We start from the raw sequence: 72089 nt of genomic DNA, 5'->3' as shown, positions 1-72089 counted from the left end.
TCTCCCCAAGCCATGTTTGCAGGCCAACTCACTCCACATCTTCCATACTTTGTCCAGGCTTGGTAAGATAAACACATAGATGCAAATGTAGCTGTACCTAAACAGAGATTAGAAATGAACTACAAGCAAATTTCTTCAGGAATTTGAAATCTAACTTAAAATTCAAATTCACTAATTTTTGCTGTGCTTTTAAGTACATTTTAAAACCAATGTGCTAGACTTTACCTACAATGCTGTAAGCAGAAAGCTCACAAAAGTAACCAACAAATACCTGATTTGACTTAAGACCTATTCCACAAGATGGAACCCAAGAACTAGGGACTAGATAGCCCAGAGACCTAGAGTAAATCCAAATGTTACTTGTCTCTTAAAAAAAAAGTGGTAAAATGACTCCTAATGCTATTCTGCTATAGTAATAGATTAGTGCCTTGTTCAACCATCATCAGGGAAGCAGCAGATTGGAACAAATTAGAGACCCACTGCAGGATTCTAATGCAGAGAGTGAGAGACCTTGCAATATCCAGCCTTAGATGGGATGTCCTCATCAAATCTAATCCCTTCCCTATAGAGTTTAGGGAAATCCATAAAAGAGATGGCAGAGAGTGTAAAAGCCAGAGGGGATAGAGGACACCAAGATGAAAAGGCCTTCTAAATCAACATGAGCAAAGCACATATGAACTCACTCAGAAAAGCAGCATGCACAGGGCCTGCACCAGCCTCTGTGCTTATGGCTTCCAGTTTAATGTTTTTATCAGATTCTTGAATGTGTGAATCATGGGTCTCAGGTTTGTGTGCCTTCTCTTGGGCTCTTACCTTTCTGTTGTTTTGTCTTCTCCAACTTTATGCTTTTGTTTCCTATCATTATATTTTATTTTGTTACATTAAAAAGTGAACAAATGACTGACTGAATGCATGAATGAACTAATGAATGAATGAATGAAAACCTAGCCACTAGCTTAAAGGTTAATAGCTGAACTGTCATTTATCCATGCCGTGAAAGGAAAAATCAATCTTCTTCAATGGGGTAAGATGTCATGTATTAACCACTCCAGGCAGGTCTCATATTCTGCAGTAGCTGACCAACAAAATCAACTCCTCAGTCCTTTAGTTCGTTTTTAATTTGGTTGCAGTTATGTAGGGTATTGTTGTAGTTGTTCTTTCTTTCTTTTTGAGTGTTATTTTATTTTGTTTTCTTGGTTTGGTGGGCTTTCTGTATTGGGTTTTTGTTTGTTTGTTTTTTATTGTGAAAGAACTTAAAGTAGAGAGGAAAGAAAATCTATAAAAACTTGGGGGAGAGGAAGACTATGATCAAAATTCATTTTAACTTAAAATTACTTTAAACAAAAATATAATAAAAACCAGTGTATTTAGTTATGTGAAGTTTAATAATATTTAATTATAAAATACTCTTTATGCTAAATGCTCTCAACTCTTTTTCTCTTTCCTTTGTGGATTTCATATTTGTTTATGTTGAGCATGGAAAGAATTCTAAAAATTGTTCTTAGATATTCTTCCTCTTTTCTTCCATCTTAAGAATTTTATCTTTTTTTTTTTTTTTTGTTTGGGGAAGAAGCCAAGAAAACACACTTCAGATACAGAAGCTTAAAATGAAACCTTTATTTTCTGATGATAGGGAGGCAGTCAGTTTAGGATCTGAACCACATCTCAGAGGTGAAACTGTCTTGCATATTTAAACGGTGAAAACCACAATTACCTCACACAGGGGCAGGAGGATAGGGGGCACAGTGGAATACAGTAGTTATCTCTGAATCAAGCTATTGTTTTACTATCTAGACAAGTAGTTATAGTTGATCTTTAATTTGATTGGTCCTAAGTAAAGTTTACGGTTATAGCTAGCTGCCCTTATGGTTGGGGAATTTCTGAGAACACAAGGCCACAGAGTATGCTGAACATAAGCATGGTTTTTGGTCAATCTGACATTGTACAGAGATTCTTTTTGACTATGACAGCAACAAGCTAAGATGTTGTGGCTAGCAGCCTGAAAAAGAAATGGCTATGGTTATGCTACCAAAAAGAGCAGGTTTATCGTCTTAATGCTTATGTAAATATTTTACAAAGTGTCTTGTAAAGAGTTTAAAAACTTATTATAATGGTTACTTTGATGTTGTACTAGAATAAACCTAAATGTTAACTTTTCAACGAATTTATTCCTTATTTAGCAGCTATCTTTTTATATAATTTATTGAGATGATAATTGCATCATTTTCTCCTTCCCAATCCTCCATCTAAACCTCTCCCATCTTTTCAACTTGCCCGCATTTAAATTCATTGCTGCATGTGTTTGTGTGTGTGTGTGTGTGTGTGTGTGTGTGTGAGCGTGCATATGTGAAGCTAAGTACATAAATACAACCTGGTCAGTGTATATAATGTTTCTTATATATCTATATTTCAGAAATTATTTATTTTTCATCTATTACAATACTTAACAAGTTGAATTATATGAAATGTATGATTGCTTTTAGCTAAATATAGTTTTTTAAGGTCAGTATTTATGTAAGTATATATTTATGTATGTATGTGTTATCTATCTATCACCTGTGTGTGTGTATATATATAATCTATCTCCCTGTCTACCTAGCCAACATTTACCCACCTCTCATCCATCAACTATCTTTTTTCTATCATTTTAGTATACACTTAAGCTGTAAGAGTGTATGTATGTATGTGCATACTACAGCGTCCATGCAGATGTCAGAGTATTATTTATAGAGTCAGTTCTGTCCTGGGTTCTAAGGACTTAAGTCAGTTAATTATACTTTCTGATATTCTAGAAATATTTCCCTGGTCCCAATGTATATCTAGCTCTCCCTCTATTTATCATAATTATTTCCATATGATTATATATTCACCTAAATTTTTGTGTGCTCTTCTTATGTATTATTTTGTAAGTATTAAGACTTATAAACATAAAATTTTTAAGATGAAAGAAAAAAGGAAGAATATCTAAGACCGAATTCTAGATATTACTTCTATGCTCAGTGTAAACATGTATGAAATACAAAGGAAAGGGAAAAAAAGTTGAGAACATTTAGTATAAAGAGTATTTTATAATTGAATTTTATTAAACTTCACATGAAAGCACATTGGTTTTGGTTTTTATTATATTTTATTATGAAAAACAATTTTTTAAATTTGAAATATAATCGAATATATAATATATAAATAAATAGATAGTTGGCTTTCTTTCTTTTTTTTTTAATAAAAGAGGGCATTATTTCGGCTCACAGTTCCAAAGAGATAAGAGTCCATGATGGTGGGGAGGCATATCAGCAAGAGATCACATTCAATGAAAATATGAAGCAAAGAAAGTGAACTGGAAGTCAGGTGAGGCTATGAACTCTCAAAACCTATGACCAGTGATGTATTTCCTCCATTAAAGCTGCACAACCTCCCAAACACCACCACCAAATGGGACCAAGTGTTCCAATACCTAAGCCTGGAGGAGGTGGGGGGCATTTCTCATTTAAATTGCCACATTTGTTAATTAGCAGTTCTTCAACTTCTCTTTTCCACTATGTCTTGCTTTTGAATTTTACTTTTAAGAGCTTGACTATTTTGACTCTCATACAACAGAACCATGGAACCCTTGTCATTCTGTGATTGGATTATTTTGCTTAGTATATTACCTTCAAAAGTCATCCATACTGCTGCGAATTCAAGAGTTTTCTTCTTTTCAAAAGATGAGTAATATTACATGTGTTTACCACATTTTATACATATAATCATTAGACATGGGCATTCTTTCTACACTTTAAGTAGTGCTGTCAAGGAGCCTGGAAGTGCCAATGCTTTGTACAGAACATGACTTCAATTATTTCCAATTAATTTCAATTAGTGTTATAAATACTAGTAACTGAGGTGCTAGGTCACATGGTAGTTCTATTTTCATGCTTTGAGTAAACTTAGTACTGTGCTTCAATAGTGGCTGCATCATTTTGCTCTCCCAACAATGTAGAAGAGTTTCTACCTCTTTGCGACTTTGATAAGGATATAATCTTTAATTTGTCTTTTTTTAAAGTATATTTTTGTTTTTGTTTATTTATTTATTTTCAATTTGAATTTTATTTTTTCCCTTTTTTAATTTTTATTTTTTAGTATTAGTTACAGTTTGTTAACTTTGTATCCCTGCTGTATCCCCCTCCCTCTTTCCCTCTCAATCCCACCCTCCCACTCTCATTTCCTCCCTGCCCTTTCCAAGTCCACTGATAAGGGAGGACCTCCTCCCCTTTCATCTGATACTGTTTTATCAGGTATCTTCAGGACTGGCTGCAAAGTCCTCCTCTGTGGCCTAGCAGGGCTGCTCCTCCCTCGGGTGTTGGAGGGAGGTCAAAGAGTCCACCATTGAGTTCATGTCAGAAACAGTCCCTGTTCCCCTTACTAGGGTACCCACATAGATACTAGCTACCAAGGGCTATATCTGAGCAGAGGTTCTAGGTTGCATCCATACATGGTCCTTGTTTGGAGAAACAGTCTCATAAAAGACCCCTGTGCCCAGATATATTTGGTCCTTGTGGAGCTCCTGTCCATTCCAGGTCATATTAACTACCCCCCCCTTTTTCAATACGGGTTATTTATTTATCATTTATTTAGTTATTTAAGATACTTGGTATTTTGTCTCCATGTATGTTTATATGTATGTCATGCCCAAGACAATGAGAAGAGAGTGTTGGGTCCACTAGAACTGAAGTTACAGATGGCTGTGTATAATCTAGGAACTGAATTCTGGTCCTTTGGAAAAATAGCCAGTGTTTTTAACTGCAAAAACAACTGTTGAACCCCTGCACAGATGTAGCCCATGGCAGTTCAGTGTCCAAGTGGGTTACATAGTAATGGGAAGAGGGACTGCCCCTGACCTAATCTGATTGGCCTGCTCTTTGATCACCTGCCCCTGAGGGGGGAGCAGCCTTACCAGGCCACAGAAGAGGACAATGCAGCCAGTTTTGATGAGAACTAATAAACTAAGATCAGAAAGGAGAGGAGAACCTCCCCTATCAGTGGACTTGGGGAGGGGCATACATGTAGAAAGGGGAGGGAGGATGAGATCGGGAGGGGAGGGGGGGCTTATGAGGGGATACAAAATGAATAAAGTGTAATTAATAAAAAAAGTGAATGAACTTATAAGAAAACTTTTCTCAGAATTAAGGCATATTGATAACTATTTTTTCCTTAAATTTATCCTACAGGTTGTGTGTGTGCTTGTGTGTGTGTGTGTGTGTGTGTGTGTGTGTGTGTGATGTAAGGTTAGTGATCTAAAACAAAAAGTTTGGGGTTACATCCCTCAAGAGATTAATTGTCAGCTAATTGGCTACTTAGGGCTAATTTCAGCTGTGATGGTAAATCTTCATCCACTGCTTCAGTGATTTTGAAATCACCAAAGAGACACACTTGTGGGTGCTTCTGCGAAATGTTTCCATAGAAGTTTAGCTGAGGAGTGAAGATCTACCTGAAAGTGACTAGCACCATCTCATGGGTTTTGGTACCTGATTGAATAAACGTGGACAAATGACTGGGGCACCAGCATTCATTTGTCTTTCTCTCCTTGCTGGATATGCAGTATTATAGTCAACTGCCTTGTGCCTCTGCCAGCATGTCTTCCCAACTATGATGGAGGGTGCTTTCAAATTATGACTCAAAATATAACCTTTTTAAAACTTGATCCTGTCCACAGCATGGAGTAAAGTAGCTAATTCACCAGTGGAGCACATCACCTAGGTGATACCTCCAGAAAGAACCTCAGAGCACATTCTTACATGGCATCGGGCTTCTTTCTGAAATAAACATTTGAAAAAGAGTGCAGAGAAGCTACACAGCATCTCAGAACACACCCTTAGAAACACTGATATTAGTTTCATGTTCTTTGCAAACTCATGATACAATATGCTGATGCTGTGCGGATGTGGGAAGTTATGGCAATTAAGTGTAATTAAGTTTACACTCCCTAAACTATTTGTGGTGCAAGACATGGTGAAAGAAAATAGTAGTGGCAGTTTCTTAGTAGTTCTTGTATCTAGCAGTGAACATGTTGCTTTGGTTAGGACTTCCTTTTACCCCAATGAAAACAAATAAATTAAAATAAAGTTATTTAACCAGTGTTATTTTTCTCTTCACCAATGATTCTCCATAGTATTTGACTGTGTTTCCTGGATATTCTGCCAAAATAATCAGTAAACATTTATCACATGAAAGGTGCCATGTGTGCAGCCAAAACCCATTTTTTTATTTTATTATTATTTTTTTTTATCAGTTACATTTTATTAACTCTGTATCCCAGCCGTGTCCCGATCCCTCATTCCCTCCCAGTCCCTCCCTCCCTCCCTCATCTCCACCGTGCCCCTTTCCAAGTCCACTGATAGGGGGGACCTCCTCCCCATTCATCTGATCCTGTTTTATCAGGTATCTTCAGGACTGGCTGCAAAGCACTCCTCTGTGGCCTAACAGGACTGCTCCTCCCTTCGGGGGTGGAGAGACCAAAGAGCCAGTCATTGACTGTTAGAAATAGTCCTTGTTCCCCTCACTTTGGGAAACCAATTGGTTACTGAGCTACCACAGGCTACATCTGAGCGGAGGTTCTAGGTTATATCCATACATGGTCCTTGGTTGAATGTCAGTCTCAGAAAAGACCCTGTGCCCAGATATATTTGGTCCTTGTGGAGCTCCTATCCTTTCTCCATCAGACTAACTCCCCTTCTTTCTTATGATTCCCTGTACTCTACCAAAGGTTTGGTCATGAGTCTTTGCTTTGAAAACACTGCTAGTTAGAGTCTTTCAGATGCGCTCAGTAGACTCCTGTCATACGTTCAATGCACATCCCATCTGTCTTTCTAAACGAGGATTGATCATCTTACCCCATGTCTGCTCTATTGATTATCTTTTTTAGGTGTATAGATTTCATTATGTTTATCATATCTTATAGGCCTATATAAGTGAGTATATCCCATGTTTCTCTTTCTCCTTCTGGGATATTTCACTCAGAATGATCTTTTCTAGATCCCACCATTTGCCTGCAAATTTCATGATTTCCTCCTTTTTGATTGCTGAGTAGTATTCCATTGTGTAGAAATACCACAATTTCTGTATCCATTCCTCCGTTGATGGACATCTGGATTGTTTCCAGGTTCTGGCTATTACAAATAGAGCTGCTATAAACATGGTTGAGCAAGTATCCCTTTTGTGTACTTGAACAAACTTTGGGTATATACCTAGCAGTGGTATAGCTGGGTCTTGAGGAAGCACTATTCCTATATGTCTTAGGAAGCGCCAGATAGCTTTCCAGAGTGGTTGTACCAGTTTACATTCCCACCAGCAGTGGAGGAGGGTTCTCCTTTCTCCACAACCTCTCCAGCATGTGTTATCGCTTGAATTTTTCATCTTGGCCATTCTGATGGGTGTAAGGTGACAAAACCCATTTATTTATTCATTCAACAATTATCCATTTAAAAATCTTATGTTTCAATATTCTTTAATCATTTGTTATACTCCCAAAGTTGTTGACTCAATCCATTCCCACTTCTTTTCCCAAAAAAGAACAAAATCTGTATAATGAAATCTACATCTATATGAGTCTTATACTTTTTTTTTTCTATTCTTTTTTTTTTTTCAATGCAGTTTATTCAGGAACATTGAACAATCCTCGGACCCTGGGGAAAGCCATCCCACAGCTTAAATAGCCGCTGGGTAGCCAACCCAGGCGTGCCACGGGGGCAATGCAGATAGGTCCACATACATGGAAGCAAGCCAGATCCTCGGCCTCAGCCAAATGTGGAGTTGTTCGTGACAGAGAGCACTCACCATCGGGGAGGTGGAAGGCAGAAACCAGCTCCATATTTAAGGCATAGCATTCCGCAGCTCTCTACAGTTCCCCCTTTTTGTTTTAGATGCATCAGGCAAGAGTAGAGGTCTGATCTCTGATATTAGAAATAAATTGGGACTTTGTACAGATGTTCATTTAGGTGTCATCCACCCAAAGAGCATCAGTCCCACCCGATACCTTTTTCTCAGAGGCGGGACCTGGTGCATCAACCCTCATGCAATCAGACATGCTCTTCTCTGGGTCCAAAGCGGCTGACCCTGAATGCAGTGCTTAGCCTCGCATCCTGAGCGTATCATTTAAGCTTTTTATGGTATCCAACCATGCTTGGGGAGAATGTCCTGCTTCAATGGCTGTAAAGGCCTGAATGATCACGGCTGCATCACACTGTTGTGAGACTCTAATCTTGCATATATACCACAGGCAAACCAAGGAGACCAACACCAGAAGGCCTGCTAACACTCCCATGCCCGCCCATTCCTTCAGATGATTCATGGCTGCAGCAATCCATGTTGATAATCCTGTGGCTAGTCCTGCGTCCACTCCGGTAGAATTTACTGTGACAATGGCCACTCTCAGCTGCTCCATCGTAGTATCGAGTTCTCCAGTCCAATTACCTAAAATATAGCTCGACAATTGTTTAGACAGATTTGCAGCACAGGAAAAATTCTCATGTTGTATGCTAGTGACACAAAGTCCAGCATACTTTCATTGACAGCCAGGTTGAGCGATTTGCCATAGGGTATCAATTTGCTCCTGCAAGAGGTCAATCCTCTGATTGAACACCATCAAGCTTCCTTTTAGTTGAGCATTAATTCCTTTATGTACAACTAAGGCATGAGCTACATTGGCTAAATGATTATTCAGGGTCTGAGCAGTCTGCCCAGTATGACTCATGGCTAATGCCCTGGTGGTAGCTCCAACAGCCGTCAATGAGATGGTAGTAACAATGGTGGCTGTAGTTCCAAGATCCCTTTTCTGTCTGAAGAGAGTCATAGCGTGAGGGGCATCAATGGGCACAGGCACGCAGTGAGGCATGCGAGTAACCAGGGCATACCTAAATTTACTAGCATTCCAGCATTGGGCAAAAAAGCAAGTATCATTACCACAATTACTTGGCTCTATCTGGCTAATAATGAATAAAAACGGGGGATATAGACAAACAGGTGTGGGCTTATAGGAAATATTATGAGAAGCCTTAACCCCTCGTTGGAACATCCTGCGTCAGTTCTAGAACTAGCAGTGGTGGTGTCCGAGGTCTGAGTAGGTTCAGGAGACCATTGCCCCCAGGGGCGAGACGTGCTCCATGCCAATTGACTAACTCCATGTTTTGCTCCAATTTTGAAAGTCATTTAAGGTTCTTAAATTATTTTTTTCCCTTTTTTCTTAAATTTTTCATCAATTACACTTTATTCATTCTGCATCCCCCCATAAGCCCCTCCCTTCTCTCCTCCCAATCCCACCCTCCCTCCTCCCTCTGCTTGCATGCCACTCCCCAAGTCCACTAATAGGGGAGGTTCTCCTCTCCTTTCTGATCTTAGTCTGTCAGTTCACATCAAAAGTGGCTGTATTGTCCTCTACTGTGGCCTGGTAAGGCTGGAGGTGATCAAAGAGCAGGCCAATCAGATTATGTCAGAGGCAGTCCCTCTTCACATTACTATGTAACCCAATTGGACTCTGAACTGCCATGGGCTACATCTGTGCAGGGGTTCTAGGTTATCTCCATGAATAGTCCTTGGTTGGAGTATGAGTCTCTGGGAAGTTCCCTATGTTCAAATTTTCTTGTTCTGTTGCTCTCCTTGTGGAGACCCTGTCCTCTCCAGCTCTTACTATTTCCCAGTTCTTACCTAAAATTCCGTTCTCCTGCCCAACAGTTGCCCATCCGGCTCAGCATCTGCTTTGATAGTCTGAAGGGCAGAGGCTTTCAGAGGCCCTCTGTGGTAGGTTCCTAGGTTGTTTCCTGTTTTCTTCTTCTTCTGATGTCCATCCTCTTTGCCTTTCTGGATGGGGATTGGACGTTTTAGTTAGGGTCCTCTCTCTTGCTTAGTTTCTTTAGATGCACAGGTTTTAGTGGGTTTGTCCTATGTTATATGTCTATATGAGTGAGTATATACCATGTGTGTCTTTTTGCTTCTGGGACAACTCACTCAGGATGATCCTTTCCAGATCCCACCATTTACCTGCAAATTTCATGATTTCCTTATTTTTCATTGCTGAGTAATATTCCATTGTGTAGATGTACCACAATTTCTGCATCCATTCTTCAGTTGAGGGGCATCTGGGTTGTTTCCAGCTTCTGGCTATTACAAATAAAGCTGCTACAAACATGGTTGAGCAAATGTCCTTTTTGTGTACTTGAGCCTCTTTTGGATATATGCCCAGTAGTGGTATGGCTGGATCTTGAGGAAGCGCTATTCCTAGTTGTCTGAGAAAGCGCCAGATTGATTTCCAGAGTGGTTGTAGAAGTTTACATTCCCACCAGCAGTGGAGAAGGGTTCCCCTTTCTCCACAACCTCTCCAGCATGTGTTGTCACTTGAGTTTTTGATCTTGGCCATTCTCATGGGTGTAAGGTGAAATCTCAGGGTTGTTTTGATTTGCATTTCCCTAATGGCTAGTGAGGTTGAGCATTTCTTTAAGTGCTTCTCTGCCATTCGGTATTCCTCTACAGAGAATTCTCTGTTTAGCTCTGTTCCCCATTTTTTAAGTGGATTACTTGGTTTGCTGCTTTTCAGCTTCTTTAGTTCTTTATATATACTGGATATGAGTCCTCTGTCAGATAAAGGGTTGGTGAAGATTCTTTCCCAATCTGTAGGTGGTCGCTTTGTTTTGATGACGGTGTCCTTTGCTTTACAGAAGCTTTTCAGTTTCATGAGGTCCCATTTATTGGTTGTTGCTCTTAGAGCCTGTGCTGTTGGTGTTCTGTTCAGGAAGTTTCCCCCTGTACCAATGAGTTCTAGGGTATTTCCCACTTTTTTTTCAAGCCGATTTAATGTGTCTGGTTTTATGTTGAGGTCTTTGATCCACTTGGACTTCAGTTTTGTGCAGGGTGACAAGTATGGATTTTCATTTTTCTACATGTAGACATCCAGTTAGACCAGCACCATTTGTTGAAGATGCTATCTTTTTTCCATTGTATGGTTTTGGCGTCTTTGTCAAAGATCAGGTGTCCATAAGTGTGTGGGTTTATTTCTGGGTCCTCTGTTCGGTTCCATTGATCCACCATTCTGTTTCTATGCCAGTACCATGCAGTTTTTAAAACTGTTGCTCTATAGTACAACTTAAGATCAGGGATGGAGATACCTCCAGAAGATCTTTTATTGTAGAGTATTGTTTTAGCAATTCTGGGTTTCTTGTTATTCCATATGAAGTTGAGAATTTTTCTTTCCAGGTCTGTAAATAATTGTGTTGGTAATTTGATGCACATTGCATTGAATCTGTAGATTGCTTTTGGTAAGATGGCCATTTTTACTATGTTAATCCTACCAAGCCATGAGCATGGGAGATCTTTCCATCTTCTCATATCTTCTTCTAATTCTTTCTTCAGAGATTTGAAATTTTTTTCATACAAGTCTTTGACTTCCTTGGTTAGGGTTACTCCGAGGTACCTTATGTCATTTGTGTCTATTGTGAAGGGTGTTGTTTCCTTAATTTCTTTCTCAGCCCTTTTGTCTTTTGTATACAGGAGGGCTACTGATTTTTTTGAGTTAATTTTGTATCCTGCCACTTTGCTGAAGGTGTTTATCAGCTGTAGGAGTTCCCTGGTAGAGTTTTTGGGGTCACTCACGTATACTATCATATCATCTGCAAATAGTGATAATTTGACTTCTTCCTTTCCAATTTGTATCCCCTTGATCTCCTTCAACTGTCTTATTGCTCTAGCAAGGACTTCCAACACTATGTTGAAGAGATATGGAGAGAGTGGGCAGCCTTGTCTTGTCCCTGATTTCAGTGGGATTGCTTTAAGTTTCTCTCCATTCAGTTTGATGTTGGCTATAGGCTTGCTGTATATCGCCTTTACTATGTTTAGATATGTGCCTTGTATCCCTGATCTCTCCAATACTTTGAACATGAATGGATGTTGGATTTTGTCAAAGGCTTTTTCAGCATCTAGGGAGATTATCATGTGGTTTTTTTTTCTTTCAGTTTGTTAATATGGTGGATCACATTGATGGATTTCCGTATATTGAACCACCCCTGCATACCTGGGATGAAGCCTACTTGGTCATAGTGGATAATATCTTTGATGTGTTCTTGGATTTGGTTTGCAAGTATTTTATTAAGTATTTTTGCATCAATGTTCATAAGGGAGATTGGCTGGAAATTCTCTTTCTTTGTTGAGTCTTTGTGAGGTTTAGGTACCAAGGTGACTGTGGCTTCATAGAATGAAATTGGTAATATTCTTTCTGTTTCTATTTTGTGGAATAGTTTGAAGAGAATTGGTGTTAGCTCTTCTTTGAAGGTCTGATAGAATTCTGCGCTGAAGCCATCTGGTCCTGGGCTTTTTTTGGATGGGAGACTTTTGATGACCGCTTCTATTTCTTTGGGGGATATAGGTTTATTTAGTTGATTTACCTGGTCCTGGTTCAGCTTTGGTAAGTCAAATCGATCAAGAAAATTGTCCATTTCATTTAGATTTTCAAATTTTGTGGCATATAGACTTTTGAAGTAAGTCCTAATGATTGTTTGGATTTCCTCAGTGTCTGTAGTTATATCCCCCTTTTCATTTCTGACTTTGTTGATTTGGGTGGTGTCTCTCTGCCTTTTAGTTAGCCTGGCTATGGGTTTGTCGATCTTGTTGATTTTCTCAAAGAACCAGCTCTTGGTTTCATTGATTCTTTGAATTGTTTTATTTGTTTCCAATTGATTGATTTCAGCCCTGAGTTTGATTATTTCCAGCCGTCTACTCCTTCTTGGTGTGTCTGCTTCTTCTTTTTCTAGGGTTTTTAAGTGAGCCATTAGGGTGCTTGAATGAGCTGTCTCTAATTTCTTCTTGAGGGCACTTAGTGCTATGAACTTTCCTCTTAGCACTGCTTTCATTGTGTCCCACAAGTTCGGGTATGTTCTGTCTTCATTTTCATTGTTTTCTAGAAAGACTTTAATTTCTTTCTTTATTTCTTCCCTGACCCAGCTGTCATTTAGTAACAAGTTGTTCAGTTTCCATGTGTGTGTAGGCTTTTTGTTATTTCTGTTATTGTTGAGGTCCAGCTTTATTCCATGGTGATCAGACAAGATACATGGGATTATTTCAATCTTCTTGTATCTGTTGAGGCTCGCTTTGTGACCCACTATGTGGTCTATTTTGGAGAAGGTTCAATGAGGTGCTGAGAAGAAGGTAAATTCTTTTGTGTTTGGGTGTAAAGTTCTGTAAATGTCTGTTAGGTCCATTTGATTCATGACCTCTGTCAGAGACATTGTTTCTTTGTTTAATTTCTGTTTGGTTGACCTGTCCTTTGTTGAGAGTGGGGTGTTGAAATCTCCCACTATTAATGTGTTTGGATCTATATGTGCTTTAAATTTTATCAATGTTTCTTTCACAAATGTGGGTGCCCTTGTATTTGGGGCATAGATGTTCAGGATTGTGATGTCTTCCTGGTGGAATTTTCCCTTGATGAGTATGAAGTGTCCTTCCCCATCTCTTTTGATTAATTTTGGTGAAAGTCTATTTTATCAGATATTAGAATGGCTACTCCTGCTTGCTTCTTGGGTCCGTTTGCTTGGAAAGTCGTCTTCCAACCCTTTACCCTCAGGTAATGTCTATCTTTGTGTCTTAGGTGTGTTTCTTGTATGCAACAGATTGCTGGGTTTTGTTTACGTATCCATTCTGTTAATCTGTGTCTTTTTATTGGAGAGTTGAGTCCATTGATGTTGAGAGAGATTAATGACCAGTGGCTGTTAGATCTCTTGATTTTGATGTTGGCTGTGGTCATCAGGTTGTGTGCTTGGTTGCTTTTTGTTTTACTGAAGTGAGGTTATTTATTTCCTGTGTTTTCTTGAATGTAGCTAGCTTTCTTGGGTTGTATTTCCCCTTCCAGTGTCTTCTGTAATGCTGGATTTGTTTGTAGGTATTGTTGAAATTTGTTTTTGTCATTGAATATCTTGTTTTCTCCATCTATGAGGACTGAGAGTTTTGCTGGGTATAGTTGCCTGGGCTGACATCTGTGTTCTCTTAGGGTCTGCATGATATCCGTCCAGGCCCTTCTGGCTTTCATAGTCTCTGTTGAAAAGTCAGGTGTGATTCTAATGGGTTTGCCATTATATGGTACTTAGCCTTTTTCCCTTGCATCTTTTAGTATTTTTTCTTTGTTCTGTATACTTACTGTTTTGATTATTATGTGGCGGGAGGATTTTCTTTTCTGGTCAAATTTGTTGGGTGTTCTGTAGGCCTCATGTATTCTAATTGGCCTCTCCTTTAGCTTGGGGAAATTTTCTTCAATGATTTTGTTGAAAATATTTTCTGGGCCTTGGAGAAGGGAGTCTTCTTTTTCCTCTATACCTATTATTCTTAGGTTTTGTATTTTCATATTGTCTTGCATTTCTTGGACGGTCTGTGTCAGGAATTTTTCGGATTTAACATTTTCTTTGACAGATACATCGATTTCTTCCATTGTATCTTCTACACCTGAGATTCTTTCTTCCATCTCTTTTAGTCTGTTGGTTATGCTTACCTCTGTTGTTCCTGTTTTCTTCCCTAGATTCTTCCTTTCCATTATTTCTTCCATTTGTGTTTTCTTTAATTTTCCAATTCTATCTTCAGGTCTTGAGTTGTTTTGTTTACTTCCTTCACCTGTCTGATTGTACTTTCCTGTTTTTCTTTTAGTTCCTTCAACTCTGTTTCTATCATTTCATTCAGTGTTTTAAGCATTTCCTTTCTAAAGGCCATAAACTGTTTGGCTGCAGCTTCCTCTATTTCTTTACGGATGGCAATATTCTGTTTGAGTTTATCTTCCTCTATGTCTTTACGAATCTTATTTGTTTCCTCTGTTATCATCTTCATGAGCATAGTTGTTAGGTCATCATCTTGGATTTCAATTATGCTGGAGTGTCCAGGGCTACTTGCCCCTGGGTAACTGGGTTCTGGAGATGCCATATTGCTCTGTCTTTTGTTGCTTGAGCTTTTACGCTGGCCTCTACCCATTGTGTTATCTTAAGAGTTTGGGGTTATTTTCTGGTGGTTCCTGGGGATCCTGTGGTGGAGAGAGTCCCCTTTGCAGAAAGCTGGTTTTTCCTGAAGGATGTCTTCTCAGCTTTTTGGGTATAGTCCCTGGATGGCTGGTGTTTTTTCAGGAGTTGCTCACCTCAGGGATATAGACCTGAGTGGTAACTGTGGTCTTTGTTAGTCGAGAGGGTTCTCCTCTCACCCAGGGAAGTCCTGAGGGCAGCTGCCCTGTTTCTGGGTTTCTTGTTGCAAATTTAATGATCAGCTGCTGTGACCCGGTTGGACATCAGGCGCGCCTCAACTGTTTGTGCTTGTGTCTGGAGCACAGCTGAGTGCTGGCACCTCGGCCCCACTAGACTGGTAGACTTTTTCTAGGGAAGGATTGGGTGATTTAGATCAGTACAGTTTCCTTCCTTCCCCGTGGATTCTCTGGAGACACGGACTCCTAGTGTCTTTTTTTTGCCCTGGTGCACACTGCTCAGTGTCCGCCACATGGCTGGCCACAGAAATTTGCCTGTGCCTGGAGCACAGCTGTGTGATGGCGGCTCAGTCTCTGCCAGCTGTCTGGTGAGCAGAAACTGCCTGTGTCTGCCTTTGCGGCTTTTGGGAGCCCGAGTGGCTCCCTAAGCTGGGTAATTTTCCGGGGACCTTTTCAGGTTGGGGGTGAGCTGAGTGCTCTGAGATCAGACCCGCCGTTTCTATCTCTGGCGGCGAATCAGGCGCGCAGGCAGGCAGGGCTCTGTGCAGGAACCTGGGTCCCTGGCTCTGGCTCCGGGCTGGCTCCTGGGGTGCCCGTGGAACCCGCCCGTGTCTTTTCCAGGGGATGTCTGGGTGACCTAAGGCCGGTCCCAATCGTTTCCTGTACCCTGGGGTTATCTCTCCACTGAAAATTCCAGTCTCTGATAGTGTGGTGCCCAAGGTTCAGTCTGGGACCGTGACCAGAGACACTGGCTTGTGGCTCTGGGCTGGGGCTGGGGCTGGCGGCCGGCAGCCAAGTGTCTGGCGGAACTGGGATCTCTTTCCGCGGCTTAGCAGGGTGAGTTAAAAGCTGATTGAATCCCCCACCGTGGGGTATCCTCTCACCTGGGAAACACAATGACTGTGTTTTATGGCCGAGAGTTCTGATTGCTGTTCACTGTGCTGATCCTGCTGTGCTGCTGCTCAGAATGAGAGTCCTCCCGGTGCTGCCATCTTGCCCCTCCCGAGTCTTATACTTTTAAGTTTCTTACAAGTATTATTTTTTGTTAATTATTTTTTATATTTTGAGATTATAGTATAATTATATCATTTTCTCCTTCCTACCTTTCAAGTATTCTCATATACCTCTTTTTGTCCTACTTCGAATTATGGCCTCTTTCTTCATTAACCTTTGTAGCATACCAATTGATTATTCAATACTGAAGTGTCAGCCCTGAAAACATTGCTCTTTAACGAGGTTAGTGATAGGTAATGCCTTGAAATACACAAACATCATTTGTGTATCATAAAGGTAATAGGAGGTACTAAGAGGATATTTCTAAGGTTTTAATAAATGATTTACAATGTAACTTTTGGTGAGGATCTTTACCCTCATACCAATCTTTTATGTTATATTTTGTTCACTTGAATTTCCTGAATTCAGTTAAAAAATGATTCTATTCATGTTGCTTCCATGCAGAATTGCCATAGATAACCAGCTAAATTTTAGAGATTTCTACCCTGCTTAGAGATCTCTTCAATCAGTTCCTTACGTATCTTTTTCCATTCAAGCATACTGTAGTTAAACGTCTCCCCTTTACCTTTGCAGTCTTTTGTGCATTGTTCTGCAAGCACATTCCAAGAATCTCAAGACCCTTTTACATTTCACTACTAGGCACCTCAAGATGATTTTAGGTTTTACTCGCTGTCTCTCTAAGGCAATGTAACTTGGTTTTGCATTTATCGTGTCAACACTCAGTTGCTAAATTCATGTTCCAATACTATCCACTTTATAGCCCAATTTTCGATCTAAAACTTTGTATCTTGAGATCATGAGTGTTTATTTCTCAATGGTGTGAGTTAGAAATATTCTCATTCAGTGGCAATCAACAGCTATCTTATTAGATATAAGGCCCAATCAAGAGAATTTTCATCATACCTGGTACTGGAAACCTGGTCAGCTTCTGGAGACTAGTGTGCACATGGACCTTGTAGACAAATCTATTAATACCTCTTTGATAGGCCAGCAGAATTCCTTACTATGATATAAGTCCTATCTTATACCCACAGATAAGTGAAGCTGCCTACTCTCATCAAAGAATTCTCTATTCAAAGCAAATAAAGGAACCAAAACTGTATACAATGCAGAAATCAACAGATTTAGGGGAGCCTAGCACCAATGGATACATTTATATCACAGCTCCTGAGTTTATGGCTCTGGAAATATTGTGTGAAAGCCAGAAGATGAGGAAATGAGCTTCAAGGTCTCTTTTAGAATGGCTGCAAAAACAAGACAAGAACAAGATGGCCTTATCAATTGACATGTTAATATAAAAGGAGGAAAATTTTCCTCCACTAACACGAAGAAATAAGACAAGTAATAACAAGTAGGAATGGTCAGCCTTGAAGTCATATATATACCACCAACAAAAGAATGGACTCAGCAGGTTGCATTTATACACATTTGTGCATACATATAAGTAAATACACAGACACATAGATACATACACACTCAGATATGAATATATACAATAATAATAATAACAACAATAATCAAAGAAAAAAGATATTCTCAGCTAGAGAGTAAGGAAACAAGAGAAATGTTTGAGAAAGGGTAACTGAGACATGATGGAGAGATGAAAAGGAGGGAGAAAAATGATGTGATTATATCTTATTTAGAACATTTGAAAATAAATGAATAAATGAATAAAAATAAATGAATAAAATGAAATTTGGTCAACCTTCAGTCAGACAGTTCCCCTGTTCCCTCCCTCCAGGGGCTATAAATTTGCATTGGTGGAATTCCACTGGTTGAGGAATTACCCTTTCAATCCACCAAGTCTTAAAGCCTGAAAGATCAAGCTTAACTGAATCTGACAAGGGAATCAAAGTGAAGATTGCTTTGAATGACATTCCAAGAATACTCACATTTGCAAGCAATATGGTCTAACCAGTCTGTACATATGTGTAGGGGCCCAGGCAGAAAGTTCAAATCTCTGCTAACTGACATTGTCTATAGAAAATACAAGTCTTCTACTGACTAATGATCAAAAATCAGTTGAAATATCCTACCTACAGTAGAAGGGTGTAAATGTTGTTTTTATTTATTCAGATGAAGGGATGAGATAAAATACATTCCCAAACATTTCTAAGTTCTTTCTGAACTCTCACTGGCTGGTTTAAGTCTGCTCTTCTGCCCTAGTCTCTCCTAGTTGACCGATTGAAATGGGCTTCTCTTGGCTTTTTACTAAATTGTTTTGTTTGTCCTCAAACTAACTCTGACCATCTTCTGGTTCTTTCTCTGGCTCATTCTGTTTTCACCTATGCCTACCTTGCTATCTCTACAACCTGTCTCTGCAAAACTGTCTTAGTAAAAATTCCTTGATTAAAAAAGAGGGTAAAATCTTTCCCTCTCTGTCTGTGCTGCTCTTAAGTAGCCTCTCCTCTTTCCTGTTCTCTTGAGAGCTGGGCATATCCTATCTCTGACTCATTCTGTCAAATCTTTCTCTATTTCAACACTTTGTCTGAACGTCAATTAGGTATCACTTTCAAATGTGGCAGTTTCCTTGTATAAACTAGCTTTACCTTCATTGTTTGGGATCAAAGGTGTGCACTAAGGACATGTCTGTGTCCTGCTAGATCATACTGCAATCCAGACTGTGTCTACATTCCAGCTGGATTATATAGACCTGGAAGGTCTTTGGATATGATCCCTTGCCAGAGGGATCATATCCATGTTGCTGGATTAAAATGTCTCTACAGAAGAGGAAGCAGGTTTTACTTCTCAGTGGTTAACTTAGCAAAAGTTTAATATCTTTTGAAAATTTCCAATTACTTAGGTTAATAATTATTTTGTTGTCAAAATCAATCTTTCCCAGTCCTGTAAAATAGTACTTAAAATACTCTTCTTAAACATAGCTGATTTTACATGAAATTATTTAGGCCAAATTTAATAAGTTATAGTATTGTCAGTTTCACCCAATAGTTAGGTTGCTTTTTATTAAAATTACAGTCTAAGACCTTTATTATTCTAGTTTTTTTAACAGAGACAATAATTATTTTTCATCACTAGTAATATCTTTCAAACAATTGCACTGAAAATGTAAATGGGTTTAAAATAAAACATATACAAGAAAATTGCTTAATGGTATCTTCTCAAAATTTAAATGTACCAAATATTAAACATTATAAACATATTTTAAGTTTTATCATAAATAAAATTATGTAATATTGAGAAATTAGGCTTCATGATATTTAACTATTGAATATATACTTTTTATCGCATAAAGGCAGTCTTTACAACCACATTGTATTATGAGCTCAATGAAAATTATGTTCACATTGCCCTCTCTTATATAATGGCTATTTCCTTCTTTTCTATAATATTTTTTCATTTATTACTCCCTTGCTAATAAATCCAGCAGTTGTCTGACATCTTAATTAGGAGAAGCTTATTATATTATTTTACAACTTTCTTATTTATCTAAATTTAATTTAGTAGCCATTAAACTATTGCAGTTTTAGCTTACCAACTAAAATTTAAGTAGAATTAAGTAACACAGTTTTGTATTTATTACTGTTTCTATACAATATACAATTTTTTTTGTGAAGACAGAATTTTTCTGTGTAACTTGGTTGTCCTGGACTTGCTTTGTAGACCAGGCTGGCCTTGAACTCACAGAGATCTGCCTGCCTCTGCCTCCCTGAGTGCTGGGATTACAGGCAAATACCATTGCATCTAGCTCAAATAATTTTTAAATACAAAAGTCAACAGCTCCAAATATTTTGGATTAATATTATCTATGCATTAATATGGGGAGCTTTGGTTTATTAATGCTGTAAAAGACAAGTGAGGAACAAAAATACTTTTACAAAATCTTGGCCATAATTTTCTTAATTTAATAATTTAAGACATTCTCGGGCAGTAAATGCAATTGAAATTTTTGAAAAGCAATTTGGAAAAATTTCAGTCTAACATCACTATACAAACTGATTTAAGTGTACTATGAAATGTCTGTAATGAAAGTTTATATTTTCCTAAAATGTAACATCTTAAAGATGTAGGATGCTAAGTGCTTGCAATCCTATATTATAAATTTAACTCTTTCACTTCAAATTAATATTTCTCTGCTTAAATGCTGTTTTTTTTTTCCAGTTAAAGTAGTTGGCATCTGAATAACTACTTTGTTAAATATGTTAAAATGTTACTATAAACCATGACCCTAAGTTTAAAATATATAATACATACTTATAAAATATGCCAATATATGCTAGCAATATTTATCTATTCCCTTAAGGTGATGTATGATTTTCTGGTGGGGTTGGAAGAACAATCCCTATGAAAAAATCTGTGTAAGAATATATCTAGTCTAAATCCACCAAAGTGTGTCACTAGCCAAAAGTCATCCACACTGACCATTTTCTCCCCATGGTAAATGAGATACAACTTATGGTATTAATAAACTTGTTGCAGTTTCACTGAAATTCCTTAACATTCTATTAAATCAAGTAAACTTGAACTTGCAATTTATCTTCAGATTTTTCTGTGCTTCATTATTTCTAAAGTATTACTTATAAAGATTAGGTATTTTAACAGAACCTGAATTCGAAGTAAAAACAAAAATATCTTTTTGGTCACATAGTATTATGATTTTCTAGTCATTTATAAGTACATAAAATGCTTTCTCAGAATTGAGGAAAGCATGTAACTCTGTGTAAGATAAAAATAAAGAAAAAAACTATTATTTAAAATTTAAACACATTTTAATATTTTTAGAATAAATGCAAAATTACAAAAATACATGTTTAATTCTGTATTGATCATTCATTTCATGTAAGTTGTAACGAAAACGTTTTTACTTGTGAGAAAGCATATCAAGAATTTATGACAAAAAATTAAAAGAAACAAATATTATACTAAAAATAGAAATCTATAGCGACACCCAAATATTTTTGCACTCCTCGTGGCAAAATGAATAGACCTATCCTGAATTGTTGGTGAAACTCCATATTGTGATATTATTCATTAGAGTAGAAAATGGAAAGGAAGAAGAGATACACACACGAAAAGATTTTTTAGGAAGGTGAAGGTAGCACAAGCCAAGACTAGAAGCTAAAAATTATAAATTGTGGGTTCTCTGCTATGCTTCTAGACAGCCCCAAACCTAGAGGCACCTTCACCTGTGTCCCATAAGACTCTCCTGAATGTCAGCTCTGTTCACAGTCTTCCAGACTAATGGGTAGTAGTTGTAAGAAGCAAGAGAAAGTAGAGTGGCTTTGCATTCAGATTCTCATGCCTTCATGTGGAGCCAACAAGTAATAAATAAAGCTCTTATTTTCTGAGTTAATGTAAGACTTTACCAACAAAATTGAGAAGGGGTGATAGGTAATGCAGCCACTTAGATTTAGTTTTAATTATCCTGGTTGGCCATCATCCTTAGTTTTCAGACTTTTGTTTCTTTTCATGGATTCTTGCTAAGGCTAAGTAATATCAATGTGTCTGCTCACATGTGAATTACGAATGCTTGAAGGAAAATAATAAGAATGGCAAGAGATCATTTGAATTCCATATGCTTGTCCAAAAGGATTGTCTTTTTTTACATGGTGAGCATCTTGTAAAGACAAGAAGATATTCCACCTTAGATGAATCAAATCAGGAATCAATAGGATTTAGATTTGGGCTTCAGTTTTTGAGACCTGTCCCTCTTCTGGATACAGCATACTGAGGAAGGAGTCTGAACATCTCGTATTCTTGTTGAGTGCTGTGCTGTGTCTGTCACTGGTTCATCCTCCAACAACTGTTGCAACTTTACCATCTCTGATGGCATCAATTATCAGCTCCTGGAAATACCATCTTAAAATCTAAAACTGCATTTTCTGTATTTCCTCTTTCTATGTTATAACCTTAAAACTCTGAACTATCTTCACACTGTTTGTGTTTTGCAATAGGTTTGGTTGTATTTTGGTTTGTATCTTTATTACTCCCCCTAATCTCAGCAGGCTTGCCACTCTGAATGACTGATATATGCTAATGAATGTGAGCAAGTATTCTGATGCTTAATAGCTGGTAGAAAAATAATTCTCTTTTCCTTTGTCCAGTTTTTACATAATGAATTTTTATGAATTTAAAAAAAAGGTATAAATAAACATGTACTCTTTCAGTATATTCTATCCTCACTTAAGAAAAAAAAATCTAAGAAAAATCCAAAAACAATGATTTTGTTATTGGATCTAGAAATAGATTTCCTTCACTTTTCAAATTAAAAAAAAAAAAAGACCGTTTAATGAGTGTAGGACAAAGTTTTGATCTGTGCTTCAGAGTCACATTATGAAAATTTTTAAATCTATATGTCTGCGAGTATGTATGCCATATGTGTGGGTGCCAGTGAATGCCTGCACAGGGTTGGTGTTTCTTTGGAGCTGAAATAAGAGGCAGTTGTGAATCATCCCAACTGCCAGCACTCTGTCAGAGTGCAGGCAGCATTCCCAAGCACTGAGCCATCTCTCCAGCTCACTATTATGCTTTAAAAGTGTCTTTAGGAAAGAGGATATTTAATTATGTTAAGAACATCAAATCTAACATACAGATTGCAGCACAGCCCTTAAATAGTTACTGCAACAATGTTCTCTCTCCAGAAACACTGTGTTGATAAGAGGAATGCATTGAAACAATAATAGTAAAAAAGTGCTGTCTGTAATTTTTCTAAAAACAAAGTGTAAAGTAAATAAAATAAAAACTAAGTCAATCCTAAACATGATCAAATTTGCAGCCAATTTTTTTTTTCACTGAAGAGTTTTATATTTACATAGGTGGCTTTTCTTTCAGCAAGTATGAGGTTGTCATTCATATTACATTAGATATATTTTGGAATAAACTAAAGATGATGGTTGCTCATATGTCTAGCAGATCAAGCCCTCATACCTATGTTGACTACAAACATTACAATCTGGTTCTGTCAGTGCACCAGATCTATCTATCTGGTAAAATAATTTTCCCTCAGAGCCTCAGGTGATAGTATGATATGTCTCATTCATAGTTTCCTTGGAAACACTTTATCAAAAGTTTCAAGTATTTTTCATATATGCCTTGACTTTAGCTAAGTATTCCATTAGGTGAAACATTTATGAACTTCAATAAAGTATTTTTAAAAAAATGTGAAAATCAAGATATCTCTTTTTAAATTTAATTTTTTATTTTTGAGATTATAATATAATTACAACATTTCCACCTTTTCTTTCCTTCATCAAACCTTCCCTCTATCTCTCCACACTCTCCTTCCATTTCATGACCAAATTATTCATTGTTATTATATGCATTTATGTATTTGTATATATACTTAAATATAAACTGCTTCATTAGTATGTTACTTGGATGCATGCTTACCTTTTTAGAAAATATTTTAAGTGTAGAAATCAATAGAGGTTATTGTCCCACTTTGTGGACTGTGAGCCTCCACTGTCTGACTCCAGAAGTCACTAGAACTGGCTACTACATCTGTGCTTTCTAAGCCATCCCCTCATCAGGAGTCACAGGAGAAGACTTCTATATGTTGATTTCACCCACTGCAAACTAGTAGGATTTTTATTCAGACAGTGGTCTACCTCCAGCCCCCACTGAAAGGTTTTATGTTTTCATTTAGTTTTACCTTAAAAAACATAATCTCTAATGTATTTTGAAGTTTTCAAAATCTCAGTCTCTTCTTTTTGCAGTCTTGCTCCTCCTCTTGCCAGTGCTCCATGGAATCCACATTCATCTCTGCTCTGTGCCCTCCTTTTTAACATAAAACCATTTTTAAATGATGCAACCAGAGATAATTTTGTGGGAATGTCCAATAGTTTATCTAACTCATGAGAACTGCTTGTGATTGTACAGACATAATTATTATTTGGGGGCGTTTGGAATTATTATTTTGTAAAATGTTATTATAATTGACTTCAATAACTATGCAGGGCAATAATTGCTAATTACAGTCATCCCAAGAGCCTTCACTCTCTGTGTCCTAACTCTCATGCAGTTAAAAGAGGTCTTTTAAGTCCCTATTTTTCAATATTGGTTTCTAAAGGTTTTAGTTTATTTATTTTTGTTTTGATGTGTTGTATCATTTGCCTATTTGTATGTAAGTGCACCATCTATCTGTATGGTGTCAACAGGGGCCTGAATAGGACATCAGAGCTCCTGAAACTGGAATTACAAACAATTGCAAGTTACCAGGAGCGTGCGGGAAACCAAACCCAGGTTTTCTCCCAGATCACCCAGTGCTCTCAAACTACTGATTTTTCAGGCTAGGCCCTGTTTTCTTGAATCATTACCTTCATTTATATGATTTATACCAGAGTCTGGCTAGTGGAGAAGGGCATGTGAGGTGGGATTGGAATGACATCTATATTCTGCTTTGGGCTCTGTTCCTCCAAGGCAGCACAAAGTGTGTCTACTGCAAACCATCCATCCATAGAAAGGCTAGTCCTATGATGCACAAACAGAAATATGGAATTAACATCAATTTCTAAGTGTTTGTTTAGCACCCCTCCTGCTTTCCATCTTCTATATCCTTAGCACTCCTACATTTACTTTTATGTCATTATTTTTCCCTGTAGCTTTGAAATACAACCATCGATGTTCCTAGGTTTGGTATAATTCATCAATTGTAATGGCTGACTAAGATGATATTTTTAGTATATGCCTCATTTTCTGTACCCATTAATCTTCACATGGGCACTGGGACTGACTCCATAACTTGGCTTTGATGTGCAATGGATATGCATCTTTGATTTATGTAGCAACATATCCAAAATTAGTATAGAAGGATCATACAAAAGTTCTTCTTGTAATTATTTTGTTTACCTTCATTGTGGCTGGACTAATGAACCTTCCAATCAGCCTTAAACAGGGGCTCTTTCCCCCACCTACAGACTGCTGATGGTTCTTTTTTGTTGTTGTTGTTAATAGTCATTCTGATTCAGATGGAATGGATCTGAATAAAATTTTGCTTTGTGTTTTTTCAGTAGCTGAGGATATCAGAAAATTTTTCATGTATATTATGGCATCTGTTCTCATTTATTTAGAAAACATCTGTTCATTTCTACTATCCATTCACTGTCTGAACTATCTTTTCCTTTATTGTTTAGCTTTTGAAATTCTTTACACATTCTAGTTATTACATTCTTGTTAGAAGACTACTGGACAAAGATTTTTCTCTGACTCTGTCAGCTGTCTTTCACATGTTCTTTGGTTTTTGTTGTTACTGTTACTGCATTTCACTGCTCAATACTAGACTTGAACCCACGGCCTTTTTTATAGTAGGCACTTGCTAGATCACTAAGCTGTGCTCACAGCCCATTTTTTCTGCAGGAAGAATGTTATATATTTTAGAATCTTAGAATCTTCCAAGTACCATTTTTTTTCCTACTTGAACATATGAATATATTGTTTATTTATTTCCATGATTCTAGGTCTGTTTATTTCAAAGCAATGTTCTGCCAACTTTTGTGTCTAGCACTACAGATTAGGAATCTTGTGGTTTACTTTCTCTTTGTCCCCCATGTCACTGTTACTCTGACTCACTGCTGAAAGTGCTTTCATCAGCAATGCAGGCCATACTCTAAAGTTTCTCTTCTCTGGGACTCACTGACTTGTATGCTGGCAGAAGAAATTATTGACTGGGGAGAAATGACAGCTCTGAGTGTCCAGTCACTACCTTCAACCTGGAACTTGAAAATATAAAACAGGATCATCACCTCATCTCTGATTTCAGTTGATAAGGCTTCTGGCAAAGAAGCAGTGTTGATCTCAATGTAAAAATCTTGATATTTGCTCTATAGAGACAATTATTTTCTCTGTGTAAGTCCGTTCCTCACATACGTAGAAAGACTCTGCTTAGCCGTGTGTGTGTGTGTGTGTGTATGTGTGTGTGTGTGTGTGTTGTGAATGTTTTCTTCAAAGAGGAAGGTTGCCTTATATGTACAGGAAGATGTGTTCATGAATTCCTTATAGCTCCATGGGCACTTCTTTCCTGACAAGCACTCCATCATTTACTATTTTTAACTATTTGAGCTCTCTTCTCCCACTAAAGTAACTAAAAATATGATTCATTTGGTGTTATTTGATTCAATTTGGCTCATTCTTCTAAACTTTGCTTAATTTGGTATTAAGATGAGTAGAGATTAGAGTTTAAATAATAGGTCAGAAGAAGAAACCTTAACTTCTATTGAGCTATATTAATGTTGAGAGCATAACTTTGATTTTTCATCATACTGATTACTATATGTGTTTAGCTGAAAATCAGAAGTTAATGATAAGTAACCTTACTCAATTCAAGAATGTGATTGAAACATTAAAGTTTCTTGTTATATCCTTATCTAACCAGACTTTGCAATCTTACTGTACAAAGCAAACTCTCAAAATAGATTTCATGGATTTTGGATCCCAAGGCAAGAAAGGCAGCTTGGTCAATAATATTTTTGCTATGGAAACAAAAGGATCTGATTTTGGATATTCAGCATGCAGCTAAGCTGGATGAGGCTTCCTGTAATAGAGCCTTAGCACTGAGTGTAGGGGATGAGGCTGAAGACAGGCAAATTCTGCGGGCTCTCTAGCCAGCCAGTTTATCCAAAACCATAAGCTGTAGGTTAATTGATAGAGTCCAGATCAAAAATAAAGAATAGAAGTGTTGAGAAAGTGATCCTGAAGTTAACCTCTGGTTTTCATATGTGTCCACATTGTGAATTTATCCTCACACAGGTGTAACACACATAGACTTGTATAGAAATGTTTTATAGGCTTAATCCCTTCCCTCATTTATGATAAAGAAGAGTATTTCCTGGACTCAAAATCATGGCCTAGCTTCTGTTCAGCAAGTGCTCTGCCATTTGGATCTATGCCCGATCTCAGGATTACTGGATTGCATAGCATTCTAAAAAATAATTTACATTTACGAATCCAAAGGTCAAAGGGGAGCAAATAATGTTAGAAGAGTGATTCTACCTTGTGATCACGTAGAGTCATTATTCCTCAGTGATCAGTCACACTTCAGCAACATGTAACAACACTTTGAACACCTTCCAACATACCATTTAATTTGCTGTGGAGAAAGATGGCCCGGATCATACTGCTGCTGGGAGGAAGGACCACAGACACTGGTTCTGACTCACTTCAATATCTTCAATGGCACAAATAGCACAACAAATGATCCCAGGTCTCATTTCTCGTTGAAAATAGATTCATGCCCTTGAGACTTGGTAAAATCAATAGCTTTGGGTTATACATCTACAAACATTATTTTTTCAGTCCAGAGGGCTAGATATACAGTCTGGACAGACATGTTTTTAACATTCTGAGAAGTACTTTTAAGTCTATATTCAGGAGACAACCAAAGGGAATCTAAAATCTCGAGCTCGTGACTGAATAATAAGCAGTCAGTGCTCCATCAGCTTATCAGAACTCCACTGATTAATGTTAAAATTTTGAACTTTTGAAATCTTTTAATAATATAACAGCAGTATGGATGGGGGAGAGAACTTTGAAACTTTTTTATATGCCTTAAATCACTTTCTTATAGCATTACAAATTGCAGTTGCCAATATTAAAACACCTTCTTAGACCCTCAAACACTTTAACTTGCATTTGTCAACCTTAAAATACCTTCTTAGGACTGGATGCATTGACATCTTCTGTGGCCTGGTAAAGCTGCTCCCCCCCTCAGGGGGAAGTGATCAAAGAGCAAACCACTGAGTTTATGTCAGAGACAGTCCCTGTTCTCTTTAGTAGGGAACCCACTTGGACACTGTGTTGCCATGGGCTACATCTGAGCAGGGGTTCTAGGTTATCTCCATGGTTGGAGTGTCAGTCTCAGAAAAGACCTCTGGGCCTGGATATTTTTTATTCTGTTGCTCTCCTTGTGGAGCTCCTGTCCTTCTAGGTCTTTCTATCTCCCCCTTCTCTCAGTCCTGATGAGACATGATGGGCTTGGGTCAGATAGAAGGGAAGGAGACCCCTATCAGTGGACTGGGGAAAGGGCATGGGAAGAGAAAAGGGAGAGAGGACAGGATTAGAAAGGAAAAAGGGAGGGAGCTACAGCTGAGATACAAAGTGAATATATTGTAATAAATAAAAAACTTAAAACACAAAAATACCTTTTTAGACCTTCAAACACTTTACAACTTACATTTACCAACCTTAAAATATGTTCTTAGATCCTCAAACACTTTCTTAGATGCTTTCCTTCACAACTTTCATTTTTTTTATTTATTACAATTGATTCATTTTGTATCCTGGCTATAGCATCCTCCATCTCCTCCCAGTCCCACCCTCCCTCCCTCATCTCCTCCTATGCCCTTCCCAATTCCACTGATAGGGGAGGTCCTCCTCCCCTTCCATCTGACCTTAGTCTTTCAAGTCTCAACAGGGCTGGCTGCATTGTCTTCCTTTGTGGCTTGGCAAGCCTGCACCACCCATCTTCATACCTTTCATTTACCATACTTGAAACATCTTCAAGGACCCTCAAATATTTTTTTAGATCCTCATAACTTAAACTTTCGTATCCTCAAACCTTAGTTGAACTTCATAATTTTTTTTTTCTATCCAGTTATTTACCTCAAGGCACAGGTTGTTGTTTACTGGGAACAATCATTTAATGAAGGAATAGAAGAAAAGTTATATTGAAATATAACTTCAATTTGTTATTTGTGTTTTTGAACAAGAGATCTCCTACCTAGTAGTTTTAGCTAATGAATAGACTAATAAAATAACAATGGATCTAACAACCTATTCTCTGGTTTTTAAACTACTATTGCCTTAGCCAACAGGGGGATTAGAGAAGGCTAAATTGTAACCTAAATGAATCTTTGTATCAGTGAAAATGACAGAGATGACTAGTCCACCACTTAGAGAGTTGTTCCCAGCTCCTGTGGTTTCATGGCATCAGAGGCAGAGGCACTCTGACCATCAGGCACAGAAGACAAGATGCTGTTTCTGTGGAAGAACATGAGGGACTTACCTCACCTCATTTTCATCAATGTGAGACAGTAAATCTCCAGGTTTCCACTTTTGTCAACATTTCAGGCTGGGCCTTAGCAGAGGTCCAGTTGGGGCAATCTTTACCCAGATGTTAGTATACCACAATCCAGAGTTGAAGTCATCCATTGGTGTGTTCAAATCTTCATGGAGACCTTGGGGAGCTACAGTTAGAATCTCTCTATCTGTCAAAATAAGCCCACACATGTTAAAGGCCGGGTTTATGGCCCAGAGAACAACCTCAAACCCAACCACATCCACGATGGAACGATTCCCCTTGATCAAACCTGATTGGGACTTCAACATGGCAAGGGTCTACAGTCAGACTCAAATAGATGCGGGGGTGGGGAGGGCTGTCTCCAGTCAGCCACAAGGCAGCCCACAAATTTCTCTAAAGTAAGTCAGGTAAAGCAGGAGCAGGATGAGTCACCAGGGGTCCTCCTGGAGGACTCATAGAAGCCTTTAGAACTTATACTCCCCTGGACCCAGAAGCACCAGCTAATCTCTCAGCTGTCAGCCTGGCATTTGTGAATTAGTCAGCACCTGACATCCAGGGTAAGTTGCAGAGACTGGAAGGATTCAAAGTAAGAGATTGGCCGAGCTCTTATCAGTGGTAGAGAAAGTGTTTAACAATGTAGAGAGTCTGGAGGATAAACAGACAAAGGGGCTAGCCAAGATCCCTTGGCAGCATTGGCAGAACCTAATGAAAGAAATCAGCAATTAAGAAAAGTGGCAGATGGAACTGCAAATCGAAGGAAAGGCAAAGTTAGGCCATGATTACAAAAATATCAGTGTGCTTACTGTAAGAAGATGGTATACTGGAAAAATAAATGTCCCCCAGCAGAAAACCCCTCAGGGGTAAAGGTGCTGGAGCTAGAAGAAATGAGAGGCTAGAGCAGGTGAGGCTCTGCTTCTCTTCCTAGGTAACCCTAAAAGTGGAGGGGAGGCCCATCAAATTTCTGGTGGACACAGGGGCGCAACACTATCCTTAAACAATGCCTGGGTCCGTTGTCCCTCTCACACCTGGGTATGAGAGGCAACAGGATGGAACAATAATTATGGAATACTGGAAGATAGATGATTGGTCAACTTGGGAAAAGGGCCGGTATCCTTCTCTTTTATGGTCATCACCAAATGATGTTACTGCTTGTTGGGAAGAGACTTACTGACTAAAGTAGGTGCCCACATCCACTTCAGTCCAGCTGGAGTCTCTGTGACCGTTTGGGAAGGAAAAGCCATACCAGTCCTCAGCATGGCCTTTGTAGACCTCACAACTCTGAGGAAAAGAGAGAAGCAGGGGAACTTGTTATAACATTGGATCCAAGAGATCCCGTAAGCCTGGGCAGAAAAGGAGGATTTGGACTGGCCAAATACCACAAACCCCACCACTACCACCACCACCATGCTGGTACAGCTGAAGGCCTATGCAAGACCAGCCTGCATCAAACAATACCCAATGCCCAGAGAGGCCAAGCTGGGGATTGATTGGATTGTGCCCCCACATCAGGCACTTAAGAGACTTAGGCATCCTAGTCCCTTACCAGTCCTCCTGGAATACCCCCTGCCACCAATCAAAAAGTCCACCTCCACTGAATAGAGGCTAGGGCAAGAACTCCAAGAAGTAAATAAGCAGGTTGAGAATATTCATCCCACTGTTCTTAATCCATACAACCCTCCTCAGCGCTTCCCCTGAGCAGGTATGCTTCACTGTCCTGGATCTCAAGGACACATTTTTCAGCCAGACACATTTTTTTCAGCCAGTCCTTTTTTGCCTCTGAATGGCTAGACCCAGATGGAGGATACAGTGGGCAGCTAACCTATATACAGCTCCCTCAAGGATTGAAAAACTCCCCCCAACATCTTCAATGAGGCTCTCTGTAAGGATCTGAGTGAGTACAGGCAAGCCCACCCAAAGAGCAGTCTGTTGCAGTACGTAGATGACTTGCTAATTGCCCCCAAAACCCTGGAGGCCTTCAAAGCTGCCACTGAAGAACTCCTCAGAACTTTGGGAAATCTAGGGTGTCAGGTGTCTGAGAAGAAAGCTCAGCTCTGTCAGCCTGACGTAACCTATAGGGGATATATTCTCAAGGGTGAAATGGGTGTCTGTCAGAGTCAAAAGAAATGAGTCTAAGGATCCTCCAAACCACCAAAGGCCAGGTGTAGTGAGGGAGTTCCTGGAGTTGGCTGAATTTTGTAGACTGGATTCCTACATTTGCTGAATTGGCCTGGCCCATGTATGAGGCAACCCAGGGAGGGAAGACCTCATTGTAATGAAGTGAGGAAATGGAACCTTATTAGAGGCTCCAGCACTGACCTTGCTGAATGTCACCAAACTGTTCAGCTTGTATGTGGACAAAAAGAAAGGAGTAGTCAAAGGTGTCCTGCACAGTCTCTCAGGCCCTGGAAGAGACCAGTGGCCTATTTGTCAGAACCACTGGACCCAGTAATGACTGGATGGTTCCTGTATGTCCAAATAATATCGACTACCACCTTGTTGGTCAAAGACAGACATACTAACCATGGGCCAGACCATTAAAGTGACCACACCCCATGCCATCAAAGGAGTTCTCAGGCATCTGACTGACAGGTGAGTGAACAACGCCAGCTTAACTCATTAGTAAGCCATGCTCTTGAACCTTCCCAGAATCTAGTTCACCACCAGCAGTACCTTTACTCCTTGACCTGGACCTGGATGGTCCCTTCCATGACTGCTCAGAGATTCTGAGTCACCTACAAGGGACGAGACTGGACCTTAAGGACTCTACCCTTGAAGAAGCAGAATTAATGTGGTGCAAGGACAACAGGACCTTCAACAAAGACAGCAACCCATATGCAGGGGCTGTGTTGACCGCCAAGGATTCAAACGTGTGCAGAAGTCCTGCCTCCAGGTATGTCAGCCATAAAAGCTAAATTGATAATCCTGTCTAAGGTCCTACACCTAGGCCAAGGTAAAAGACTTAATATCTACACTGACGGATATGTCTTTGCAACCATGCATGTTCATGGCACCATCTACAAGGAAAGGAGGTTTCGTACTTCAGAAGGAAATACTGTCAGAAACAAATAGGAGATCCTAAACCTCCTGCAAGAAGTTTGGATGCTGGAAAAAGCAGCAGTCAAATAAGCCCTGGATAGCAAAAGGGAGATCCATCCCTAGAGGAAACAACCAGACCAACATAATGGGATCAAAATTTGCCCCTATACTTTAGCATTGAACCCTTCTGAGACCAAGAACTCTAGGACCCCACCCCTGCTACCCAACATAAAAGTGGAACTCCTAGCTAAACTTGATGAGCAAAGGTTTCTTTCTTCCCAAAAAGCTTTGTTCTAGGTATAGGAGTGCCTCAGGCCCCAGCTGCCAGCAGTTTATGATAAAACCCATGCCACATGGGTTCCAGCAGGGAGACCTTGTGATCATCAAGAGATACCAAAAAGGGATGATGGAGTCCAGATGGATAGGACCATACAGCATAATCCTGACCACACCAACAGTCGTGAGGGTTGACAGGGTCCTGGCCTGGATACACCATTTCTACATAAAGCATGTCCACCCACAAGCAGACCAGACAACTACATACCTGAGGCCAGCCCTAAACTGTGGTGAGCTATTGCTCACCCACGAGATCTCCCCAAGCTCAGGATTCAAACATTACCTTCCACACCCTCTGCTGCTCCTTAGGAAAAGGACTGGAACAATGGTGGGTAGACAAGTTCTCATCAGGACCCTAAAAGGTTTCTTCCACCAGTCAAATGATCCTCATGACTGCTCTGCTCAGGGATCACGTTACATTGGACACCAACCCTGCACAAGTTGTTACCATCAAATGGATATTCCAAGGCCCTGAGATTTTCCTGTCTTCTACCTCCATCTTTGTGCCCTGGCCAGCTCCATACAGAAATGTCCCTGTGAATCAGGACAAAGAGAATGCCTTGGCAACTTGCAGAAGCAATTGCCAAGAACAGCAACTAGTGACCAACCAATTTTGTGTTTGCCCAGGGACAAATAACTATGGAACTTCTGGAGGGATAAGAAAGTTCTTTTGCCATAAGTGGGGTTGTAAAACCAATGCCCCATGGGTACACACTAACAGGGATCTTATCCAGATAGGCAGAACAACAAACAGGCCTTGACTTGATTGGGAAAAGGCAACATCATATCCATCTCAATAACGGTGAGGGGACTTAGGAGCAGATGGTGAGGACAGAAACATTTGAAGTCTGAGGTTATACTGGTCTGGAAATAATGTGGGTTTCCTCCTTCAGATCCAGAATCAAGTTGTCCCAGCCTGTCCTCCCTACCTAGCTCAGGTGATGCTGTCCCCAAAACTACAACCCTGGCCTTGGCTTCAGGCACCTTCTTCCTCATGGACCCAGTCTTGCCTCTAGTTCTTATGCACCTCCATGGGGCCTAGAATACTTCCATTTTAATTAACTTAATTAATTAAAATTAATTAATTAACTTCACCTTTAATTTCATTTATTCTTTCACTAACCTCACTAGAGAAGATTTCTGGCTCAGTCTGGTTCCTAGGCCTCCATACTACACTGGCTGGATCACCACAGGAAGTTTATCAACTCCTTCAAAAAGCCACCAAGGTGGTCCTAGGGAAAGCCCACAGTCCTAACCCTTCAAGCCACGACTGGAAAGGGACAGTGTGTGATGGGAAAAGGGGGAAAACTAAATAGCTTACCTCACCTTAAACATTTTTGTAACCATACTATTGCCACAGATAACGGCAATTCCTACTTTGTGTCCCATCACGAGCTTAATCCCTTGTATCCGCCAACAGATTCTCCAAAATCCCAGCATGTGCATTTTGTTTACGTTGTTTCCTGAAGTATGTCACCTTCCTTTCTGCTCCTATAAGGAGATGGTTCCAGATCATCAAAGAGAAAAAAAGGATTTCCCAGTCTTTGCTGTTCTCCTCATGACGTTAGTTGGCTCTGGCACAGCTGCAAGAATCAGTACTGGTGGAACAGCCTAAGTTAAAGTAGACCAGACTTTCCAGTCATCATATAACCTTACATGACCTTGCTCAGTTGGAAACATTTATCAATCACTTAGAGCAGTCATTAGCCTCACTGGCAGAAGCAGTACTACAAAATAGAAGAGGAATAAACTTGCTCTTCCTACAACAAAGAGGGCTTTGACAGACCCTCAGAGGATGATGTTGTTTTTATAACAATTCAGGCAATTGTTAGAGAGAGCCTAGCTATGGTCCGGTCTGCAAGAGCCTAGAGGAGAGAACAAAATTTAGACAACAAAATCAAAATTGGTATGAGGCATTATTTTCTTGGTTCCCCTGGCTGACTACACTGGTGTCAGCACTGTTAGAATCACTAATGTGTTTCGTCACATGTGGACTCTGCATGATAAACACACTAGTGAAATCTCTGCTAGAGTGCATTTCCACAGTTCAGCTTATGATCTCAATATGAACATCTCAACTCCATCATCCAGGAGGCAGTCACCCATGTGGGCATATGATTCAGCACACAGTACAACTCAAAGAGGGAATGAGAGGACCTGACTAACTCCATTTTGTGCTTGATCCTCATTATAAGACCAGGCCTGATAGAGGCCTGACTCCAAGAGGTTATCATTTCTAGGGCAGACCATAAAAATCCTCCCCACAAGGGGCAGCCAATCAGAAGAGAGGGCATCTAGGAGATAACTGCAGGTAAGTGGAGAAAACTCATCTCAAGACTGGCCATCTGTGCTTGTTACCCTTATGTGGCTTAGGTAATCGATCTTACAGTTAAATCTTTAAGACACAAGAATGTTGTCTGCTGGTCACCTGGGCAAAAGCCAGTCAAAAACCAACCCACATAAACGCCTTATTACCTACCAATCAATATTAAATTACCTAACACCTTCTGGAATTCTCCCTCTTTACCCATAAAAAGGCCTATCAGCTAACATTACTGAGTTCACCATTTTGTAAAGTGGCTGTCCCCTGCATGCAAGATTTTTGCTTTCCTGAAATAATGACACTCTTGCTGATTGTGTATGTATCTGTGCAGAGATTTTTGACTTAACACTGACCTTCGTAAGAAGATCAATTATCACTTTAAATCAAAATAGTTAAGATAACTTCTTACAGTTCAACTTGATATAGTCAGTCTCTCATGAGATTTATTTCTTAGATAATCTTAGATTATGGAAAATTGAGAGTTACCTGTCTCATACAGTAAGGGTTAAAAATAAATTAAGTAAAAAGGTAATAGAATAATTAAACATGTTAATTCCAGTAATTATTTGTTCATAATCAAAGATGATAAAATAAAAAGAAAAAGAACTAAATTTAAGTTATCAAATTAGATATAAAATTTAGACTAAACATTGTTGAATATTTGAAAATATGTACAGCCAGACTGCCAACAGGTTTCTGAAGTTACTACTTTCTGTTAAACAACATAGATTTCTTCCTGCCCAGGTTAGAATGTCTAAAATCAAGCAAACAAGTGACAACCGAAAATGAACAGAATGAGCTAAAATAGGACCCTTTACTTACCTTTGGTTGAAGCATAAACTTGTACAGTCATTATGGAAAACATTATGTTGGATTTTGATGGCATTTACATTGAATCTGTAGATTCCTTGTTGTAGGCTCACCATTTTTACTATCTTAATCCTACTGATCCATGAACATGTACCTTTCTTTTTGATATCTTCTTTTTTGATAGATAAAGACTTCAAAGACTTGAAGTTTTTATCATTCAAGTATTTCACTTGCTTGGTTGGGGTTATCCCAAGATTTTTTTTAAATACTATTTGAGGAGATTATTGTGAAATGTCTTGTTTTCCTTATGTCGTTTTCAGTCCATTTGTCATTTGTATGTGTAAGGGCTACTGGAGTTTGGAAGCTAATTTTTATCCAGTTACTTTGTTTAAGTGTTAATAAGCTGTAGGAGTTTCATGGTGGAATTTTTGAGGATACTTACATGTACTATCATGTCACCTTTAGATACAGATACTTTGACTTCTTCGTTTAAAATTTGTATCCCCTTGATTTTCTTCAGTTGTTATTGCTCTAACAACTTCAGGCACCATACTGAATAGGTATGGAGAAGGGGACACCTTTCTTTTCCATGATTTCAGTGGAATTGATTTGAATTTATATCTTACTTGATGTTGGCTATAGGCTTGCTAGAAGTTGATATTTTTATATTTGGGTAAGTCCTCTGCTCCCCTAATCTCTTCATCACAATGAGGTTTTAGAATTTTTAAAGGCCTTTTCTGCATCTAGTGAAATGATCATATGTTGAAGATTTTATTTTACAAGTCTTTCTCTTGCTTGGTTAGAGTTATTTCAAGATATTTTATATTTGAGGCTAGTATGAAGGGTGTTGTTTACCTGATTTCTTTACTAGTTCACCTGTCATTTATATATAGGAAAACTACTGATTTGAGTTAATTATGTATGCTGCCACTTTGCTGAAAGTGTTTTATCAGGTGGAGAAGTTTCCTAGTAGAATTTTTAAGTCATTGATATATACAATTATATTATCTAAAAATAATGATGTTTTGACTTCTTTGTTTCCAATTTATATCCCCTTGACCTCCTTCACTTGTTTTATTGTTCTGGCTAAAACTTCACATACTATGTGGAATAGATATGGAGAGAGTGGACAGCTGTATCTTGTCCCTGATTTTAGTGGACCCGATTTTATTCCTCTCCATTTAATTTGATGTTAGATATAGGCTGGCTGTGCATTGCCTTTATTATTTTTAGGTATATATCTTATATCCCTAATCACTCCAGGGCTTACATCATTAAGGAGAAAACATGGACCAGCACAGGAGCCTACCACAGAGGGACTCTGAAAGACTCTACCCTGCAGGGTATCAAAGCAGATGCTGAGACTCATAACCAAACTTTGGGCAGAGTACAGGGAATCTTATGAAAGAACGGGGAGACAGAAAGATCTAGAGGGGACAGGAGCTCCAAAAGAAGAGCAACAGAACCAAAATATCTGGGCAGAGGGGTCTTTTCTGCTACTGATACTCCAACCAAGGACCATTCATGGAAACAACCTAAAACCCCTGCACAGATGTAGCCCATGGCAGCTCAGTGTCCAAGTGGGTTCCCTAGTAATGGGAACAAGGACTGTCTCTGACATGAACTCAGTGGCTGGCTCTTTGATCAGCTCCCCATGAGGCGCTGAGCAGCCTTACCAGACCACAGAGAAATAGAAAGACCACAATGTAGCCAGTCTTGATGAGACCTGATAGACTAGGATCAGATGGAAGGGGAGAAGGACCTCCCTTATCAGTGGACTGGGGAGGGGCAGGGGCTGGGAGAGGGAGGGTGGATGGGATTCAGAGGGGGCTACAGTTGGGATACAAAGTGAATAAACTGTAATTAATAAAAATAAATAATTTTTTTTAAAAAAGAAATGTTAGATTTTGTCAAAGGCCTGTTGTGCATCTAATCACACAGATGATCTGTGATTTTTATTTTTGTGTTTTGTTTATATGGTAGATTACATTTCCTGATTGCTGTATATTGAATTATCCCTGGTTTAAAACCTACCTGTTCATGTTGGATGATGTATATGATTCAGATTCAATGTATTTTATTGAATATTTTTTTGCATTTAAGTTCATAAGGGAAATTGGTCTGTAATTCTCTTTGTGTCTTTATATGGTTTGGGGATTAGGATAATTGTGGCCTTTTCAAATGAACTCAGCAGTGATTTTGTTAAAAAAAAAAAAAAAACTTTTTTTCAAAGAATCTTTGTTAACTCTTCTTTGAAAGCCTGGTAGAATTCTGTGCTAAAATCATTTGGCTCTGGGTTAATTCAGGTTTGAAATTTTTACTGACTTTTCTATTTCACTAGAGTTTATAGGTCTACTTCAATTTCTAACCTAATCTTTATTTAATTTGAGAAGTGTTACCTACTGAGAAAATTGTACATTTCTTTTAGATTTTCCGGTTTTTTTGGAGCACAAAATATGTCCTTATGATTTTGTGGATTTGCTTGGTGTCTGTTGTTATTTTCCTTTTCTCCTTTGTATTTGTAAATTTGGATATTCTCTCTCTTTTAGTTTGTTTGGATAAGGCTTCTCTATCTTTGTTGATTTTTCTCAAATAATCAGCTTTCTGTTTCATTGATTGTTTGTATTGAGCTCTTTGTTTCTATTTTACTAATTTCATCCCTCAATTTGAATATTTCTTGTCATCTACTCCTCTTTGGTGTGTTTTTTTTTTCTTATTCTACAGCTTTCAGTCCAGCTGATAAGTTGCTAGTATAGATCTCATCCTTTCTTTTTTCTTTCTTTTTTCCTTCTTTCCTTCCTTTCTTCCTTTTTTCTTTCTTTTTTTTTATAAAGGCACCTTTTGCTATGAACATTCCTCTTAGCACTGCTTTCATTGTGTCCATTAAATTTGCTTATGCTCTGTATGTATTTTCATTGAATTTTGTTTTGTTGTTGTTGTTTTGTAGGGTGTGTGTGTGTGTGTGTGTGTGTGTGTGTGTGTATGGTGGGGACAGGTTTTCTCTGTGTAGTAATGACTGTCCTGGACTCTTTTTGTAGACCAGACTGGGAGGGTAGGAGGGAGGGGGCTCCAGTTGAGAACTGCACTGGGAGATCCACCTGACTTTGTCTCTTGAGTCCTGGGATTAAAGGTATACACCACTAATGCTAGGCTCATTGAATTCTAAAATGTCTTTAATTTCTTTATTTCTATCTTAACCTATTTTTCATTCAATAGAGTTGTTCACTTTCCATGACTCTGTAAGATACTGAATTAATACATCTTTTCCTCTGTGAACTAATTTTTATTTTAGGAACAGAAATATCACATTACCTGACTGTATATGTGTGTATGCATATATAATTTGTATGTTGTTGTATATATACATATACAATGTGTATAAATTTGTGGGTTGCTATATACAAATAACAACATTATGAAAGTAGGAATCCTGTGTTTGTAAGTGAAGCTTTTAAGTTTGAATTTAATATTCTCAGTAGCTATACAATTAGACATAAGTGAAGGACACAAGGATATAATTTATTTGGTCCTGTACTGTTTCTTTCTGGACCATAAGTAATACAAAATTATGTAGTCCTTGAAACAAGAGACATCAGTCTCCCAGCTATCAACAGAGACATCATAATAGCCAAGCAGTGTGTAAGGACAGTGAACAAGGCCTTGTGCCTGTATTATACTTATGAGCCATATGAAACATGAAGGATTTCCATTGCCCACATTTTATTCACTAAGGTAATAAATTATATTTTTTTGTTTTCATGCAAAACTTGAAACATTTTAATATCCATTTCAATCTGACCCTAGTATCCCAGTACTGCCTTTCTGTTCCATTCTGTTCTTACTACAATGTACATACCACTCAAAATGTCCTTTCTAGTGACAAATGTCTATTTAGACACCCAGATGAAATGCTACTGTTTTGTAGACTTCTAAAATAAGAGAGCTAAATGCCAATTCTCCCTGATTTTCATACAGCTTTGTTACTATTTCAGCCCTTATTAGACAAACTGCAAAAATTGCCATTGTAGATTAGAGACAACATAAAGACTATGTCTACATTATTATTTATTGTATTTTGCATATCCAAGAACAGAGTTTAAAGGAAAGTATTCAAAATTGAATGTTGACAACATTTTTTTTTAATTTAACTAGACAAAAATTAATGTAAATATCAAAATTGCTTTGGAAATTAAGCTCTAATATAACTGGAAAACCCCTACTAAAAAGTCTGTTCTTGGCAATATTAACAACTTCTATCAAGAGTTATTTTCATTTTCAGGATAACAGAATTACAATTATAGTCTTTGGAGTCTTTAGAAAATTCACTTTAAACTTACAACAAACATACAAAAGAAAGTTTTTTTTTTTTTGCTTCTTACAAAAAAAAATATTGTTCACTCTAGATTATATAGCTGTAGCCATATCAAATCCAAACTTAAATATTATAAAATATTTAACAACATAAAATACATTTCAAAGAAAATTTGAAGTCAAGAACATAATATGTATTATTGGTAGTAGAACACTGTGTACTACAAATAAATTTAGATTGTATTTGTATTGTGTGATCACATGACAAAAATCAGTAACAAAGAAACAGGTCATCAAGTTTGAAAACGTTTGCAGGTGTTTACAGCTGTTGAGTGATGAAATCACAGGTGTTTGCACACATTTAATCCATCAAACTAGTCTATTAAAGTACATTCATTTACATATCAAACATTTTTCAGTATCACTTTTAAACATGAAAGAATAATATTGCCTAGGAAGCAACAGCAGGATTATGTCAGCTGTTATAAAAGTAGACATCTTTGAGGGAGGGGCAATAGTGGTAGTTGAAACTTGTTCAAACTAAATGTAAAAGAGAAAAGAGATTAATGTATTTGCAGATGGGAGCTTTGCAGGGCTGTCCTCTGAGAGTCTTTGCCCAGCAAGGGATTGAAACAGAAACCTAGAGTCACTGTCACACAATGGGCAGAGCATTGGGAGCCTTGTAGGAGACTGGGGGAGAAGGACAGAATGGCTCAGAGGGAACAGGAGATCCACAAGATGACTAACAGTCTCAACTAACCTGGGCGGGGTGAGGGAGGAAGTACACAGTTCTGATGAGACTGGATGTGCAGGGGCCGGTAAAGTTAATAACTAAGTAAAAAGAATTTTTTTTAAAAGAAAACAGATCCAAAACTATATCCAAATGTAGTCAGAAAAGTTTGAATACTGAAGCTTCCTTCTGAATATAGAGTGAGAGCCACGAGTCTGAGAATTAAAAATATATTCATTAATGAAAAGTGTAGTCACAGAAGTTCAAAGTGCATTAATATGGATCCCACCTATGCTCTTTGGGTGGATGATACCTAAATGAACATTGGTACAAAGTCCCAATTTATTTCTAATATCAGAGATCAGACCTCTACTCTCGCCTGATGCGTCTAAAACAAAGAGGGGAACTGTAGAGAGCTGTGTAATGCCGCACCTTAAAGATGGAGCTGGTTTCCGCCTTCCACCTTCCCTATGGTGAGTGCTCCCTGTCACAAACAACTCCATATTTGGCTAAGGCTGAGGATCTGGCTTGCTTCCATGTATATGGACCTATCTGCATTGCCCACGAGGCATGCTGGGGTTGGCTACCCAGAGGCTATTTTAAGCTGTGGGCTGGCTTTCCCCAGTGTCAGAAGATTGTTCAAGCTTCCTGAATAAACTGCATTGAGAACAACAACAACAACAACAAAATCAGAAAGAAGGAGAGGAGGACCTCCCCTATCAGTGGACTTGAGGAGAGGCATGCATGCAGAAAGGGGGGGAGGGGGGGACCGAGAGGGGAGGAGAGAGGGGCTTATGGGGGGATACAAAAGGAATAAAGTGTAATTAATAAAAGTTAAATAAAAAATAAAAAAAAACTGACTACCTTATAACTGCCTATATGAGAAAGGAATGGTCTTCAGCTGTTAGCATGTTCAAGAGATGGTGATATTTTCATGAGGTAGAGTCTAATGGGAAGAAGTTGAGCCAATATAGTTTTGCTATTAAAGGGTATTTATAGACCCCTCTGCTTTCTATGTCAAAGTTTGTTTCCTCAAAAAGGGCAGGCGATAGAACCTATCTTCGTTACATGTATCTACCAAGATGCACTGTGCCTGACGAGTCAAAGTCATCTCTGACTATTGCTCAAACCCTGAGCAAAAGTAAGCTTTCTTCACTTTAAGCTGATACCTCATAAATTTCTAGTGTCATCAAATAACTTACTGCTGTATAGAGATGGAATGTGAGGCCATATCCAGTGGTCTCTGGTTTCTTTGGATGGTATCAGCAGAAGAAGCATGCCTCAGCTGTATGCTTGCCTTACTCATTCTTGCTAATCACCCTTTACTGTTTATGCTTAATCAGTATTCCTTGTCTATATCTTGAGAAACTTTTCTCATTATTGACTCAACACCTACATGGATGATCTGCTTTCAACTATGATGCATAAGGAGTGCTTAAGGACCCCAGCACAGAAGAAATTCAGAAAATATACCTTAACAAAAATTGAGGAATAAAAATGATAATACTGAAATGAGTTGAAAAGATTATTTCAACACAGAGGATATTTTCCTGTCATAATTTATTTTGTTTACTAAGGCTAATACTGTTTTTACATTACCTATCATGGAAAAATATATATATTTCAAAGAAAAGAAAGTATTGCCACTAGGCAGAAATATTGGGCATATAGTAGCTCTGTGCAGCTGTCTCCTCTGAGGATGGTGACCAGGTAAAGACTCTAAGAACATAGTTTGATTGTCTTGCCTCTCAATTAGGTTGGATGCAAAATTCCAGAAAGAGTGACTATAATAGCTATTTTTTCCAAGACCCTTAGAGACAATTTGATTCATAGCTTTCTTGAGTGTTGTTTTTTTAAAGCTTAAAGAAGATCAGCATCTCTGGCCATTGTTTCTCAGCCTGGGAGAATTCCACTTGTTTTTGAGATTTTGGTTTAGAGTGATACACTAGACTCTAGCTAATAGGAGGATTTCATGGTTCAGATGATATAGACATTATCTTGCCAACCTTACTAATTCTGTTTTTATTGAGTTTGATTTTTATTATTTTGAGAGGTGTTATTTTAAATGTTTACTTATGATACTTTTTCAATCACTGTTTTAATTACCTTTCCTTGTTTTCTAGAGCATAAGGAGAAAACTAGCTCTTTCTGCCTAAAGCTAATGACTTATTTCAAATTAGTAATTAATTTTCTTGCTAAGCTTGAAATGAACTTGCTGAGTATTACAGCATTTGGGACTCAATGCAGTTCAGCTAATTGGAGACGAAAATTTCCTTCAAATGCTTAGACAGACAAGAAAATGCTCTGGCAAATACTCTCTAGAGTATGCTGGCCAAACTTGGCAGTTGTAGTTTCCTTCTTTTAAGAACATGCCATTTCCATGTGACTTGGGACTTCAAAATTAGGAGAAAACTCAACAGTGGATAAGACTGGTCATAATAACCACCTTCCTCTCCAGGGGCCAAGGGAGCTAAACTGCCCACAGACTCAGGATGCTTTGCATTATGAGAAAATTTAACCCCAGATTACTTTTTTTTTTTATCATTGGTGGATGATTTAATATTCAATATATACAGGCATGAGGCACAAAAGCAAAATAAAATCAGATAAAAAAGAATAAAATAAAATTTCTTTTTTTTTAAATCATGGATTGATATTGCATATATGTTGTCCAATTTCATTTTAGTTTTTTTAATTAATTTATTTTTTTCATCAATTACACTTTATTCATTCTGCATCCCCCCATAAGCCCCTCGCTCCTCCCCTCCCAATCCCACCCTCCCTCCTCCCTCTGCATGCATGCCACTCCCAAAGTCCACTGATAGGGGAGGTTCTCCTCTCCTTTCTGATCTTAGTCTATCAGTTCACATCAAAAGTGGCTGCATTGTCCTCCACTATGGCCTGGTAAGGCTGCTCCCCCCCAGGGGGAGGTGATCAAAGAGCAGGCCAATCAGATTATGTCAGAGGCAGTCCCTCTTCACATTACTATGTAAACCAATTGGACTCTGAACTGCCCCTACATCTGTGCAGGGGTTCTGGGTTATCTCTATGAATAGTCCTTGGTTGGAGTATGAGTCTCTGGGAAGTTCCCTGTGTTCAAATTTCCTTGTTCTGTTGCTCTCCTTGTGGAGACCCTGTCCTCTCCAGCTCTTACTATTTCCCAGTTCTTACATAAAATTCCCTTCACTCTGCCCAACAGTTGCCCATCAGGCTCAGCATCTACATTGATAGTCTGTAGGGCAGAGGCTTTCAGAGGCCCTCTGTGGTAGGTTCCTAGGTTGTTTCCTGTTTTCTTCTTCTTCTGATGTCCATCCTCTTTGCCTCCGGATGGGGATTGGTCATTTTAGTTAGGGTCCTCTCTCTTGCTTAGTTTCTTTAGATGAACAGGTTTTAGTGGGTTTGTCCTATGTTGTATGTCTATATGAGTGAGTATATACCATGTGTGTCTTTTTGCTTCTGGGACAACTCACTCAGGATGATCCTTTCCAGATCCCACCATTTACCTGCAAATTTCATGATTTCCTTATTTTTCATTGTGAAGTAATGTTCCATTGTGTAGATGTACCACAATTTCTGCATCCATACTTCAGTTAAGGAACATCTGGCTTGTTTCCAGCTTCTGGCTATTACAAATAAAGCTGCTACAAACATGGTCGAGCAAATGTCCTTTTTGTGTACTTGAGCCTCTTTTGGATATATGCCTAGGAGTGGTATGGCTGGATCTTGAGGAAGCGCTATTCCTAGTTGTCTGAGAAAGTGCCAGATTGATTTCCAGAGTGGTTGTACAAGTTTACATTCCCACCAGTAGTGGAGAAGTGTTCCCCTTTCTCCACAACCTCTCCAGCATGTGTTGTCACTTGAGTTTTTGATCTTGGCCATTCTCATGGGTGTAAGGTGAAACCTCAGGGTTGTTTTGATTTGCATTTCCCTAATGGCTAGTGAGGTTGAGCATTTCTTTAAGTGCTTCTCTGCCATTCGATATTCCTCTACTGAGAATTCTCTGTTTAGCTCTGTTCCCCATTTTTTAAGTGGATTACTTGGTTTGCTGCTTTTCAGCTTCTTTAGTTCTTTATATATACTGGATATGAGTCCTCTGTCAGATAAAGGGTTGGTGAAGATTCTTTCCCAAAATGGTCGCTTTGTTTTGATGACGGTGTCCTTTGCTTTGCAGAAGCTCTTCAGTTTCACGAGGTCCCATTTATTGATTGTTGCTCTTAGAGCCTGTGCTGTTGGTGTTTTATTCAGGAAGTTTTCTCCTGTACCAATGAGTTCTAGGGTATTTCCCACTTTTTTTTCAAGCCGATTTAATGTGTCTGGTTTTAAGTTGAGGTCTTTGATCCACTTGGACTTCGGTTTTGTGCAGGGTGATAAGTATGGATCTATTTTCATTTTTCTACATGTAGACATCCAGTTGGACGAGCACCATTTGTTGAAGATGCTATCTTTTTTCCATTGAATGGTTTTGGCGTCTTTGTCAAAGATCAGGTGTCTGTAAGTGTGTGGGTTTATTTCTGGGTCCTCTGTTCCGTTCCATTGATCCACCATTCTGTTTCTATGCCAGTACCATGCAGTTTTTAAAACTGTTGCTCTATAGTACAGCTTAAGATCAGGGATGGAGATACCTCCAGAAGATCTTTTATTGTAGAGGATTGTTTTAGCAATTCTGGGTTTCTTGTTATTCCATATGAAGTTGAGAATTTTTCTTTCCAGGTCTGTAAAGAATTGTGTTGGTAGTTTGATGGGCATTGCATTGGTAAGATTGCTTTTGGTAAGATGGCCATTTTTACTATGTTAATCTTGCCAAGCCATGAGCATGGGAGATCTTTCCATCTTATCATATCTTCTTCTAATTCTTTCTTCAGAGATTTGAAATTTTTTTAATACAAGTCTTTGACTTCCTTGGTTAGGGTTCCTCCGAGGTACCTTATGTCATTTGTGGCTATTGTGAAGGGTGTTGTTTCCCTAATTTCTTTCTCAGCCCTTTTGTCTTTTGTATACAGGAGGGCTACTGATTTTTTTGAGTTAATTTTGTATCCTGCCACGTTGCTGAAGGTGTTTATCAGCTAGAGGAGTTCCCTGGTAGAGTTTTTGGGGTCACTCACGTATACTATCATATCATCTGCAAATAGTGATAATTTGACTTCTTCCTTTCCAATTTGTATCCCCTTGATCTCTTTCAACTGTCTTATTGCTCTAGCAAGGACTTCCAGCACTATGTTGAAGAGATATGGAGAGAGTGGGCAGCCTTGTCTTGTCCCTGATTTTATTGGGATTGCTTTAAGTTTCTCTCGGTTCAGTTTGATGTTGGCTATAGGCTTGCTGTATATCACCTTTACTATGTTTAGATATGTGCCTTGTATCCCTGATCTCTCCAATACTTTAAACATGAATGGATGTTGGATTTTGTCAAATGCTTTTTCAGCATCTAGGGAGATTATCATGTGGTTTTTTTTTTCTTTCAGTTTGTTAATATGGTGGATCACATTGATGGATTTCCGTATATTGAACCACCCCTGCATACCTGGGATGAAGCCTACTTGATCATACTGGATAATATCTTTGATGTGTTCTTGGATTCGGTTTGCAAGTATTTTATTAAGTACTTTTGCATCAATGTTCATAAGCGAGATTGGCCTGAAATTCTCTTTCTTTGTTGAGTCTTTGTGAGGTTTAGGTACCAAGGTGACTGTTGCTTCATAGAATGAGTTTGGTAATGTTCCTTCTGTTTCTATTTTGTGGAATAGTTTGAAGAGAATTGGTGTTAGCTCTTCTTTGAAGGTCTGGTAGAATTCTGCATTGAAGCCATCTGGTCCTGGGCTTTTTTTGGATGGGAGACTTTTGATGACCACTTCTATTTCTTTGGGGGATATAGGTCTATTTAGTTGATTTACCTGGTCCTGATTCAGCTTTGGTAAGTCAAATCTATCAAGAAAATTGTCTGTTTCATTTAGATTGTCAAATTTTGTGGCATATAGACTTTTGAAGTAAGTCCTAATGATTGTTTGGATTTCCTCAGTGTCTGTAGTTATATCCCCCTTTTCATTTCTGATTTTGTTGATTTGGGTGGTGTCTCTCTGCCTTTTAGTTAGCCTGGCTAAGGGTTTGTCGATCTTGTTGATTTTCTCAAAGAACCAGCTCTTGGTTTCATTGATTCTTTGAATTGTTTTATTTGTTTCCAATTGATTGATTTCAGCCCTGAGTTTGATTATTTCCAGCCATCTACTCCTTCTTGGTGTGTCTGCTTCTTGTTTTTCTAGGGTTTTTAAGTGAGCCATTAAGGTGCTTAAATGAGCTGTCTCGAATTTCTTCTTGAAGGCACTTAGTGCTATGAAATTTCCTCTTAGCACTGCTTTCATTGTGTCCCACAAGTTTGGGTATGTTGTGTCTTCATTTTCATTGATTTCTAGAAAGACTTTAATTTCTTTCTTTATTTCTTCCCTGACCCAGCTCTCATTTAGTAACAAGTTGTTCAGTTTACGTGTGTGTGTAGGCTTTTTGCTATTTCTGTTATTGTTGAGGTCCAGCTTTATTCCATGGTGATCAGACAAGATACAAAGTATTATTTCAATCTTCTTGTATCTGTTGAGGCTTGCTTTGTGACCCACTATATGGTCTATTTTGGAGAAGGTTCCATGAGGTGCTGAGAAGAAGGTAAATTCTTTTGTGTTTGGGTGTAAAGTTCTGTAAATGTCTGTTAGGTCCATTTGATTCATGACCTCTGTCAGAGACAATGTTTCTTTGTTTAATTTCTGTTTTGTTGACCTGTCCTTTGTTGAGAGTGGGGTGTTGAAGTCTCCCACTATTAATGTGTGGGGATCTATATGTGCTTTAAATTTTATCAATGTTTCTTTCACAAATGTGGGTGCCCTTGTATTTGGGGCATAGATGTTCAGGATTGTGATGTCTTCCTGGTGGAATTTTCCCTTGATGAGTATGAAGTGTCCTTCCCCATCTCTTTTGATTAATTTTGGTTGAAAGTCTATTTTATCAGATATTAGAATGGCTACTCCTGCTTGCTTCTTGGGTCCGTTTGCTTGGAAAGTCGTCTTCCAACCCTTTACCCTCAGGTAATGTCTATCTTTGTGTCTTAGGTGTGTTTCTTGTATGCAACATATTGCTGGGTTTTGTTTACGTATCCATTCTGTTAATCTGTGTCTTTTTATTGGAGAGTTGAGTCCATTGATGTTGAGAGAGATTAATGACCAGTGGCTGTTAGATCCCTTGATTTTCATATTGGCTGTGGTCATCAGGTTGTGTGCTTGGTTGCTTTTTGTTTTACTGAAGTGAGGTTATTTATTTCCTGTGTTTTCTTGAATGTAGCTAGTTTTCCTGGGTTGTATTTTCCCTTCTAGTGTCTTCTGTAATGCTGGATTTGTTTGTAGGTATTGTTGAAATTTGTTTTTGTCATTAAATATCTTGTTTTCTCCATCTATGAGGACTGAGAGTTTTGCGTGGTATAGTAGCCTGGGCTGACATCTGTGTTCTCTTAGGGTCTGCATGATATCCGTCCAGGCCCTTCTGGCTTTCATAGTCTCTATTGAAAAGTCAGGTGTAATTCTAATGGGTTTGCCATTATATGTTACTTGGCCTTTTTCCCTTGCAGCTTTTAGTATTTTTTCTTTGTTCTGTATACTTACAGTTTTGATTATTATGTGGCGGGAGGATTTTCTTTTCTGGTCAAATTTGTTGGGTGTTCTGTAGGCCTCATGTATTCTAATTGGCCTCTCCTTTAGCTTGGGGAAATTTTTTTCAATGATTTTGTTGAAAATATTTTCTGGGCCTTGGAGAAGGGAGTCTTCTTTTTCCTCTATACCTATTATTCTTAGGTTTTGTCTTTTCATATTGTCTTGCATTTCTTGGACGGTCTGTGTCAGGAATTTTTCGGATTTAACATTTTCTTTGACAGATACATCGATTTCTTCCATTGTATCTTCTACACCTGAGATTCTTTCTTCCATCTCTTGTAGTCTGTTGGTTATGCTTACCTCTGTAGTTCCTGTTTTCTTCCCTAGATTCTTCTTTTCTATTATTTCCTCCATTTGTGTTTTCTTTAATTTTTCCAATTCTATCTTCAGGTCTTGAGTTGTTTTGTTTACTTCCTTCACCTGTCTGATTGTACTTTCCTGTTTTTCTTTTAGTTCCTTCAACTCTGTTTCTTTCATTTCATTCAGTGCTTTAAGCATTTCCTTTCTAAAGGCCATAAACTGTTTGGCTACAGCTTCCTCTATTTCTTTACAGATGGCAATATTATGTTTGAGTTTATCTTCTTCTATGTCTTTACGTATCTTATTTGTTTCCTCTGTTATCATCTTCATGAGCATAGTTGTTAGGTCATCTTCTTGGATTTCAATTATGCTGGAGTGTCCAGGGCTACTTGCCCTTGGGTAACTGGGTTCTGGAGATGCCATATTGCTCTGTTTTTTGTTGCTTGAGCTTTTACGCTGGCCTCTACCCATTTTGCTATCTTAGGTGTTTGGGGTTATTTTCTGGTGGTTCCTGGGAATCCTTTGGTGGAGAGAGTCCCCTTTGCAGAAAGCTGGTTTTTCCTGAAGGATGTCTTCTCAGCTTTTTGGGTATAGTCCCTGGATGGCTGGTGTTTTTTCAGGAGTAGCTCACTTCAGAGATATAGACCTGAGTGGTAACTGTGGTCTTTGTTAGTCGAGAGGGTTCTCCTCTCACCCAGGGAAGTCCTGAGGGCAGCTGCCCTGTTTCTGGGTTTCTTGTTGTAAATTTAATGATCAGCTGCTGTGACCCAGTTGGACATCAGGTGTGCAGCAACTGTTTGTGCCTGTGTCTGGAGCACAGCTGAGTGATCGCGGCTTGGCCCCACTGGTCTGCTAGACTTTTTCTAGGGAAGGATTGGGTGATTTAAGTCAGTACAGTTTCCTTCCTTTCCTGTGGATTCTCTGGAGACACGGACTCCCAGTGTCTTTTTTTTGCCCTGGTGCACACTGCTCAGTGTCTGCCAGCTGGCTGGCCACAGAAACTGCCTGTGCCTGGAGCACAGCTGATTGATGGCAGCTCAGTCTCTGCCAGCTGTCTGGTGCGCAGAAACTGCCTGTGTCTGCCTTTGCGGCCTTTGGGAGCCTGGGTGCCTCCCTAAGCTGTGTAATTTTCCGGGGACCTTTTCAGGCTGGGGGTGTCGGGTGAGTGCTCTGAGATCAGACCAGCCGTTTCCCTCCCTGTGTGTTTGCACCAGACAGTGAAACTCATTCGCTGGTGCCCTGGTGCCCACAGTTCTATCTCAGGTGGCGAATCAGGAGCACAGGCAGGCAGAGCTCTGTGGTGCCGGAGCCTGGGTCTCGGGCTCTGGCTCCGGGCTGGCTCCTGGGGTGCCCGTGGAACCCAAGTATTTTTCAGGGGATGTCTGGGTGACCTAAGGCCGGTCCCAATCATTTCCTGTACCCTGGGGTTATCTCTCAACTGAAAATTCCAGTCTCTGATAGTGTGGTGCGCACGGTTCAGTCTGGGACAGTAACCAGAGACACTGGCTTGTGGCTCTGGGCTGGGCCTGGGGCTGGCGGCCGGCAGCCAAGTGTCTGGCAGAACCGGGATCTCTTCCGAGTTTAACCAGGTGAGTTAAAAGCTGATTGAATCCCCCACCGTGGGGTATCCTCTCACCTGGGAAACACAATGACTGTGTTTTATGGCCGCGAGTTCTGATTACTGGTCACTGTGCTGATCCTGCTGCTGCTGCTCAGAATGAGAGTCCTCCTGTCGCCGCCATCTTGCCCCAAACTCCCCCAGATTTCTTATCACTAAGGACTTTATCATCCACTCAAAAAGTATGCTAATGAAATAATGATAATTTACCAGTAACAGCGCCTTTCTAAAAGATCTACCAGGCTAAGCTAAAAGATTCTTCAAGGAGGCAAAACCGTAATGGATTAACTCTATGTTCTCTGTTATGAATAGGATTCCAAAGTCTCAGTGTGTGTGTACACATATACCTATACAATCACAATTAGTGTAAGAAGAGGCCACAGTTTGAAAGAATGCAAGTAGGCATATATGGTAGAGTTTTAAGAGAGGAAAAGGAAAGGGGAAATGTTGTAATTATATTATAATCTAAAATTTTAAGAAAAAATTAAAAATATAAAATGAACAGATAAGAACAGAATGAACGAAACAAAGAGATTTGACAGCTGCTCTTTACAAATACCTTTTGAAGTTGGTCAAACCTGGCGTTCATACCAGAGGCTTCAATGGGTTAATGTTTCTTTTAACTTCTCTCTAGCTCAGTAGGTGGATGCTTGTGAGTTTTTCTCCCTAAGCCTTTGAAACTGCCAAGCTATTCACTTTCTTTTAAGAACTTCACAAAATTTAATGCCACCCATTTGGAATTTATTCTTTCACATGCTTAGCTTTACCAAAAATTTTTCTGGATGGCCCCATTTCCCCAACTTATGAACAGCTTCATGAGAATAAGCCATGAATGGCTGTTGATCCAGAGGAATAGAGCAACTGGACAGTACTATTTATAGACTTAGTTTTTCAGTATTTGTTAGATGTATAGATACACTGAAAATCACTGCCTGGAAATAATTGTCAAATGGGGAATTTAGAGAAGTTGTGTGACTTGATACAATTTACAAGTAAGTTCCCTTAATTAAAAAAAAAAATGAGCTTACAAGACTCCCTATACTTTGCCCACTGTTTGTAGGGAGTCTTGTGGAAAAGCAGGGGCCAGGATAGAAGGACCTGGAGGTAAAAGGATCTCCACAAGAAGACAAACAAAGTCAACTAACCACAACCCAGAGGGTCTTGTGGAGACTGAAGCATCATCCAAGAACCATGCACGGAATGGACCTAAGCCCACTACACAGATGTAGCCAATGGGCAAGTTGGGGATTGGGGTTCCCCAGTAAGGGAAGCAGTGAATATTTCTGACATGGACTCTGATGCCTGCTTCTCGATCACTTCCCAGGGGGAAAGGATGTGCTCAATCCTGACGAAACTTGATGAGCTGTGGTGGGTTGAGGGTGGGAGGGGTGATGTCTCTGACATGAACTCAGTGGCTGGATCTTTGAATACCACCCTTCTGTGGGATGAGCAGCCTTGCCAGGCCACAGAGGAGGACATTGCAGCCAGTCCTGATGAGACCTGATAAGCTAGGGTCAGATGGAAGGGGAGGTAGACCTCCCCTATCAGTGGACTTGGACAGGGGCATGGGAGGAGATGAGGGAGGGAAGGTGGGATTGGGAGAGAATGAGGAAGGGGGCTAAAGCTGGGATACAAAGCTAATAAAATGTAATTACTGTAAAAAATAAAAAATTAACTAAAAAAATAGATCCTGTAGACCCAAAAAGGTACATATGATATATAACTACTGTACCTAAGACTCAGAGAACATTGAGGAAAAAGAAGGAAAAAGTTTGTAAGACCCAGAGAATCAGGAAGTCTGCTGTGAAATTTTTATCTACGAGAAAAGACAGGGAAGCCACACCCATGATACCCCAAGACATGGCTGCCTAAACAAGAACTGAACAATGACAATATCAATGGACATTTCAATTGGGAAGAGGGGACTCCACCTGGGGTCCACTCCTAGACAAGGTATTACAGATGGATAATGACTGCAGAGGGAGGGATAATTAGCCTCTTGCAAGGATTAGCCCTTAATTGGTTATCCAGTACAAAGTGGTCAGCTTTGAGATTTAAATGTATATATATATATATATATATATTCACACACACATATATATAAACACATAAACACACACACAAACAAACACATATATGAGGCCATACTTTGAGAGGCAGTGGGAATTGCATAGAAGAGGTTTTTTGGAGAGGACATGGAAGGGCTTGGAGGTAGGACAGGGGAGAGTGGAACACTAATTGTATTCTAATTTTAAAAATTAATAAAAAGAAAATAAGCAAATGCAATGATCACCAACAAATAAAAAAAAGAAAATATTAGGGAGGAAGAAAAACAAACTTTATGCCCTGTGGTTGGGAATATGAATAGACCAGCCACTAGAGAAATCTACAGAAAGGTTAAAAAAAAAAAGCCTAAAATCACACCTACCACATAGCTCTAGGATTGTTTGTTTTATACCCCAACACTGTAAGTAAGCATTTCACAGGGATGTTTGTGTGTCATTTTTAGTAAATCAGTACACACTGCAGCCTAGTAATCATATCACCTAGGTGCCCATCTATAAACACATGGAGAAAGAAAAAGTACCAAGAATATACACTGGAATATTATTAAGCTATTAAGAAGAGTAAAGGTATGTCATTTGTGGTGGGATGGAATAAATCAGAGTACATCTTGTTAAGCAGTTTTAAATGGATTCAGAAAGAGAAGTTCTGCATTTTTCTCTAATATGTGAATCTAAAAAATGAATGGGAAATGAAAATGAGGACAATTCTGAAATAGGAAGATTCTAGTAGAAGTAATAGGTATAATGGGGAAGAAAGAAGACCAAATAAGTTATTTACAACTATGAAAATATGACAATGAAGTCTACTGTTCTATACAATCATGTACATTTAAAGAAAAAGCAAATGTGAAAAAGAACAGATGACTGAAGCCTTTAGTAATAAATTAACCTCCTGTCCCTGAATATAAGAATCATAAAACTTTATGGTTAAGTAATTTATTGGGATTGTCACTTAGTGCTCAAAGTTATAAAATACAAAATTACCCTAAGCACATTTTTGTAACATAAAAATGATTTATAGGAAATATAGTTTGTGCATAGATGGTAAAGATCAAATGAACCACATATAAATATAAAATGAAAATCATAGAATGTCTTTTTTGACCATAAGTTAAAAGAAAAGAAAAAGTTGATATGATTTTACTTCCCCCAGTGCTCTTTTGCTCTTTTTTTAAAATTATCTTTGTTCCTTACATATCTGTAGAAGATATTATTAGTTTCTTGTCATTAAGGGTTTCTTATAATGAGAATAATGACATAGAGACTTATATTTACTTATAATAGCTTTAGGCATTAGCTTATTGTTGTGCCCAACCAGCTCTTATAACCTATGTTTGATCCATTTTCTGCCACATGGTTCTTTAAAACTCCTCAGTTTTATAGTTCTGACTTTCTTTGTGCCTTGTAGGTAAATCATTTTGTGTCTCTTTCTTTCCCAGAGTTCCTATCTCCCCAGAAATCCTGCCTATTCTCGCCTGTCTTTGATACAGGTTTTTCAGCTCTTTATTTGACCAATCAGAAGGTGATGGAAAACAACATTTTAAAAACATTGAGACAAGTGATCCTTGACAGCACTAAAGTCTGGTTCCTGCATAGCTTTCTGCTGGTATGGAAATCAGCATCTGAATATACAAGGACAATTTTCACAGTGCACAGACACATTACTCCAACAGTTAATGCTTTTTATTTGGAGGCTATGTGTCACTTCCTAACAGTACACCAAGTCATTGTATACATATGCAAAGAGTATAAAGTCAGAGTGAGAATCATGACACTTATTTAAAAACATGCTAATGTGCTGAAGAGATGGCTCAGAGGTTAAGAGCATTGGCTGATGTTCCTAAAGGTTCTGAGTTCAATTCCCAGCAACCCCATGGTGGCTCATAACCATCTATAACGATACCTGGTGACTTTTTTTGGCGTGCAGGTGTATATACAGAGAGAACACTGTATACATAATAAATAAATCTTTTTAAAAAAACATGTGATGCAGTAATCGTGAAATTTTGGGTCACTTTGTGAAGTCCTAACAGTGTGGAGTCTCTAATGATGTCCTTGACTTCTGCATGGACAAACTAAGTGATTGGAGACTTGCATTTCTATGATTTGGCATTAGTGTACAATGGGCATACAATTCATAATTCTTCAATAAATATAGCTGAGGCTTGGTTTATTAAGATGGTAAATATAAAAACTAAAGTTAGAAGGTGATAAGAAGTGTATGTGACAAAAAGTTCATATAGACAATTCAATCCTATCAAACAGAAGGCATTCAGCTGCTCGCTGCAGCTCCAACATTTAATTAAATACAGTTGTCTCATACTCAAGGGCAGAGCTTCCTCACAGCTGAACTAAAATTGTTTAAATAAAATGAGTCTCATTAACTTTTCTAATTGTTGTTTCTGGGAAGGCTTGAACTTTGCCTTTAAAAAGAAACTGCTCCATCTGCAGCTAGTATAAAGTATCAGCTGGCAATGGTTAACCCTCATGAATCATCCATTTACTTTTTCCTCCCAAGCCAGCCAGCCTTACAGAGAAGCAGGGCTGGAAAAAATATTCAGAGAATGTCTCAGGAACTTTATTGTGCGTCTGTCTCCTGAGCTTTATGCATGCTAAAAGGAACCTTTGCTGGGTTTCTATAAAGGTAAAAGTACATGCATCATGGGAATGGCACAGCTGCACAACTTTAGCCTTTTTTTGGTTGTCAATAGAGAGGAAACAGATCATCAGAACGTGAATGCCTCGTTTTATAAAGAGCTGCATACAGTACAGCTCTAACAGGCAAGTGTGTCTCTACAAAGAAAAAATGCCATTGCTGTGCGCTGATAAAAACTTACTTGCAAGAAATGAAATAAGTGAAGCTTCAACTTTATTTTTTAGTATTTAAGACTAAAATCGAGCCAAAAGAGAGGAATGCTTGGTATTTGTTAAAGTTCTACAGAAAATTTAATATGCCCAGATGATTTTTGCAGATAGTCATATTTTTTATGAATGAGGACAATTCTGAAAATAAATATTTTAGAAAACAATTGTCTTGAATGAAATGTGGTTCCTTCATCAGTAATACAAACACTCAGGAAGTTAGAGCTGTGAGTTACGGTTTGCTAGAATATACAGTGAGACCCTGTCTCAAATACATCAAAAACATACAAAACAAAATTACAAAAAAGAGTTTTATCAATTTTTATTAGTAATAATGACATTTTGTTTTCAATTTTGCACAACATTATTCCCCCTCCCCCCCCCCCGCTTAGGCACACTTCCCCTAAGAAGTTCAAATACGACTTAAAAATCAAAGACATTAATAAAGAAAACAGGTCTGCAAAATTCACACAGCCCTGGCCCATATGAGTTGTGGACCAATCACTATAAATCAATGGATTAGGAAGCCCTGTTTCTGCTCAGTTTGATCTTCAATCTCTTTGTTCTTTATGAATGAACTGATGTAACAAAAATGTAACATAATTTGGAAAAAGACTTGATAGTTCCTACAAATCAGAATTATTTTCTGCATGTGTAACCTAGTGAGTACAGACAAATCAGTTTCTTTGTTGAATGATGCGACTGTAACAAATGGTTTGTTGTACCATTTTTGCTTGTTGTTGTAGTTTTGCATCCATAAAACCCAATCTCTTGGACATCATTTTGCGACACTTAATCTGGGCACCTAAAATTCTCATTGCTTCCTTGGGTAGCCATTAATCTTGATTCAAATAAGTTCTTTGTTCTTAAACTTGGGGTTTTGATTTACCCTTTACCTTGCCACAGTGAAGAACTTTGTGTAGAGTAGAAAAGAACAAACATTTGAATGGTGTCCCCCCACATGTAAAAGAAGGCTCGAGGTAGAAGGGCTAGGCAGCCATGGAACCTACAGCACATCAGATCCGTAATCTATGGACATTCAGCGACTAGTTCAATCAGAATGGTACTTCATGGTTTAAAGCTTGCCAAAGTTTCATCCATCAAGTCCAAGTCTCAGCTATCAAGCAAAAGTTTGGGGAAAGGAAAAATGAGAAAATAACAGGGAACAACTCCTGGACATGCCTAAGCTGCATTGCAACTGTGGAGAGCTATGGCACAGTATCTGTGACAACATTCAGAGAAAACTTGCATGCATATTTCAATATATATTATATATTTGTTCTTATTAATTTTAAGTTAGTGTACAGACCAATTGATATCACTGTGACATATAATACATATATGTCATTATATTTGGTTCTTATTTGTCTTAATCCCATACTCTCCTCTCCTCCCTCATCTGCCCCCAACACTTTTGCACATTCCCCAGATAGTCTGCCATTCTGTTTTATCATCATGCTTATTCTGTTTCCCTCTTTACTCACCTTCTGTAAAAAATTATGAAACTTATAAACAGGGGGGAAAGCCCTAATACTGCATGGAATTACCTATGCACATATATGCTTAAAACACAAAGAAGAAAAATCAACAAATAGTCCCCCAAAATGCAAGACATCATTTATTTTTTAATGTTTATTAGAGACCTTGATTAGATATATCAGAGTTCCTTCAAATATTGATAAATTTAACTATTTTTTGAGATTTAGAATATAATTGTAGGTATTTGTTATATTTTGAAATAATATACATACATTACTATGTCATCAGGCAATACCAAAATTTTATTTTATTAATCATATATGGCAGATTTAGAATAGTAAGATAGATAGATAGATAGATAGATAGATGAATAGATAGATAGATATGTACATACGAATATAAAATATTTTTCAATTTATTTCCATTGAGACAGAAATATCTCAATGGCGGTAGAAGAAATTATGACATATTCTCTACAGTAGTGACTAAAAAAATAACAAAAAATTTAAGTGATCACGTTTGTTCAGGGAAATATGCCTATTTTATGTAAAATTTATTCACACCAAGAAGACGCCTTTACCGGAGACATTATGTATTGGTCAGAAGTTTCAATACGGATACTATAAACCCAGGTAAAGTTATCTGCAAAAGAAAATGTATGACCTAACATAATTTTGCAAAGGATTAATAAGAGGAAAACCATGTCAGGCCTGACATTTGCATGCTTCATATTTCCACATCTCCGTGTCCTTCCTGCAAACGGCCTTTTGAAATTCTCAAGGTGGGCAGTTATTGATGACAGCTTGAGGCTAACGTTACCCTAGCTCAGCCACGTAATTGCACACTGAACTGGCATTTTTAATAGATATAAATAATGTATGTATTTCAGGTGTCTGTTCTGCAACCCGTTTAGCATATCCGTTGTTTAATTCCTTTACAGAACAATGTGTTGTGAATACCAAACTTGTGAGACATTTGGCACACAGACATGAACTTATTTTCGAAAATTTAACAATATGAAGAAACAAACAAATGAAAAGAACATCAGTAGCTATAAAACTGTGGGAAACCTTTTATGAAAGCAGCCTAATGTTTTGTAGAGCTGAAGGTTATTGATTTTAGAGAAAATAATAACGTTCAACTCAGAGCAGGATCAAGCTTTGCAGAGTTAAACTTGAATATGTGGAAAGTAAAATAATGTTTCCTCCACTTGGACATACCAACTACACATTTTGTATTACAAAATAGAAATCTTCTCAAATCAAAGAAAAAATGAAAAACCATAACTAATGCTGTGGATAGAAGTTGGATGTCTTTACACCAAGCAGGTGAGGACAAGTGACTCATGAGAGACAAAAGGTGGTAGATATTCAGTTTGCTTTTCCATATAATATATTCAACTAAAACAGTCTTACTAAATATTTGATTTGTCTTTTAGTTAACTGAAAAAGGACCATGCCTGGAAATAACCTAGAACCCCTGCACAGATGTAGCTTAGTAGCCAAGTGGGCTCCCTAGTAACGGGAACAGGGACTGTCTCTGACATGGACTCAGTCACTTCTCCCTGAGGGGGCATCAACCTTGCAAGGCCACAAAGGAAGGCAATGCAGTCCTGATGAGACCTGTTAGGCTAGGGTCAGATGGAAGGGGAGGAGGACCTCCCCTATCAGTGGATTTGGGGAGGGTTATTGGAGGAGATAAGGGAGTGAGAGTAGGATTGGGAGGGAATGAGAGAGGGGGGTTACAGCTAGGATACAAAGTGAATAAACTGTAATTAATATAAAAAATTAAAATTAAAAAATAGTTTATAACTTTATTGTGTTGCATATTTCTAAGAAAGAACGAGAGAGAGAATGGAAGACGTAGAACTATAGCACATCCCTGTTATTCTGCTCCTGGGCTTATATTCAGAAAATTCTACCATAGAGATATTTTCACCCCTCAGCTTATTGTTGTTTTAATCACTATGAAAAAAAAACCAAAAAACAATTGGAATCAGAGTCAGTCTCATTGTCCATCAACTGATGTATGAATAATGAAAAAAATTGTACATGCATAAAATGGAATACTACTCACATCTAAAGACGAAGCTTTTTTAATCAAAGAAATATTTTACTTATATAAACTCACTTAATATAAACTGTATATAAAGTAATATTACATAGCCCAAAAAATGAACTACATGTTCTCTTGTACATATAGAATCTATCCAATAATATATGTATATATGTAGGCAGTTGTAGATATGACTATAGTATAACATGAAAATACAGTAAGGAAAGTTAAATACAAGGAATGAGAAAGGCATGAATGTAGGTAATAGACAGGAATTATGTAAAATAATGTAAAGATCAGTATTTTTCTGGTTCCAATTCGGTAATAATTTTTGTTTGTTTGGTGATGGAAGAGTGTCCAAAATATATTTAAGACTGAAAGTATAAATTTTCATGTAAAACTCCATAGCTTTCATTTCAAATGCCAGTTTTTATTGCTTATAAACACATTGTGGTTTTTTTTAATGTTTTTTAAAATTACATCTTATACTCATCACACTGATGGTTTATTTTTTATTTTTTAATTTATTTTTATTTTATTTTATTTTTTTATTATTAGTTACATTTTATTAACTCTGTATCTCAGCTGTTTCCTCCCTGCCCCTTTCCAAGACAGTTTTAATTAATACCCTAACTTTAGTTCAATGCTTCCTGTTTTATAGTTTAAGTTAAGAAAATATTATTTCTAGCATCCCAGTAACAACTGCTGTGAAACCATCTTCTTCACATGTGTCTAAAGATACTAAAACTCACTTCTTGGCTGAAGAGGTTTCTCAGTGGTTAAGCCCATGTTCTGCCCTGAAAGAGAACCCAGGTTAATTCCAGGAACATACATTTGGCCAGCAAAACCACTCCATTTCCAATGTATCCTCCTCAGTGTCTACATTTGTGTGTGCATCCCCATGGAAAAACACATACAATTACATGCATTTTTTAAAAAATAATAAATTATTTAAGAATTGAATGAATTAAATTTAATAACATGGTTTAATGTATTAAATACTGTCTTGGCATCCTACATCCTCTGTCTATTTTTACTTAAATGAGGAAATAATTTTGAGCCTTTCTTTTATGATCTTTTATGTAAAGATAGCTAACATTTATCTTCAGGTGTTTTTCCCTTCAATTTATTTCAACTTTCTATCCTGTATTTCCTTTTTAGTACTCAATCAAAGTTCCAATAATCTTTCTAATCCTTCTCCTTTTCTCCACTCCACACTCTCCACACTCTGCATACCTGTAGGGTGTGTACTTATGACTCTTTATTTCATGTCAAAATGCATGAGTCATGTGTCAGAGAAGTATGTGATTATAAGATTAAATAACCCCTCTCAAATATTGATCAATTATAAGGTCAAAGATTGTTTCTCAAAATGTTCAATATTATGTGGCCTTCCAAAGATCCTGACACTAAGAGGAAATTGACACAGGTATAATATGGTAAAAATACTGTTTAACTGTGAACAATGCACAACATCAATTGAGCCCAGCTTTCAAAATGATTTGATGTGAAAAAGTTCTAGATGTTTGTTCCAATTTGAGAACATCGTTCAGAACAGCTCCTCCGAATAATATTAGGTTTTGTTTCAAGTGCATCATGAGAAAAAGGAACAAAGAGAATGAGGACTTCTTTATCAGAATGAGCTGCTTGGCTAATTTGATTGACCTTTTGTCAGAGATGGGGACCTAATATACCCAATAGATGCGTCATCATACCACAAAGACATTTGCTCCAGTATGTTCATAGCAGCTTTTTTGTAATAGCCAGAAACAGAAAACAACCCAGATGCTCCTCAACTGAAGAATGGATAAAGAATATCATAAAATCTGCAGGCAAATGGATGGAACTAGAAAAGATCATCTTGAGTGAGGTAACCCAGACTCACAAACAATATGCTTTTAAATGCCAGAAAATGCTAATTAGACAGAATACATGAATATGAAGATCAAAAAATACACAAGAAAATACAAAATGAAATGAAATAAATAACTGAGTATTTAAAAGCAGTTTTTTATATAAAAAAAAAACTGATTTTTAAAGGTTAAAAAATGAATCGACAAATCACTTGGCAATTTACAAGAATTTTTTTCTGTCAAAACAGGACCATTCAGAGTGAATAAAATAAACACATATTATATGTCAGTAGATTATTGCTGCTGATAGTCAACACCACAATATATTGAAGAGAAAAAATATGAATTATGTTTCAGATTGTGTTGTAAAAGTTAAGGATAAGCTAGGTGTGCTGACACATTCCTGGAATCTGAGCACTTGGGGAGGCGGCATTCATTTTGATCTCTGTGAGTTCAAGGCTGGCCTGGTCTACAAAGGGAGTCCAGGACTTAAATCAGATATTGATCTGCACACTGATAATAGGAAACTTAAGTAGCCCAATCTCACCAATGAGCATGTCATCCAGACAAAAACTAAACAGAGAAACAATTCTGCTTGATAATAAAAAAAGTCAAGTCAGAAATAAAGGAAGAAATTAAAGAATTTTTATGATTCAAAGAAAATAAGCACACAATATGCCCAAACTTAAGGAACAAAATAAAAGTGCTTCTAAAAAACTAGTTCATAGCAATATGTGCCTACATTGAAAAGAAGAAGAAGAAGAAGAAAAAGAAGAAGAAGAAAAAGAAAGAAAGAAAGAAAGAAAGAAAGAAAGAAAGAAAGAAAGAAAGAAGAAAGAAAGAAAGAAAAGAAAAAGCTAGAAAAGTCTTTTTTGTTATTGTTTTTGTTTTTGGATTCTGTTTTGTTTTTAGCTTTTTGTTGTTGTTGGTTGGTTTTTTCGGACAGGGTTTTTCTATGTATCCTCGGCTGTCCTGTACTCTCTTTTGTAGAACAGACTGACTTCAAACACACACAGATCAGTCTGCCTCTGCCTTCCCAAATGCTTGGGTTACAGAAGAATGCCACTGAGCCTGGTTGAATAAGTCTAACTAGCAGCTTAATAGTATACATGCAAGACTTAAAACAAAAGAAGAGAATACATGGAATAGGAATAGCTGGGGGAAATAAGCAAACTCACCCCTGAAATCAATAAAACAGAAACACAAAGAACAGAAAAAATCAAGGTAACAGGATTGGGTTTTTGAGAAAATCAGTAAAATCAACAAAGCCTTCTCAAAATTAAGTAAAAGATAGAGAAAATATCCAAATTAACAAACTCAGAAATGAAAAAGGAGACATAACAGACACAGAGGAAATCCAGAGAATGTTAATGGCATACAACAAAACCTTTACTACATAAAATTAAAAAGTCTAAAATAAATGACTATTTTTCTCGATAGATCTCTTTTTCCAAAGTCAAATTAAGAACAGATAAGCAATTTAAATCACCTATAACCCCCAGGTAAAACAGAAGCAGTCATTTAAAGTCATTCCAGGGCCAGATGGTTTTAGCAAATAATTCTACCAGACTTTCAAAGAACAATGAATGCCAAAACTCAATTATTTTTTTTTTAAAAAAAGAAAGTAAAGAAACATTGCCCAATTCATTCTACCAGGCCTAATTACCCTGATATCAAAACCACACAAAGACCGAACAAAGAAAATTACAGAGCAATTTCCCTTGTTACATACATGCCAAAATACTCAGTAAAATACTTGCAAACTGAATCCAACACCACATCAAAACATTCATCCACCAAGATGAAGTAGGCTTCATCCCAGAGATGTAGGAATGATTCATTATATGAAACTCAATAAATAAAACCCATCAAACTAAGGGGAAAAACACATGATCATCTCATTAGTTGCAGAAAAGGCCTCTGAGAAAAAGCAAAACCGTTTCATTAAAAAAAAAAATCTCAGAGAGATTAGTGATACAAGGGACATATCTAAACATGGTAAGGCAGTTTATAGCAAGCCTGTAACCACTATTAAATGAGATGCAAATAAATTCAAATCAATTCCACTAAAATCAGAAAAAAAAAAAAAAAAACATGATGTCCACTTATTCCATACCTATTCAATATACTGCTTGAAGTCTTAGCAACAGCGATGACAACGGAAGGAGATCAAGGAATTACAAATTTGAAAGGAAAATGTCAAAGTATTTTATTTAAAGATAGTATGCATAAGTGACCTTGAAAATTCCACTATAAAGCTCTTATAGCTTATTAACACTTTCAGCAAAGGAGCTGAATACAAAATTGGTTCCCAAACATCAGTAGCCCCCTTATAAATACAAATAACAAAGAGACCAAGGGAGAAATCAGAGAAACAGGACCTTTCACAATAGCTTCTAATAAAATAAAATGTCTTAGGGTAACTGTACCCAAACAAGTGAAATACTTGAATGACAAAAACTTGAAGTCTTTGAAAAAAGAAGGTGGAGAAGATATCAGAAGCTGGAACATGCTTGTGGCTCAGTAGGATTAAAATACTAAAAGTGGAGATCCTACCAGACGAATGTACAGATTTAATGCAATAGCCATCAAAAGCATAACATAATTATTTACAAACCTTGAAAACACAATTCTTGACTTCATATGGAAACCGAAAAAACTTGAAACTTGGCCCTAGGGGCATTGCAGGTGTGGCTGCTGTGTCATACATGTGTCAGTAGGTGAAGAGAGGAGAGAGGCTATGTCTACATTCAGTGTTCTAACCTGTGAACACCTGAATAATTGATAGCCTAACATTCCCTGAAAAACATGAGCCTAAGATGCCCACCAATCTGGCTCCCTGCAAGTCTGGACAGTCTCCTAGGCAGGAAGTGAGCCAGAGACTAGAAGAACCCCCTCTAAGACTGTGGGCCCCAGCAGAAGTGAGCCAGAGACAGACAAGCCTCACATGGGGCTACTTGGGTGGGCCTGGGTGAGGAGCAAGCTGAAACAGGCACCAGAGCCGAGCACAGGCCCATACAGGTAGCTAGCCTTAGATAACCGCCAGTCTGGCACCCCGCAGGTCGGTGGAGGCAGACTATGCCAGAGGTGCCGTAATACATGACCAGGGCATAGCACTCCTGGGACCACTCCTGAGATGACGTGGACCCCACGACGACCAGCAAATAAGTGGTGGAGAAATGGAACATAAACAGAAGGATGTAAGCACAATGAAGAGGGGCAGAACTGGAGACATAACGGTAGTGAGAGCAGCCTGATGTGAGTAGCCAGTGATGCCATCTGGGACCAGGGTGGGTCCTGGTCTGTGTTGCCTCCTGGGACCATATCTTGATCTTGGCCCTGAAGATGTTGGGGTCTGTTACCTCCAAAGATCAGGGGGACATTCCTGGATTGGTTTGTTGCCTCGGAACATGTTAATGTCTGAGGGCTGTGCAGAACTAGCTGCCCCCTCTACTCACTGAAGCATCATGGGATATCTGGCCCAGGGTGCATAAGAGCAGGAGAATTGATCCTGCCCCTATCCAGCTGCAGTTCTCTGGAGAGTGGGCCAGCACAGTGCAGGAATTTTGGGTGATCCAGCCGTGAGGATATGAGCAAGGAGAGCATAGCCCCACCATTTGTCTCTCTCATGGTGTGGATTAGGGAAAGATATACACCTCCCCTTGCTTCCTGCCCTTTCTCCTTACCACCTGTGGCGGGTGGGAGACCTGGCTCTGGGGTTGTGGAGCATTAGAAGTGGCCCAGCCCTTCTCAGCTGCAACACTCAGGACAGCAGGCATTATAACTCCTCTGGACCTCACAGTACATCTGGTCCTGAACTTGAGGATTGCAGGTGGGGCAGCCCTGAAGGTGTGAATGCAGGAGACCCAGTCTGGCCTCTTGCCTGCTGTGAGGTGGGTAGGGTGAGGGAGAAGTAACCTCCTCCTTTCCCTCATCCCTCGCCCCCTATTGCAGTCAGAAGAGATGGGAAAATTGGCCATGTTCTTCACCAACTATAGCATTTGAGAGAGTGAGCCCTGCACCTTGCCTGGACAGCAGGGTCTAGCTGGCCCAAGTTTCAGGACTTGTGAGTGAGTCTGCCCAGAGCACATGAGAGTGGGAAAGTCTTTAGGTTGACCAGCTCAGATACCATTCAGGCCCAGATCCAGGGCTTTGAATTGGCCCACCCCAACAGCTACCCCACCTATGAACTTCTGGAGTACATGAAGGGGCTGGTGGTCCTACAGATCCAAAACTGGAAGATCTTTATGACACAGGACAACAACAGGATATGTGAATGAGGTTCCAGTATTGAGAAAGTAGCAGAAGCCAGAGGCTTCATACCAGAACGACTCATTGCAATGAACATTTGCAAGCAAAGAAGTGCAGACAAAGTTGTATACTGTGGTACACACTGTGATACGCTATAGCTTCCACAATTAGATTTTTTTTTCTTTGCAGGGGGAGGGAGTTTCAAGGATGAAAGGCTGGTATAAAGGGAAGAAGAGATGAGTGGGATTTTGGTGCAAAAATACCAATAAAACGGGGGGAAAAAACTTGAGCTAGCTAAAAGAATTCAGGCAAAGACACACTATAAAATCCAACAATTCCTAGAGCATTCTAAGAGGTAATCATGTGCTGTTTGTCACATCTGTTTTTCTGAGTCCAGGAAAATGGATACAGAAAGTCCCCCAACTTCCAAATGCATCACATACTGGAAAAGAAAAGTGAAATCTGGGTACTTGCTGCTTTAGTTCAAATGCTTCAGAGAAAGATGGGAGTGAAGGCTCTGTATATGGCAAATTTTGCAAAGGTTCAAAAAAAAAAAAAAAAAAAAACCCAGATCTTCAACGAAGAATGGAAGAAACTTCATCTCTAGCCTGTTCAGCCAATGAAAACTGTGAGTGGGCACCCTTTTCTGAAAAAATGTACCATAAAGAGTATTTTTGAGGTTTTGCCAACTGGAATATGTTGATGAGGTCTCTGAACACTGTTGCATTGGTTCCCATCATGTATTGCTGGTCCCTCTCCAGCAGAAATTCATGGTGTAAGATTACACCGTTTTGTGCATTATTCCGTACATGGGTGAATAGGTGAAAGAAGATGAAAATTTCCTTAAGGAGCTGATTGATAACTATGAGGGCAAAGTCCATGGCGACAGAGAGATTAACCTTGGGTCTGTGCTGATCAGTGAAGCTGTTTTTCTGGAATTGGTGGATGTCCTCAATCAGTATTCAGATGATAAAGAAGATGGGCACAATGACACCTCTGACAGAAAACAAGATGACAGCAAAGATCTGCCAAAATCAAAAAGTGAAAACACATGCTATTGAAAGCAACAAAAAGAGTTCCAAGAAACTGTTTCTAAATGTCATCTTCAGTGCCATTGCTTCCATGTTCCCTGAGAATGATATCCCAGAGAAATGATAGAGTGATACTGAGAGTTAATGGAGATGTCAGACCCCAATGAACTTCCTTCTCAATGTACACTCAATATTGATGAGTTCAATGCCAAGTCAGTGCAGCAAGAGCAATCATTGCACTCTTTCCACATCCTATTTTTGCTAATGCTGTTTTAAATACATCCTCTTTCTTTGTCCTTCCATGCTATTCCTAATGTATATAAACACAAGAACAAAGAAATCAAGATTGAACCAGAACCACGAGGCACAGACTTCTTCCATTTGTTGGAAGAAGGAAAGGAGTATTCTATGCTCCACAACCCTCCAACTAAGTGCTCAGGACACCAGCAAAGGCACCATGTGGTCAGCGCCTCCTTTTCCAAAATGTCATCCTGTACTATATCTGAGACTAAAGAAGGAGACAGTGACAGGGGCACTGGCAATGACTGAGTCTCCAGCTCTTCAGGGGTTAACTCTCATTGTCAGATCCCCATAAAACAAAGAGCCAGCCCATTCCCACCTTAGCTCTGTGTTGTGGAAGCTCTGTCAGAGCCTGTGGAGTGGAATAGAGTTGAAGAATGTCTTTTCCAAATTTTCCATGGTACCTACTTCAACATCTTCTGCACAATAGCCAGGCTTCTGGGGAAAAAGATATGAAGGTAGGTCTTTCAGTTTGCAGCCAAAGAATCACTTATCCTGTAGCTGCCAACAGATGAGCTCATAAGCTCTTCACAGAAGAAAACCCAGGTTGTGGGCTACACACTGCAGGAAAATTCACCTGAAGAAAGATACCTCTTCTACACACATGTATCACTAGCAAACCCGTGACCAGCCAGATCATCCTTGTGACAGCAACTGCCCCTGCATCATAACCCAGAATTTCTGTGGTAAGTTCTGCCAGTGAAGCTCAGACTGCCTGAATCATTTTTCCTGGTTATCATTGTAAGACTTAGTATAGTACCGTGCAGTGTCCTTGCTGTCCGGCAGTTCTGAAATGTGGTCCTGATTTGTGCCTTACCTGCGGGGTCGCAGAATACTGGGACTACAAGATGGTGTCTTGCAAAAACTGCAACATCCAGCATTGCCTCAAAAATCATCTGTATTTACTTATTTCTGGATATTAGCCATTAAATAAATGATAACCAATCTACACCCTGTTGGCCTAGGGAAGTTAAGTACAGATAAAGGGACTAGGGGAGACAAAAAATATCTCTGGGAGGAGAAATTAAATAAGTTTTATGGTTTGACTTGTGGGAAGATACAGAAATGAGAAAGGGAAGATAGTGCAAACTGGGTTGCATTCAACTGAGCTGTTGTATAGTAGGTTCTGCAGAAATTCCCAAACAGCCTAGGATTTTGCTAGAATGGGTTGTTCTGCATAAACTGACAGCAGAATAACATTCTGAGGACAAAACCCACACAACTAATTGAACAGACGACTTCACTTCTACCTTCTAGTGTCTTTGCTGTGGGAAGGAACTTTGCAGGCTACCAAAAAAGAAACCTAACTCCCCACCCAGCCACAAAACATTCTGTCCTGCCTGAACTGTATGCTAGTGCAATGGCGGCACAGAACTGTGGGAGTAGCCAACCAATGTATGAGTTGACTTAAGCCTAACTCAGCAAAATAAATGAATGAATGTGGAAAGAAAGAAAGAAAGAAAGAAAGAAAGAAAGAAAGAAAGAAAGAAAGAAAGAAAGAAAGAAAGAAATATAGATGCAAAGAACAAAAACAAAACAAAACCTATACCCTACACTGCTTGTGTGACCTAGGACGAGATTCTAGACAGCTGACTTGTGGTAAAAACCAAACACTACAGGTCTAAAGACAAACAAACAAAAATTAGCAATAAAATGATTGCCAATGATATTCTGCTATACTCTATTCAGTCATCAAGAGAGAGGCTTCCTCCTGCAGAAGTTGGGAACAGATGTAGAGACCCACAGGCAGACATGCAGAGAGAGAGAGACCTTGGAACACACAGCTCTAAATGGAATATCTCCACCAAATCCTTCCCTTCATGGCTCTGGAAACCCAGTAGAACAGGAGATAGAAGCAGTGTAAGAGCCAAGGGGATGGAGGACACCAGAAGAACAAGGTTCTCTTTATCAACTGAGTAAGGACCATACGAGCTCAGAGGGACTGAAGCAGCATGCACAGGGCCTACACAGAAGTGTACCTGGTCCTTACTGTATATATTACAGCCTACAGCTTAGTACTTTTGGGGACTCTTGAGTGTGTGAAGGAGTGTATCTGTCATTCTTGAGCCTCTTCTTGGGGTTCTTTTTGTTTTACCTAATTATATTTTATTTTGTCAAATTCGTTACCTCTTAGGAGCCTGTCCTTTTCTAATAAGAGACAGAAAGGAAGTAGATCGAGAGTAGAGGGAGTTAAAAAGGAACTGATCACAATAGGAGTGGGGAAACTGTCATTAGTATATATTGTATGAGAAAAGAATCTACTTTCAATAAAAGAAAAAATAAAAATATGAAGAACAGATATCAAACAAAATTTCATAGCAAACAACATATTAAGTGGTAGAGCTTAGGGCCTTTACCCTAAAACAAAGATATGTGCTTATGAGTCTGTAGCAAATTGTACTTTGATTTTATTCAGGGAAGCTGGGCAAAATAATTAAGAAAAAAAGCTACATTTATTGACAATAAAGAAAACTACTTAGAACTCCATGAGACAAACAACAGAGCCAACTAATTGGGACACAGAGGGGCTTGTGGAGAAAGCACCAACCAAGAACTGTGCAGGGACCTAAACCTCTATACATATGTACCCAATGGGCAACTTGGTCTTCATGTGGGTTCCTTAGTCAAGGAAGGGGGTGCTTTCTCTGACAAGGACTCTGTTGCATGAGTTTCAATCATTTCATCCTGGTGGGGCTGCCTTGCCAGGCCGTTGAGGAAGAGAATGTGCTCAGTCCTGATGTGAGTTGATGTGCTGGGGTACGTTTGGAGCAGGGGCTTTATCTCAGTGGTAGGGGAGAGTGGAAGAAGGGAAAGAGGAAGTGAAGGTGGGACCATGAATATAATAGGGAGGTGGCCTTGATTATGATATAAAATAAGTAAATTAGTAAAGCAGAAAACCATTTATTTTCATGTGACATGATCTTGCTAGAATTAGGAAATCCTAAGAGTATTACAACTGTATGCGAAAAGTGAATCTTTTTTTGATTCTTTTTCTTCTTTCTCTCTCTCTCTCTCTCTCTCTCTCTCTCTCTCTCTCTCTTTTCTTCTTTAGGCAGAAATTTGATTGTTTTCCAAGGACAGAAAGAAGATGTTGGGTGGAAATGAAAATGGCACTTGAGAGCATTGGCGCTAACTCAATTCTATGAATAGTCTAACACACTAAGTTGCACTAGGAATAAATCTCGCATCTATCATCAAATTATTCCTGTAACTGATACTATTAAGTGTAAATGTTGGTGAGTTAAGAATAGCTGTGTTTCAGATGTATGTGTTTTCCTTTGATACAGATCTCTGCATTTCTTAACATAGTATGACAAGAAATACAATGAAAATTTGGTTATGAAACTCTTTAGTCATTATTGCTAATTCACTGACAAAACTAGATTTGACTCACTTTCTCCCTCTTTTACATTTTGTGAGAAAATTCTACTAATTACCTCTCCTACCACTTATCAACTCAGCTTAACACAAATGGTATGCAGGAATTATTTGGAGTACAGGATAAAAGTAAAGCAACATGTTTCTTGTTTTGATCAAGTGCTGCTAGAAGATAGTTACTGTTTATAATCTCCACAAGATTTGCAAAATTGATAAAAATAAAGTTGACTTCCTAATAGAAAGATTCATACATTTTCAAAGTGTTTCTTCTAATCATGAATACACTGTGAAAACATTTGCAGTATAAAAAATGTAGAGTCATAAAATAAATTTTCATTAATTTTGAAACATTTAAATATAAATGAATACAATTTCCGTATTTGTTCCTGTACCTATGCACATAGATACAACTGTATACAAACCAATAAAATCAATCATGAAGTGTTATTTATCTGATGTATATCTCAAATTTGGCCTTGGTTCTTTGTTAATTAATTATTCAGGATGGAAAATATACTTTCCAGGTTTCTTCATTGTTCAGTCTCCAGTAAGCTTCATATCCTATTAAGGTTCATTGGGATTAATGATGCATTCCATTTAACACAACAATAGAATGCTAATTATCTTAAATTTACAATTTGTTCTATTGTGAATTGCACTCTTCTGGTAACCAGACAGCCTGACTTTTCTCTCTTTCTTTCTTTCTGTTTATCATTTTTTTCTTTATTTCTTTTTTCCTAGCAAAAAGGCCAAAAGGAAAAGACATAGTAGGGCTATTTTAATGAGTTATTAAATAGGTACATTTTTTGATAGTTCAGTCTTAACATTAGATTTCAGCACACTTTAAGAAGGGTCTTTAGATATGTGTGTCACCTCTCAATTACCTGTCTTAATAGAGAGGTGCAGCAATGTGTGTAATTCAAATGGACATTAATATACATATATCTAAGTTAGAGGGCACCTGTGTCATACGCTTTTAGAATAAGTAAAATTTACAGCAAGCAATTGAAATAATATAACCCATGGCTCTACCAAGCTTCTCTTCATATTCTTTGTTACAACCTAACGCTGAATTTTTTTATCATTCAGATGTAAATAAAGGTGTAAATACAGATAAAGAAGTGCCAGTAACCAGCCTCTTTGTGTTTTCTGTCCAAATGAGTTTTGCTTTTCTCTGAATAGAAGGAGAGTAAGAGAAATCTGGTCCAATGAAAGGTTGTTCAGTACGTTTTCTAGACTGATCATAGGGGATAAAAACCACCAGCACTGAATCTCACTCTGAAGGAGAAATAAAATAGACATCTGAAGTAGATGGGTGGAGGGAACTAGGCTGAGGAGAACACGGTGCAGATCACACGCAGGAAAGACTGGCAGGAGCAACAGGAGAGAGAATGGAAACGGGGGAAGAAGGGCCCTAGGCCAGGGGATACTCCTGGGAGTCTATGGGGGTGATTCTAGCTGAGACCCCTAGCAGCAGGAAAAGCCTGAAGTAGTTGCCACATACTGTGGGAATTTCCAGTAGAGCGATTGGGTCACCAACCCACCCATAAAATCTTTGACCCAAAATTTGTCCTGTCTATGAAAAGTGTAGGGCTAAAGATATAGCAGAAATTGAGGGGGAAAAAAATGACTGGCCCAACCTGAGACTCACCCAAGGGAGAGAGCTAACCTCTGTTGCTATTAATGGTACTATGCATGCAGACAGGAGTCTAGCATAACTGTCTTCTGAGAGGCTTCACCCAGCAACTGATAGAAACAGATGCAGAGATCCACAGCCAAATAGGCTCAGTACAGGAAGTCTTGAGGAAGAGCGGGAGGAAGGATAGAGGGAGCCAAAGGTATGAAGTGCACCACAGAAGACCTACAGAGTCAACTATTCTGGGCCCATGTGGGCTCACAGAGACTGAACCACCAAACAAAGGGCTGCAAGGCCCGGACGTAGATCCCCTACACATACGTAGCAGATGTGCAGCTTGTGCTGCATGAGTTCCCTAGCAATTGGGATAGGGGTCTGCCTCGAACTCTGTTACCTGCTTTTCGATTCCTTTTCCATGGCTACGTTGCCTTGTGTAGAAAAGAATGCACTTTGTCCTGCTGCAACTTGAGGTGGTAAGGTGGGTTGGTACTTATTGGGTCTCCCTTCTCAGAGTACAGGAGAAGGGAATGGGGGAGAGGGTGTGAGGATGGGAATGGGATAAGAGGAGGGAGGGGTATAAAATGATTAAACAAATTAATTAATAATAAAATCAAACACCAAAACAAAACAAAAATCCTCCAGCACATTTAGGTATCAGTACTGATATGGTTATGTAGATCTACTAAGAAGTACAGATTTTAATTTATAGTAATGATTAATTTATTCCAAAGCACTAATTTAGCCTTTCAGTATGTACATAAAAATCAAAGAAATCTATTTCGTTTAATATATGGCAGGAGACATACATAAGTATCACAAAGTATATTATGAAATGTATACTACACTGAGTCAGAGATTTTT

General features: G+C 38.5%; 1 non-coding gene and 1 pseudogene across 1 annotated transcript; both read left to right on the top strand.

Moving 5' to 3' along the window:
• Positions 1–31689: 31689 nt before the first annotated feature.
• On the top strand, positions 31690–66917 carry LOC110540406 (histone-lysine N-methyltransferase EZH1-like; annotated as a pseudogene).
• LOC132654971 (small nucleolar RNA SNORA17) lies at positions 63299–63429 on the top strand. Its single transcript, XR_009592571.1, has one exon. It is a non-coding gene; the product is annotated as a small nucleolar RNA SNORA17 (small nucleolar RNA).
• Positions 66918–72089: the final 5172 nt, after the last annotated feature.

The sequence above is a fragment of the Meriones unguiculatus genome, chromosome 6 (assembly GCF_030254825.1).
Source record: "Meriones unguiculatus strain TT.TT164.6M chromosome 6, Bangor_MerUng_6.1, whole genome shotgun sequence".
Lineage (NCBI taxonomy): Eukaryota > Metazoa > Chordata > Mammalia > Rodentia > Muridae > Meriones > Meriones unguiculatus.
Note: the sequence above shows the minus strand (reverse complement) of the source record. Positions and strands in the feature narration are given on the sequence as shown.